At 45.2% G+C, this 72,089-nt stretch overlaps 1 protein-coding gene across 1 annotated transcript; it reads right to left on the bottom strand.

Annotated features, from left to right (window-relative positions):
• Window positions 1–56,894: 56,894 nt before the first annotated feature.
• On the bottom strand, window positions 56,895–57,776 carry LOC143797230 (taste receptor type 2 member 41-like). Its single transcript, XM_077281060.1, has one exon. The coding sequence runs from the start codon at window positions 57,774–57,776 to the stop codon at window positions 56,895–56,897; it is 882 nt and encodes a 293-aa protein (XP_077137175.1).
• Between the last annotated feature and the right edge of the window lie 14,313 nt (window positions 57,777–72,089).

Below are 72,089 nucleotides of genomic sequence, written 5' to 3'. Positions count from 1 at the left end.
GCTCAGCAGTCACATGATACAGCTCATTAAGGTAATGAATATGCGCTCCACGCCTATGGGAGTGATGCATCCATATTCATGACCTTAATGAGCGATACCACGTGACCGCTCAGCACAGGAGAGAAGAGCCACCAGCACCGGGACAACGGAGATACAGGGATGGAGATGCAGCGACTGAGAGTGAGTATGATCTCTTCTGTTAGCCGTCAGCTGCAGCTGTAGCTGTCACTGTGCCACAGCCTCCGGCTCTTTCCGTTGCTACTCCGCTCCCCCTCCCCCACCAGCGTTCTGGACAATTGACTAGTGTATAAGCCGAAGGGGGCATTTTCAGCATAAAAAATTGTGCTGAAAATGTTGGCTTATACACGAGTATATATGGTAAGTCTGTTCTTTGCTGCTATTGTAATGTACATGTTGATTTCCTGAAAGGACAGGAATCATGAGTCTAGAATAGCGGCGCAGGCCAATCTGAAAATCGCAAGATTTCTAATGAATGCTTTTTTAATATATACTAGCTGAAGAGCCAAGCGTCTCCCGGGCATAGTAACCAACTGTGGTTAGTTTTAACAAATTAGAATTATTATATTGCACATAAAAACATTTCACATCATATATTCAACACTACAGATTTGCAACACAAATTAACTAAATGATTACCCAAGTATTGATAGTATTTTATTTTCAACTTATTCAAGAGCCTTTTGATAATCAATGCTCTTGTTATTTCCTTCTGGTGCAGAGATGAACAGATTTTTGGCAGTTCCAACACTTAAACAGGCCATGTAAAGTTGACCATGAGAAAAGCATGGAGATTGCAAATCGTTCCCTACTACTTTCAAGGACTGTCCCTGAGCCTTGTTAATGGACATTGCAAATGCTAGTCGAACTGGAAACTGGCGCATTTAAAATCAAAAGGCAAATCAGATGGAATGAGTGGAATTCTTGGAATGAAAATGTCCTCTCCTTTGGAACATCCTGTCAAAATGGTTGCTTCAATTACATGTGTAAACAGGTCCTTAATAGTGATGAGCGAACGGGCTCGCCAATACTCGTTACTTGCCCGAGTATTACTATGCTCGGTGTACTCAGCGAGCACCGAGCATTTCTGGGATTATTAGGCGGTAACTGGTGTCTCCACCCAGCACTTTTGGTGACCATTAATGACCCAATCAAGGTGCAGGGATTGTCTGCCAGGCCAAGAAATGCTGCAGCCATCTTTGTTGTGGTCGTGCAGTGATTGGCTTGGCAGCACAGCATCATCCCGAGCATAAGAGACCTGGCGCAGCTCTGCTCACCGCATTCTGCTCCGGGGTCAGCGAGAGTAGGGAGAGCTGCTGCCGAGATAGGGTCAGAATCGTGGTTTTTAGAGTTAGTGTAGGTCTGCAACTCTTAAATCCAAAATCCTCAGAAACCAAAAGTCCTTTTTAGGGCTAATTCGTGGGTCCCTATATTGCAGCTCTAGGTAGTCAGGGCACGGCATATCCACATCAATGCAAGTATGTGCATCCATTGCTCCTACTGCATCCCTCCCAAAGCTCCATAACTGTCTGCTGCTGCATCTTTACTATAAACTTAGTTGCATTTTTTTCCAAAAATTCACCCCCAAAAAACCAAACATATACAGTCTGTTCTGTCATACTGAGGCCTGTTGAAAAATCATAGCTTGTCAGGCATACGTAGCATAGATGTGTGTGCTAGCCTTGTGCCACTTTTTTTTGTGTGTGTTTTAAATTCACTGAAAAAGGCCTCATATATCTGAGGGCTCCAAATTTGGGCATTGTAGGCCGGTGAATGACTTTTTTTTGCTGTGTGATACTCTAATTCTATACAGCACTATTTGGCATTTAAAAAAAAACAGGCCACATTTTTGCCAGTGTGGTATTTCTGTGACAGCCCTCATATATCTGCATGCTCCAAGTTTGGTCATTGTAGGCCGGTGGACCCCTTTTTTAGCTGTCTGATACTGTAATTCTATACATATAAATCATTAGATTGGAGCCATATATAAGTCCTAAGATGGACAGCAAGAACTCCAACACAATACATATATAATCTGACAAAGGAGTTACACAACTGCCATTTAAGGTATAAAAAGATAATAGCATTTATTTAGTTAACATCATAAAAACTCAAATGCATTACAAAATAATCAGTCACAATAGAGTCATAGTGGAGTAACTATGTGAATAACGGATACGGGTAACAGGCACCATATACCACACCGAAGGTCAACGACTGGAGGTCACAGGTTCAACAAACACAGTATATTATGAACATTTACACAATGCTAGTCCCACTGCGGACCCTCTACCAATAATAAATCCATAGACATGTAAAGGACTGGACCTCACCCATTTCAGTCGTGGTGTGTATGTGGCAGCGCCAGCCCCTACGCGCGTTTCGCGTAGGCTTCTTCGAGGGGCTGTGCTGCGTGTTTCACTGACATAGATTTTATAGGGCCACTGCACCTGAAGTTAATAGCGGGACTTAGTGAACGGCGCATGCACCAGTGACATCGGCGCCGGAACTAGCATCACCGCTCGGCTGTCCGGGCTGAGCGAGAAGCCAGGGAGTCATAACCATGGCAACCATGACTCACACACCCAACCCAATGGACGCCGGCGGCGATGCACCGTCACTACGACGTCACAGTCATGCGCACAAGTCCCGGAAAGAAGAACACTGAGAGCGGGTATAGGTATATATAACGCAGTGAAAACTACATACAGTGAAGGGGCTAAAGTGCAGAGTGCTGTGCAAAATATTTATATACCACCATAATAATTAAATATTTAATATACAAATCATTAAGCATAATATAATACATAGAACAAAGACATAAATAACATCATCAAGGGTGATATAGAAAAATCCATAGACGTAATAAACTTCTCCAAAAGTGTATTGTGGATATATGGATAAATATAATTCCCACTTTCAGACTCTCATGTCATGATGCGGTGGACGTCAATAACAATAGTATTCCCATCATGAATAACTAGAAGTAAAATAACAAATAACATGTAAATAAAAACATAAACAAACACACGAAAACATTAAAATCTAAGTCCAGATACTTTTGTGTGATGCTAAAGGAAAGAGGCAAAGCTATTCTGCTCATTAAGTCCAAAAGGAACCAATGTGTTTAGGACATTAATCCACCTGTGTCACGATTCCACCCGTGACTGTCAAGATCCCTTAGCCGCTGCCCACAATATGTCACGGATCGGGGTGACGTTAGACCAACAGACGGCTATCACATGTGCAGGGGGCTTATCCTAGTTATCCCTCCACTGCCACAATGTGATGAAAAAAAACACACACGAGGCTATTGACCTCTTGTTTACAGCAGGGGCTTATTTTAGGTATCCCACTGCTCTTCAGTATACCATGAACTGCAGGGATTTGTGTATATCCCGCTTGCAGTTCCACTTAAACCTTGCAGCTCTCTGGCGCCCCCCTTTCTCTCAGGTCAGATTAGGTACTGCACCTAGGGTGATTAGTCGCCAGAAACGCTGCCTGCTATGTACTGGCTATTGGGTGCACTGCAGCGACGCGATAACTACTCCCGCTCAGGCAGGAACAATAATTATCAAGCCGCAGTCACTACAGGGACCCCCAAAAGCTGGCACACGGTCGCTGCCACCAGCTCCAATTGAACGGGTCTGGAGCAAACCCCCAAAAAAACAGTAGCGTAATTCCCTTCAGAGACAGGGTACGGTTTAGGGCAGGAAGAACGAACTAGTATTAAATAATATACCCCATAAATGATTTTTAGGCAGTGTTTATAAAAATATTTTACAAAGATGTTACAAATGAGACAATTGTAAATATGTACAAGGTAATTATAAAAATAAAAGGATTAAATGAAGAAAAGATAACACTCACATTTCTCAGATCATTGCATTGCAGGCAACAGGCTAGGAGCTTTCCATCTATCCCAGTGCATTGGCACTCGCAGTCTGGTCGCTTCAGGTAAAAAACTCACAACTCTCCTCTCTTGGATGCCTGCCAGCACTTAAAACCTACAGTCTGTGACCTCACAGAAAGGGCTTGGTTTTCCAACTCCTCCTACCTCTTCGGTTTCACTAACTGGGCATTAAATATATCTGATGCCCGTAACTTCGCCACCGAACATAAAATAATCGCACCATACCCATCGTTCATCTCATAGTATCGTGGGCATTCCGATGAGATCAAATATGTCCTATTTGTCACGCACACTGACAGAGAAATCCCTACCTCTGTACCAGATGGAGCTACAAGCCTGTGATTAGAGTGATGCGTAGATCCTCCGAGTGTGATTATGACGATATATTTTGGTGTTTGTAACTTAAACGGTTTGCATAATATCTTCCAAAAACAGAACAAAGACCTTCTATGCGTTCTAGAAGTTTCTCTAACAGTTCCTGCTAACACAAATTTCTCTTGCAGCTATGCTAGTCGTAAATACCTTTCGTCAATAAAACTCCCCCCACAAGGCAAGCTCTTCTACACAGACAGATAGAAACACAGGAAAGGAAAGAGAACCAGAGAGAGGGGGGGGGGGTTTAGCCCCCGCATGCTAGCAAGAAAACTAACTTATGATATTTCATACCATATCGTGACACCTCCCCCTTTTGGCGTGCGCTACGGCGGCAGGACCTCTCGGTATGCCTCCATGCGCACCTCCGTGGGTTCACCCTGGCGGGAGAGTCCATCTGCATTACCATGCTCTTTGCCCGCTTTGTGTTTAACGGTGAAGTCAAATTGCTGAAGGGCAAGGCTCCAGCGTAGCAACCTGCCATTGGCTTCACACATGGTGCTTAGCCAGCGCAGAGGGTTGTGGTCGGTCACCACGGTGAAGGTGCGACCGTACAAGTAGGGCTGCAAGCGCTGCAGGGCCCAGACTATGGCCAGGCACTCCTTCTCGATGGTGGAGTAGGCCACTTCCCTCGGCAAAAGTTTCCGGCTCAGGTACAGCACGGGGTGCTCTTGGTCCTCCGAGTCAACCTGGCTGAGCACAGCACCAAGGCCAAACTCACTGGCGTCGGTCTGTACCAAGAACGGTCGACTGCTGTCGACGGCTTTCAACACAGGGGCGTTGCACAGTGCTGTTTTCAACGCCTGGAAGGCCCCCTCACAGCCATCTGTCCAGTTGACGATGTGGGGTAGCTTCTTCCTGGTGAGGTCCGTCAAAGGTTTTGCCAGGCTACTATAGTGCTGCACGAAGCGCCTATAGTACCCTGCAGTGCCCAGGAAGGACATCACCTGTTTCTTGTTCCTGGGAGTGGGCCAGTTCACGATCACGCCCACTTTGTCAGGCTCTGGCTTTAGGGTGTTTCCACCTACCCGGTGCCCCAGGTAGTGAACCTCCCTCATGCCCATCTGGCACTTTCCCGGCTTGATAGTCAGTCCTGCTCGGTGAATTCGCCCGAGCACCTCTTCGAGATGCTGCAGGTGTTCATCCCAGGAGGGACTGAAGATGGCAATGTCATCTAAGTACGCCACAGCGTACTTCTCCAGTCCCTGAAGCAGGAGATTGACCATCCGCTGGAAAGTGGCAGGGGCATTCTTCATGCCGAAGGGCATGACCGTGGACTCGTACAGTCCAAAGGGTGTGATAAAGGCGGACTTCTCCTGCGCCTCGGGGCTCAGGGGAATCTGCCAGTATCCGCGACTCAGATCCATTATTGTCAGGTATTCTGCGCCAGCTAACTTCTCAAGCAGTTCCTCGATGCGCGGCATTGGGTGCGCGTCAGAGGCTGTAATGGCGTTGAGCCCCCTGTAGTCCACACAGAACCGGGTGGTCCGGTCCTTCTTTGGCACGAGAACTACAGGTGAGGCCCACGCGCTCTTTGACCGTCGAATCACCCCCAACTGTAACATCTCATCGATCTCCTGGCGCATAATCTGCTGCACCTGGTCAGAGATTCGATAGGGTGTTCGCCGTAGTGGGGCGTGGTTCCCGGTGTCCACCTCATGGACGGCTAACTCAGTCCTTCCAGGCCGGTTGGAGAACACGACCCGGAAGGGTTCCAGCATGGTTTGCAACTGCAACCGCTGTGGTTCATCTAGCGAGGCGCTTACCTCCACGTCCTCAATGGACCCACGGGCCTTGGCTTGGGCCAGCATGTCCAGGAGGGTGTCTTCCTCCCCGTCTTCGGGTAAGCTGCAGACCGGTAGGACGAAAGGTTCACGTTCGTGATGAGCCTTCATCATGTTGACGTGAAAGGCCTTTCGCCTACCCCGAGTGTGGTCAAGGGTGACCACGTAGGTGACCGGGTTGAGCTGTTGGTGGACAACGTACGGGCCGTCCCAGGCTGCCTGAAGCTTATCCGTTGGTACCGGAACCAGCACCCACACCTTTTGACCCACGTGGTAGGTCCGCTCCCGGGCGTTCTGGTCGTACCAGTGCTTCTGATCAGCCTGAGCCTGCGTCATGTTGTCATGCACCAACTGCGTCAAGGTCTGCATCTTGTCACGGAAGCGCATGACATACTCCACTATGGACACTTCGGAAGGGTTCGGCTCCTCTTCCCAGGATTCTCTTACCAACCCAAGGGGTCCCCGGACTCGCCTGCCGTACAGGAGCTCGAAGGGTGAGAACCCCGTCGAGGCCTGCGGAACCTCTCTGTAAGCGAATAGCAGGTGTGGGAGGTACCGCTCCCAGTCGCGCCCTTGTGTCTCAACCAGCATGCGTAGCATCTGTTTGAGGGTACCATTGAAGCGTTCACACAAGCCATTGGTCTGTGGGTGATACGCACTCGATACCAGGTGCTTCACCTGCATTTTCTTACAGAGAGCCTCCATTAGGTGAGACATAAATTGGGTCCCTCGATCAGTAAGCATTTCCCTGGGAAATCCTACACGTGAAAAGATGGCCAACAGGGCATCCGCCACCTTATCTGCCCTAATTGACGACAGAGCTACTGCCTCTGGGTACCGGGTAGCGTAGTCTACCACAGTAAGAATATATTGCTTTCCAGAGCTGCTGGTGACGGCCAGCGGGCCCACAATGTCCACCGCAATCCTCTGGAAAGGCTCCTCTATCACTGGCAAAGGGATCAGGGGAGCCTTAAGAGCAGGCCCCGCCTTCCCCACTCTTTGGCAGGTGACACAAGAGCGGCAGTAGTTTGACACATCTGTCCCCATCTTAGGCCAATAGAAGTGTTGAGACAGCCGGGCCTTAGTTTTGCTGATCCCCAAGTGTCCAGCTAGCGGGATCTCATGGGCAATCCGCAACAACTCACCCCGGAATTGCTGCGGGACGACCAGCTGTCTTTCCCTCAACCACTCCTTTTGTGATTCTCCGGGTACTGTCTCCCGGTACAACCTTCCTCCTTCCCAGAACACCTTCTCCTTATCAGTCTCGGAGAAGCGCGTCTCGGCGAGTTGTCTCAAACTCTCTAGGCTCGCATCTGTGTGCAGAGCGGCCTGAAACTCCTGGCTAGGGGAAGCCAGAAGCGACGTCAGGGTCCCTTCCCCACGGGAGCCCTCTGGGACCTGCACTGGGTCCACCTCTGGTTCAGTCATACTGATGACTGAGGAGGGTCCGGAAGGCAGACAGGTATCTGTGTTCCGGGCACTCTGACTGCGGGTGACAGCAGCTACGTAGGCTGTCTCCCCGGGGATTTCTACAGACCCAACAGCCGACGCTGCTATGGGCTCTACCTCCCCATCCACCCCCGTTACCTCAGGAGCATTGCTACTTATGGGCCAGTTACCTTCCTCGGTGGCACTGGTCAATTTCATGGCGTCACCTGTCTCACGGTTCCCATGTATCTCCCCATTTCTTGTAGCACCGACACTTGCCCCTGCTAGGGGTTCCTCAGCCATCTCACTCCGCAGAGCAACGTGGCTGAGCACTCCTGTACCTATGGACACATCAACTTTTACAGAAACATCATTATCAGATACAGTTGGCACAGGTACAACATTTTCACCATCAATCCTAGGGAAAAAATGGTTAGCAGATGCATCACTACAAGATAAAGCATGGTCAGGTAACACATGCGATTTCCCATCATCATCATCATCATCATCATCCCCAGGGTTAACTTTACCCTCATTAGTAGATTGGGGAGGGGGGTCATCCACGAAGTATGCAACCAACCTCCCCAAATCAGTCCCCAACAAAACATCAGTGGGCAAATTATCAGACAGCCCCACTTCCTTCACCCCGCTCCCAGCACCCCAATCAATAAAAACCCGGGCCATCGGTAAGGGACAGCTGATGCCCCCAATCCCAGTGACAGTTAGGGTTTTCCCTGGAATGATTTCTTCAGGGGCCGCCAGTTCGGGTCGGATGAGGGTTCGTTCAGCCCCGGTGTCCTTGAGGCCTGTAGCAACACGACCTCCCACAGTGACATGCTGTACGTTATCACACCCCCTCCCAACCACACCACCCACCAAAAGAACGGCTGCATTAGGCCCTGGGGCCTGGGATGAGGGGTTCTTCTGCCTGGCTGGACATTGGTGACTGAGGTGTCCAGTCTGCCTGCAGTGGTAACACTGGCGAAGTTCGGTGGTAGGTCTGGTGCTGTTGGCCACGGGGACAGGACCTCTGGTGTGTTGGCTGGCAGGGGTACTGGCGTTGGCTGCAGGCTTACCCCCTCTCCAGCTGGTGGTGACTGGCTTCCGCACTTCCGATCTACGGTTGGCCTCATAGGCATCGGCAATCTGCGCTGCTTTCGTCACATCGTTGGGTTCTCTGTCCATCACGAACTGTCGCACTTCAGTTGGGCAAAGACGGAAGAACTGGTCTTTGATCATCAGGTCTCGCAGCTGTGTAAAGGTGGTCACTGACAGTCCTTGGGTCCACTGGTCAAAGTGGGTCCCCAGTCTATGCACCACATCACTGTAACTGTCGTGTGGGCCACGTAGGAGGGTCCGAAACTTTTTACGGTACACCTCGGGTGTAAGCTGGTACTTAGCTATGTGAGCCTGCTTGATGGCCTCATAGTCACCATCTTGTTCTTGAGGGAGTGCAGCAAACGCCTCCAGAGCTTTTCCTCTCAGCCCTGGTGTCAGGTATCGTGCCCATTCTTGTGTAGGCAGCTGGTACTGTCTGCAGGCTTTCTCAAAGGCCCGCAGAAAAGTGTCCAAGTCCCCATCCTTTTCCATAACAGGAAAGTGGTCGGGCCGGGGCTTTGGTGTCTGAGCGCTGCTGGGCTCACGGCTCTGGGCAGTGGAAGGGTTCCCCCCCCGCCGGAGCATCTCCAGTTCATGTTCTCGCTGGGCTTGGCGCTCGGCTCGCTGGGCCTGGGCCTCTCGCTCGGCTCGCTGGGCCTCTCGCTCGGCTCTCTCTGCCTCTCGCTGGGCCTCTCGCTCGGCTTGCTCCTGGTATTGCTGGATCAGCTGCAGACGTCTCTCTAGGTCATCTGCAGAGCATTGTTGCAGAGCCAGCTGCAGGCGGAGGTCTGCGCCCCCCTGGTTGCCAGTAGGGCCCGTATTCTGTGGTTGGACCTCGGCTGCAGCACCATGCTCGCTTGTGCCGGCTTCTGCGGCCTCTGGGCTCTGTGGCCTGGCTTGGTCTGCTTCAAATTGCACCAGTTCAGCGACCATTTGAGCCTTGGACTTGTCCTGGGGTTTCAGGCCATGGTACATGCATATCACAGCAAGAGTGTCCCTCTTCTGCTGGGTGTACCAGGCTTCTCCTTTCGTTGCCATGGTTGCCAAATAAAAGATAGGATAGAAAAACGAAGAAAAAGGGAGGGGATAATCACCAGTACACACAATTGTCTCAAGACTAATAAACACTGAGTTCGTTCTTCAAACTTATTTGCGCAGAGTTCTCGCAAGAACTTTCTGCAAGTTTTTAGTGAGAGGAATGATTACTCAAACCAAATCACTAATGCTCTAATATCCCACCGCCTTGCCACCAATTTGTCACGATTCCACCCGTGACTGTCAAGATCCCTTAGCCGCTGCCCACAATATGTCACGGATCGGGGTGACGTTAGACCAACAGACGGCTATCACATGTGCAGGGGGCTTATCCTAGTTATCCCTCCACTGCCACAATGTGATGAAAAAAAACACACACGAGGCTATTGACCTCTTGTTTACAGCAGGGGCTTATTTTAGGTATCCCACTGCTCTTCAGTATACCATGAACTGCAGGGATTTGTGTATATCCCGCTTGCAGTTCCACTTAAACCTTGCAGCTCTCTGGCGCCCCCCTTTCTCTCAGGTCAGATTAGGTACTGCACCTAGGGTGATTAGTCGCCAGAAACGCTGCCTGCTATGTACTGGCTATTGGGTGCACTGCAGCGACGCGATAACTACTCCCGCTCAGGCAGGAACAATAATTATCAAGCCGCAGTCGCTACAGGGACCCCCAAAAGCTGGCACACGGTCGCTGCCACCAGCTCCAATTGAACGGGTCTGGAGCAAACCCCCAAAAAAACAGTAGCGTAATTCCCTTCAGAGACAGGGTACGGTTTAGGGCAGGAAGAACGAACTAGTATTAAATAATATACCCCATAAATGATTTTTAGGCAGTGTTTATAAAAATATTTTACAAAGATGTTACAAATGAGACAATTGTAAATATGTACAAGGTAATTATAAAAATAAAAGGATTAAATGAAGAAAAGATAACACTCACATTTCTCAGATCATTGCATTGCAGGCAACAGGCTAGGAGCTTTCCATCTATCCCAGTGCATTGGCACTCGCAGTCTGGTCGCTTCAGGTAAAAAACTCACAACTCTCCTCTCTTGGATGCCTGCCAGCACTTAAAACCTACAGTCTGTGACCTCACAGAAAGGGCTTGGTTTTCCAACTCCTCCTACCTCTTCGGTTTCACTAACTGGGCATTAAATATATCTGATGCCCGTAACTTCGCCACCGAACATAAAATAATCGCACCATACCCATCGTTCATCTCATAGTATCGTGGGCATTCCGATGAGATCAAATATGTCCTATTTGTCACGCACACTGACAGAGAAATCCCTACCTCTGTACCAGATGGAGCTACAAGCCTGTGATTAGAGTGATGCGTAGATCCTCCGAGTGTGATTATGACGATATATTTTGGTGTTCGTAACTTAAACGGTTTGCATAATATCTTCCAAAAACAGAACAAAGACCTTCTATGCGTTCTAGAAGTTTCTCTAACAGTTCCTGCTAACACAAATTTCTCTTGCAGCTATGCTAGTCGTAAATACCTTTCGTCAATAAAACTCCCCCCACAAGGCAAGCTCTTCTACACAGACAGATAGAAACACAGGAAAGGAAAGAGAACCAGAGAGAGGGGGGGGGGTTTAGCCCCCGCATGCTAGCAAGAAAACTAACTTATGATATTTCATACCATATCGTGACAACCTGCATTCACGCTGACATAGCAGGCGTTTCATATCTCCGCCTCTAATGCCAGTGTGGATCCTATCAATGTACCCACAGTTTTAAGTAGCTAGGGTTGCATTTATGTTTTTCCCTAAAATGTCTCGGGATTGTTTTTAAATTTTTGACATCAGTCTCATCCCTTGCGGCTATGATCTCTCTCACGTGCTCCCGTGTTCTCACACGTAGCTCCCTGGATGTGAGCCCTATATAAATAAGGTCACACGTACATCTTGCATAATATATAACAAATGTGCTTTTACAAGATATAAACTCCTTGATTTTAAACTCATGTGTCCCATCTGAGGATGTGAATGATATGGCTCTCTGATGATTTCTATAAGCCATGCAATCCATGCAAGGGAAGAAACCATCCCTTGGTTTATTTACTCCAAAAATTTAGAGGGGTCTCGCCACATAATGACTCTTGACGAGTATATCACGCAGATTTTGGCTGCGCCTAGCCGTCATCAGTGGATTTTTTGATAGATGCTGATTAAGAACTGGGTCCGTTTTCAGAACAGGCCAGTGTTTTAATAAAATTGACCGTATTTCTTCCCAATTTGAATTAGAGGTGGTGATAAACCTAGTAACCCCTTGCTGTCCATTTTTGCCCCTCTTTTTGTTTACAGACACATGATGGCAATGGTCCTGGGATAGTAAAGAGGTCCTATTAGTGTGTTTGGTCCTCTTGTAGCCTTTTTTGATACATCTCTTACTGTAGCCACGTTCACTAAATCTCTCCCCAAGGTCCACCACCTGACGCTCAAAAGCCTCTTCAGAAGTACATATTCTCCTCATCCGGAGAAATTGGCCCACAGGTACAGCCCTGATGGTTGAGCTCATGTGCGCGGAAGACGCGTGAAGTAACGCATTCACTGAGGTCTCTTTCCTATCTACATCTGTACCTAGTGAGCCATCAGGCTGTACCTGTATTTTAAGGTCAAGGAAAGAAATTTCCTTAATATGCCAAGAGTAGGTGAGTCTGATGTTAAAGTTGTTGCGGTTCAACCTGAATACAAATAAATCCAAATCACTGACCGATCCCTGCCAAATAAAGAAGATGTCATCTATGAAGCGGTACCAACCAAGGATTTGGGGGGCGGCATGTGCGTCATCTTGAAAAATGTCCCTCTCCCAAAATCCCCAAAATAAATTTGCATATGAGGGCGCACATGCCACCCCCATCGCGGTCCCCCGCTTCTGCAGGAAAAATCGGTCTTTAAACGTAAAAAAATTATGTTCCAGGATAAACCGCAACAAGTCCAACACCAGATCTCTGACATCCGGATCTAAATTACTCGACTCCAGAAAAAAGGCTGCCGCCCTCATGCCATCCTCGTGATCGATGCACGTGTATAAGGTTTCCATGTCAACCGTCACGAGGAGCATGTCAGGCTCAATATGCAGGCCATCCAGACGTCTAAGGATGTCCGTAGTGTCTCTGACATAGGAGGGCAACATCTCCACCTGTGATCTAAGATAGTAATCAATATATTTACACAGTGGTTCGTTAAGCCCCCTATGCCAGAGACAATCGGACGTCCTGGAGGGTTCTGAGCATCTTTGTGGACCTTGGGGAGAAGATGGAAAGTGGGTACACGTGGAAATTCTACAGTCAAACCATCCCGTAGCTTTTTAGTAATGACCCCTCTCTCAAATGCTATTTCCAAAATATTACACACCTGTGCCTGGAAATTTTTACATGGGTTCTCATTTAACATAATGTAAGTTTCCTTGTCCCTCAGCTGTCTAAAAACCTCCCTCTCATATTTCTCAACCGGTCAGACTACCACATTTCCCCCCTTGTCCGTCAATTTTATAACCACATCACTCCTAGTTTGTAACTGTACAAGAGCCTGTTTTTGGTTATAAGTGAGATTATTATCCCTCTTGGTTCCACTTAATTTTTTCAAATCCTCTGTCACCAATCTGGTGAATACATTCACTTGTGGTACCAGCGACAAGGGGGGAAAAGTGGCAGATCTGGGAGCAATAGGCGGAGGAGAAATACCTGGAAGTTCCGGGAGTGCCTCGGTCTCTAACTCCTCCAAGAAGTGAAGAGTCTCTTGTTCGGTTATTGAGGTTGAATCTGAGGATGACCCATACTTAGAATGTAAACGTTTCAGTACCAGCTTCCTTGAAAATAAATTTAGGTCTTTTAAGACTGTAAAAAAATCAAAGGAGTTAGTAGGTACAAAGGAGAGTCCCAATTGCAAAACAGAAATTTGATCTGCGGTCAACGGTTGAGCTGAAAGGTTAATTACCTCAAGATTATTAGTTTTCGCCTTCTTCTCCCTCTGTGGAGAGTTAAAGGCTTTTCGTTTATTATATGTTTTTCCACTTCTCAGCCAGTTCTCCCTTGGAGGATCCCTCCTCTCCATTGTGGGTCTCCCTATCTCCGCCACTTGATTTCTCTCCCGTTGGATGATGTAGAGGAGAAGGATACTGATCTCCCCCGTGTTTGTAAGTTCATATTGGAACGTTTCTTCTCCATCTATAGATCCTATTGTTTTTCAAATCTGTCAGGTCCCGCTGATACTTTTTAGTTTTTCTGGTAACAATGTCATTTTCCCATTTCTCTAAATCAGCATCCATCTCACCACTGATTTTAGTGACCAGCTCAGCCGAAGCTTTCTTAGTAATGTCACTTTGTATGTCGTTTAATTCTGCATCCAATTCAGTCAATTTTGCTTCATTTGATTTAATAAGAAGCTCATCCAACAGGGAGAGAAATCAAGTGGCGGAGATAGGGAGACCCACAATGGAGAGGAGGGATCCTCCAAGGGAGAACTGGCTGAGAAGTGGAAAAACATATAATAAACGAAAAGCCTTTAACTCCCCACAGAGGGAAGGCGAAAACTAATAATCTTGAGGTAATTAACCTTTCAGCTCAACCGTTGACCGCAGATCAAATTTCTGTTTTGCAATTGGGACTCTCCTTTGTACCTACTAACTCCTTTGATTTTTTTACAGTCTTAACCCCTTCACCCCCAAGGGTGGTTTGCACGTTAATGACCAGGCCAATTTTTACAATTCTGACCACTGTCCCTTTATGAGGTTATAACTCTGGAACGCTTCAACGGATCTTGGCGATTCTGACAATGTTTTCTCGTGACATATTGTACTTCATGATAGTGGTAAAATTTCTTCAATATAACTTGTGTTTATTTGTTAAAAAAACAGATATTTGGCGAAAATTTTGAAAATTTTGCAATTTTCCAACTTTGAATTTTTATGCCCTTAAATCACAGACATATGTCACGCAAAATACTTAATAAGTAACATTTCCCACATGTCTACTTTACATCAGCACAATTTTGGAACCAAATTTTTTTTTTGTTATTGAGTAATAAGGGTTAAAAATTGACCAGCAATTTCTCATTTTTACAACACCATGTTTTTTCAGGGACCACATCTCATTTGAAGTCATTTTGAGGGGTCTATATGACAGAAAATACCCAAGTGTGACACCATTCTAAAAACTGCACCTCTCAAGGTGCTCATAACCACATTAAAGAAATTTATTAACCCTTCAGGTGTTTCACAGGAATTTTTGGAATGTTTGAAAAAAGTTAAATGTTTATTTTTATTTACACAAAATTTATTTCAGCTCCAATTTGTTTTATTTTACCAAGGGTAACAGGAGAAAATGGACCCCAAAAGTTATTGTACAATTTGTCCTGAGTACGATAATACCCCATATGTGGGGGTAAACCACTGTTTGGGCGCATGGCAGAGCTTGGAAGGAAAGGAGCGCCATTTGACTTTTCAATGCAAAATTGACTGGAATTGACATGGGACGCCATGTTGCGTTTGGAGAGCCCCTGATGTGCCTAAACATTGAAACCCCCCACAACTGACACCATTTTGGAAAGAAGACCCCCTAAGGAACTTATCTAGATGTGTGTTGAGCACTTTGACCCAACAAGTGCTTCACAGAAGTTTATAATGCAGAGCCGTAAAAATAAAAAATCATATTTGTTCACAAAAATGATCTTTTCGCCCCCATTTTTTTATTTTCCCAAGGGTAAGAGAAGAAATTAGACAACAATAGTTGTTGTGCAATTTGTCCTGAGTACAACGATACCCCATATGTGGGTGTAAACCATTGTTTGGGCGCAGGGCAGAGCTCGGAAGGGAAGGAGCGCCATTTGACTTTTCAATGCAAAATTGACTGGAATTGAGATGGGACGCCATGTTGCGTTTGGAGAGCCCCTGATGTGCCGAAACATTGAAACCCCCCACAAGTGACACCATTTTGGAAAGTAGACCCCTTAAGGAACTTATCTAGATGTGTGTTGAGCACTTTGACCCAACAAGTGCTTCACAGAAGTTTATAATGCAGAGCCGTAAAAATAAAAAATCATATTTGTTCACAAAAATGATCTTTTCGCCCCCAGTTTTTTATTTTCCCAAGGGTAAGAAAAGAAATTAGACAACAAAAGTTGTTGTGCAATTTGTCCTGAGTACGACGATACCCCATATGTGGGGGTAAACCACTGTTTGGGTGCATAGCAGAGCTCGGAAAGGAAGGAGCGCTATTTTACTTTTCAATGCAAAATTGACTGAAATTGAGATGGGACGCCATGTTGCGTTTGGAGAGCCCCTGATGTGCCTAAACATTAAAACCCCCCACAAGTGACACCATTTTGGAAAGTAGACCCCCTAATGAATTTATCTAGATGTGTTTTGAGAGCTTTGAACCCCCAAGTGTTTCACTACAGTTTATAACGCAGAGCCGTGAAAATAAAAATTCCTCTTTTTTTTCACAGAAATGATTTTTAGCCCCCAGCTTTGTATTTTTACAAGGGTAACATAATAAATTGGACCCCAAAAGTTGTTGTCCAATTTATCCTGAGTACGCTGATACCCCATATGTGGGGGGGAAGCACTGTTTGTGCGCATGACAGAGCTCGGAAGGGAAGGAGCGCCATTTGGAATGCAGACTTAAATGGATTAGTCTGCAGGCGTCACGTTGCATTTGCAGAGCCCCTGATGTACCCAAACAGTAGAAACCCCCCACAAGTGACCCCAAATTGGAAACTAGACCTCCCAAGGAACTTATCTAGATGTCTTGTGAGAGCTTTGAACCCCCAAGTGTTTCACTCCAGTTTATAACGCAGAGCCGTGAAAATAAAAATTATTTTTTTCACAAAAATGATTTTTTAGCCCCCAGTTTTGTATTTTCACATGGGTAACAGGATAAATTGGACCCCAAAAGTTGTTGTCCTATTTGTCCTGTGTACGCTGATACCCCATATGTGGGGGTAAACCACTGTTTGGGCTCATGCAGGGCCAGACTGGGACTAAAATTCAGCCCTGGCATTTGAAGTTACACAGGCCCACTTGTCACATGGTGACTGTATAATATCTTTGTACACTTGTAGGCAGGGCCGATTTTAGGCAAAGTGGGGCCCTAGGTAAAATTTAAAATGGGGCCCCAAATGCTAACATATCGCACATCACAGAAAAGCATTTCTGTTGTATTTACGTGCGCTGAGTTCAGGCCGCTAAATGAGTTTGATCGACAATACTGAAGTTGTTCAACGCTTGTTTCCCGGCCTCTTTCCACCATCTGAGAAAGAATGATGGGACAGAACGATCACTAACAGATCACTAACAGATCACCATACAGTATCATGTTATCAGCAGCACATCTACAGTTTACACTGGCGATGTGCTGCTGAGAACAATGATTTTTGTTCCAGCAAAAACAATCTGAATATGCAGCATTTTACTTGTTTAGTAAAATACACCCCATAGTCCTCCATATATTATATTGTGCTCCACAGTCCTCCATATAGTATAATACACTCCCTATAGTCCTCCATATATTGAAATACACTGCTCAGTCCTCCACATAGTATAATATACTCCTCATAGTCCTCCATATAGCATAATACACTCCTCATAGTGCTCCATATAGTATAATGCACCGCCATAGTCATCCATGTAGTACAATTCACTTCCCATAGTATACTGCACCCTATAGTTCTTCATATAGTATAACGTATTCCCCATAGTCCTCGATACAGTATAATGCAGCCCACATATAGTATAATGCAGCCAACCCAGAGTATAATGCAGCCACCCCAGAGTATAATGCAGCCACCCCACAGAGTATAATGCAGCCACCCCAGAGTATAATATAACCCCCATAGAATATAATACAGCCCACCTCCCCATAATATATAATGTAGCCCCCCATAGAATATAATGCAGCCCCCCATAGTATATAACACAGCCTCCCCCATAGAATATAATATACCCCCACAATAGTATATAACACAGCCACATAGTACATAACATGGCCTCCCCCATACAATATAATATACTCCCCATAGTATATAGCAAAGCCCAGATATTATATAGCACAAACCGCATAGTATATAGCACAGCCTGCATAATATAGCACAGCCCGCGTAGTAGATAACACGGCCCACACAGTAGTATACAGCACAGACCACACAGTAGTATACAGCACAGCCCACAGAGTAATATATATAGCACAGCCCACAGAGTAATATATACAGCACAGCCCACAGAGTAATATATATAGCACAGCCCACAGAGTAATATATACAGCACAGCCCACAGAGTACTATATACAGCACTGCCCACAGAGTAATATATACAGCACAGCCCACAGAGTAATATATACAGCACAGCCCACAGAGTAATATATACAGCACAGCCCACAGAGTACTATATACAGCACAGCCCACAGAGTACTATATACAGCACAGCCCACAGAGTACTATATACAGCACAGCCCAAAGAGTACTACATACAGCACAGCCCACAGAGTAATATACACAGCACAGCCCACAGAGTACTATATACCGCACAGCCCACAGAGAACTATATACAGCACAGCCCACAGAGTAATATATACAGCACAGCCCACAGAGTAATATATACAGTACAGCCCACAGAGTAATATATACAGCACAGCCCACAGAGTAATATATACAGCACAGCCCACAGAGTACTATATACAGCACAGCCCACAGAGTAATATATACAGCACAGCACACAGAGTAATATATACAGCACAGTCCACAGAGTAATATATACAGCACTGCCCACAGAGTAATATATACAGCACAGCCCACATAGTAATATATACAGCACTGCCCACAGAGTAATATATACAGCACAGCCCACAGAGTAATATATACAACATAGCCCACAGAGTAATATATACAGCACAGCCCACAGAGTACTATATACAGCACAGCCCACAGAGTAATATATACAGCACAGCCCACAGAGTACTATATACAGCACAGCCCACAGAGTACTATATACAGCACAGCCCACAGAGCAATATATACAGCACAGCCCACAGAGTAATATATACAGCACTGCCCACAGAGTAATATATACAGCACTGCCCACAGAGTAATATATACAGCACAACCCAAAGAGTAATATATACAGCACTGCCCACAGAGTAATATATACAGCACAGCCCACAGAGTAATATATACAGCACTGCCCACAGAGTAATAAATACAGCACAGCCCACAGAATAATATATACAGCACAGCCCACAGAGTAATATATACAGCACAGCCCACAGAGTAATATATACAGCACTGCCCACAGAGTAATATATACAGCACAGCCCACATAGTAATATATACAGCACAGCCCACAGAGTACTATATACAGCACTGCCCACAGAGTAATATATACAGCACAGCCCACAGAGTAATATATACAGCACTGCCCACAGAGTAACATATACAGCACAGTTCACAGAGTAATATATACAGCACAGCCCACAGAGTAATATATACAGCACAGCCCACAGAGTCATATATACAGCACAGCCCACAGAGTACTATATACAGCACTGCCCACAGAGTAATATATACAGCACAGCCCACAGAGTACTATATACAGCACAGCCCACAGAGTAATATATACAGCACAGCCCACAGAGTAATATATACAGCACTGCCCACAGAGTAATAAATACAGCACAGCCCACAGAGTAATATATACAGCACAGCCCACAGAGTAATATATACAGCACTGCCCACAGAGTAATATATACAGCACAGCCCACATAGTAATATATACAGCACAGCCCACAGAGTACTATATACAGCACTGCCCACAGAGTAATATATACAGCACAGCCCACAGAGTAATATATACAGCACTGCCCACAGAGTAACATATACAGCACAGCCCACAGAGTAATATATACAGCACAGCCCACAGAGTAATATATACAGCACAGCCCACAGAGTAATATATACAGCACTGCCCACAGAGTAACATATACAGCACAGCCCACAGAGTAATATATACAGCACAGCCCACAGAGTACTATATACAGCACAGCCCACAGAGTAATATATACAGCACAGCCCACAGAGTAATACATACAGCACGGCCCACAGAGTAATATATACAGCACTGCCCACAGGGTAATATATACAGCACAACCCAAAGAGTAATATAAACAGCACTGCCCACAGAGTAATATATACAGCACAGCCCACAGAGTAATATATACAGCACTGCCCACAGAGTAATATATACAGCACAACCCAAAGAGTAATATATACAGCACTGCCCACAGAGTAATATATACAGCACAGCCCACAGAGTAATATATACAGCACTGCCCACACAGTAATATATACAGCACAGCCCACAGAGTAATATATACAGCACAGCCCACAGAGTAACATATACAGCACAGCCCACAGAGTACTATATACAGCACAGCCCACAGAGTAATATATACAGCACAGCCCACAGAGTAATATATACAGCACAGCCCACAGAGTACTATATACAGCACAGCCCACAGAGTAATATATACAGCACAGCCCACAGAGTAATATATACATCACAGCCCACAGAGTAATATATACAGCATAGCCCACAGAGTAATATATACAGCACAGCCCACAGAGTAATATATACAGCACTGCCCACAGAGTACTATATACAGCACAGCCCACAGAGTACTATATACAGCACTGCCCACAGAGAACTATATATAGCACTGCCCACAGAGTAATATATACAGCACAGCCCACAGAGTAATATATACAGCACAGCCCACAGAGTACTATATACAGCACAGCCCACAGAGTAATATATACAGCAAAGCCCACAGAGTAATATATACAGCACTGCCCACAGAGTAATAAATACAGCACAGCCCACAGAGTAATATATACAGCACAGCCCACAGAGTACTATATACAGCACTGCCCACAGAGAACTATATATAGCACAGCCCACACAGTAGTATACAGCACAGAGCACAGCCCGCATCTCTTATCTTCCTCCAACCCCCAACCCCCGAGAATAGCCCACAGTCCAGTAAAAAAACAAAACAAAAAAAACACTCTCCTCACCTTTCCTCTTGCCCGCGTTGCTCCCTGTTCCTGTCTCAGCAGCTGCAGTCTGCCCGGGACACAGCAGGTGCGCGATGATATGACGTCATCGCGCACCTGCAGTGTCAGAGGCAGAGCGGGAATGATGGGAGAGGGAGCGTCTGTAGACGCTCTCTCCTCCATCATTGCATTCAACTGTACTGGCGTCTATATGCCGGTATAGTTGAATGCGACGGCGAGGGGGGGAGTCGGCGGGGGCGCGGGGAGGCGGATCGAGTGGCCCACTACTGGCACCGACCCTTCTGGCATTTGCCAGAAGTGCCCGATGGCCAGTCCGGCCCTGGGCGCATGGCAGAGCTCGGAAGGGAAGGTGTTGTGAACTATACTTTTTGGCTCCCTCTTGTGGTCACTAGCGGTATGGCTCTTGGATTTTCTTTCCCCAGGTTGGTAGTCACCTGGTTCGTTAGACCCTGGGTGTTCCTATTTAAACTTCCTGGATTCTTAGTCCATTGCCTGGCATCAATGTAATCAGTCCTTGTCTGGTTGCTCCTGTCTACTGGTCCTGATTTTTGCAAGATAAGCTAAGTCCTGCTTTCTTATTTTGGTTCATTTGCATTGTTCTGTTTTTTGTCCAGCTTGTTCATAATGTGATTCCTGATTTTGCTGGAAGCTCTAAGGGGGATGATATTCTCCCCCCACACCATTAGTCGGTGCGGGGGTTCTTGGATATTCAGCGTGGATATTTTTGTAGGGTTTTTCGCTGACCGCATAAGTCCGCTTTCTATATTTCTGCTATTATATAGTGGGCCTCTCTTTGCTGAATCTAGTTCATACTTACGTTTGTCCTTTCTTCTTACCTCACCATTATTATTTGTTGGGGGCGTGTCTTTACTTTGGGGTACCTTTCTCTTGAGGCAAGTGAGGTCTGATTTTCTCTGAAAGGGTTAGTTAGTTCTCCGGCTGGCGCGAGACGCCTAGAACCAACGTAGGTACGTTCCCCGGCTGCTATTAGTTGTGGGCTAGGATCAGATATGCGGTCAGCTTAGTTACCACCTCCCTATGAGCTGTTTTTTTATGTTTGCAGACTTTGCTGAAAACCCTGAGATCCTCTACCATTGGGATCATAACAGAATGCGAGGCCGAGTGAATAGTTAATGCATTGCAGAAGTGGGATTAAAAGAAAAGAAGTTCTGAGGTTTTTTTTTTTTTTTTTCTTCCCCTTTATCTCTGAGTGGCTTGAAGCTCTGCTGCAGACATGAATGTTCAGACTCTGATTACTAGTGTGGATCAGCTTACTGCACGTGTGCAGGTCATTCAGGATTTTGTTATTAGCAGTCCTATGTCAGAGCCTAAGATACCTATTCCTGAGCTGTTCTCTAGAGATCGATTTAAATTTAGGAATTTTAGGAATAATTGTAAATTGTTTCTATCTTTGAGACCTCGTTCGTCTGGAGACTCAGCTCAGCAAGTTAAAATTGTTATCTCCTTCTTGCGGGGCGACCCTCAGGATTGGGCTTTCTCATTGGCGCCAGGAGATCCGGCATTGGCAAATATTGATGCGTTTTTTCTGGCGCTCGGATTGCTTTATGAGGAGCCCAATCTTGAAATTCAGGCAGAGAAGGCTTTGCTGGCTATCTCTCAGGGCCAGGATGAAGCTGAAGTGTATTGCCAAAAATTTCGGAAATGGTCCGTGCTTACTCAGTGGAATGAGTGTGCTCTGGCCGCAAATTTCAGAAATGGCCTTTCTGAAACCATTAAGAATGTGATGGTGGGCTTCCCCATTCCTACAAGTCTGAATGATTCTATGACGCTGGCCATTCAGATTGATCGGCGTTTGCGGGAGCGCAAATCCGCTAATCCTCTGGCGGTGTTGTCTGAACAGACACCGGACTTAATGCAATGTGATAGAATTCAGACTAGAACTGAACGGCAAAATCATAGACGTCAGAATGGGTTGTGTTTTTACTGTGGTGATTCTACACATGTTATATCAGCATGCTCTAAACGCCTAACAAAGTTTGTTAGTCCTGTCGCCATTGGTAACTTGCAGCCTAAATTTATTTTGTCTGTGACTTTAATTTGTTCATTGTCTTCCTACCCTGTTATGGCGTTTGTGGATTCAGGTGCTGCCCTGAGTCTTATGGACTTGTCATTTCCCAAGCTGTTGTGAATTTGGATTCTGGGCTCCCCCGGTGGCTACTGGTGGAATTGAACTGGTGTCTTCATCTTCTCTGTTCACCTGTTCCCATCAAGATGTGGGAGTCGCTATATAACCTTGCTGCTTTGTTAGTTGCTTGCCGGTCAACAATGTTATCAGAAGCCTCTCTGTGCTTGTTCCTGCTCCTAGACAACTACTAGATAAGTTGGACTCTTGTCCATGTTTGTTTTTGCATTTTCGTTCCAGTTCACAGCTGTAGTTTCGTTACTGTGTCTGGAAAGCTCTTGTGAACAGGAATTGCCACTCTGGTGTTATGAGTTAATGCCAGAGTTTTAAAGTAATTTCTGGATGGTGTTTTGATAGGGTTTTCAGCTGACCATGAAAGTGTTCTTTCTGTCTTCTGCTATGTAGTAAGTGGACCTCAAATTTGCTAAACCTATTTTCATACTACGTTTTGTTATTTCATCTTAATTCACCGCCAATACATGTGGGGGGCCTCTGTCTCCTTTCGGGGTATTTCTCTAGAGGTGAGCTAGGACTAATATTTTCCTCTGCTAGCATTATTTAGTCCTCCGGCTGGTGCTGGGCATCTAGAATCAACGTAGGCATGCTACCCGGCCACTGCTAGTTGTGTGTTAGGTTTAGTTCATGGTCAGCTCAGTTCCCATCTTCCAAGAGCTAGTTCCTATATATGCTGATGCTATGTTCTCTTGCCATTGAGATCATGACAGTTTGACCGGACGCAAAGTGTTAATTGTTTGGGCTGAAGCAGGAGATAGAGAAGTGTTTAAGGGAAATTTTTTTTTTTTTCCCTTCAGAGTTTTGCTGCCTAGCCCTTAATTGCTGTCTAGCTGCTTCTTACCTCCTCTTAACCCTTGAATGGCTCTGTGTCCACCTGTTTGTAATGGATCTTCAGAGTGTAACTGCAGGTTTGAATAATCTCGCCACGAAGGTACAAAATTTGCAAGATTTTGTTTGTCATGCACCTGTATCTGAGCCGAGAATTCCTTTGCCGGAATTTTTCTCGGGGAATAGATCTGGGTTTCAGAATTTTCGAAATAATTGCAAATTATTTTTGTCCCTGAAATCTCGCTCTGACGGAGACCCTGCACAGCAGGTTAGGATTGTGATTTCCTTGCTCCGGGGCGACCCTCAAGACTGGGCTTTTTCATTGACACCAGGGGATCCTGCGTTGCTCAATGTGGATGCGTTTTTTCTGGCCTTGGGGTTGCTTTATGACGAACCTCATTTGGAGCTTCAGGCAGAAAAAACTTTGATGTCCCTATCTCAGGGGCAAGATGAAGCGGAAATGTACTGCCAAAGATTCCGTAAATGGTCTGTGCTTACTCAGTGGAATGAGTGCGCCCTGGCGGCGACTTTCAGAGAGGGTCTCTCTGATGCCATTAAGGATGTTATGGTGGGGTTCCCTGTGCCTGCGGGTCTGAATGAGTCCATGACAATGGCTATTCAGATCGATAGGCGTTTGCGGGAGCGCAAACCAGTGCACCATCTGGCGGTGTCCACTGAGAAGTCGCCAGAGAGTATGCAGTGTGATAGAATTCTGTCCCGAAGCGAGCGGCAGAATTTTAGACGGAAAAATGGGTTGTGTTTCTATTGTGGTGATTCTACTCATGTTATATCAGCATGCTCTAAACGCACTAAAAAGCTTGGTAAATCTGTTTCCATTTGCACCTCACCGTCTAAGTTTATTCTATCTGTGACCCTGATTTGCTCTTTGTCATCTATTACCACGGACGCCTATGTCGACTCTGGCGCCGCTTTGAGTCTTATGGATTGGTCCTTTGCCAAACGCTGTGGGTATGATTTAGAGCCTTTGGAGACTCCTATTCCTCTGAAGGGGATTGACTCCACCCCATTGGCTAATAATAAACCACAATACTGGACACAAGTAACTATGCGTATTAATCCGGATCACCAGGAGATTATTCGCTTTCTGGTGCTGTATAATCTACATGATGATTTGGTGCTAGGATTGCCTTGGCTGCAATCTCACAACCCAGTCCTCGACTGGAGAGCTATGTCTGTGTTGAGCTGGGGATGTAAGGGGGCTCATGGGGATGTACCTGTGGTTTCCATTTCATCATCTATTCCCTCTGAAATTCCTGAGTTCCTGTCTGACTATCGTGACGTCTTTGAAGAATCCAAGCTTGGTTCGTTACCTCCGCACCGAGAGTGCGATTGTGCCATAGATTTAATCCCGGGTAGTAAATACCCAAAGGGTCGTTTATTTAATCTGTCTGTGCCTGAACATGCTGCTATGCGAGAATATATAAAGGAGTCCTTGGAAAAGGGACATATTCGTCCATCGTCATCTCCCTTAGGAGCCGGTTTTTTCTTTGTGTCAAAAAAGGACGGCTCTTTGAGACCATGTATTGATTATCGGCTTTTGAATAAAATCACTGTTAAATATCCATACCCATTGCCGTTGCTGACTGATTTGTTTGCTCGCATAAAGGGGGCCAAGTGGTTCTCTAAGATTGACCTTCGTGGGGCGTATAATTTGGTGCGAATCAGGCAGGGGGATGAGTGGAAAACCGCATTTAATACGCCCGAGGGCCACTTTGAGTATTTAGTGATGCCTTTTGGTCTTTCAAATGCTCCGTCAGTTTTCCAGTCCTTTATGCATGATATTTTTCGCGATTATTTGGATAAATTTATGATTGTGTATCTGGATGATATTCTGATTTTTTCGGATGACTGGGACTCTCATGTCCAGCAAGTCAGGAGGGTTTTTCAGGTTTTGCGGTCTAATTCTTTGTGTGTGAAGGGTTCTAAGTGTGTTTTTGGGGTACAGAGGATTTCCTTTTTGGGATATATTTTTTCCCCCTCTTCCATTGAAATGGATCCTGTCAAGGTTCAAGCTATTTGTGATTGGACGCAGCCCTCTTCTCTTAAGAGTCTTCAGAAATTTTTGGGCTTTGCTAACTTTTATCGTCGATTTATTGCTGGTTTTTCGGATATTGCTAAGCCATTGACCGATTTGACTAAGAAGGGTGCTGATGTTGCTGATTGGTCCCCTGATGCTGTGGAGGCCTTTCGGGAGCTTAAGCGCCGTTTTTCCTCTGCCCCTGTGTTGCGTCAGCCTGATGTTGCTCTACCTTTTCAGGTTGAGGTCGACGCTTCTGAGATCGGAGCTGGGGCAGTGTTGTCGCAGAAAAGTTCTGACTGCTCCGTGATGAGGCCTTGTGCCTTCTTTTCCCGTAAATTTTCGCCCGCTGAGCGGAATTATGATGTTGGGAATCGGGAGCTTTTGGCCATGAAGTGGGCTTTTGAGGAGTGGCGCCATTGGCTTGAGGGGGCCAGACATCAGGTGGTGGTATTGACGGACCACAAAAATTTGATTTATCTTGAGACCGCCAGGCGCCTGAATCCTAGACAGGCGCGCTGGTCATTATTTTTCTCTCGGTTTAATTTTGTGGTGTCATACCTACCGGGTTCTAAGAATGTTAAGGCGGATGCCCTTTCTAGGAGTTTTGAGCCTGACTCGCCTGGTAACTCTGAGCCCACAGGTATCCTTAAGGATGGAGTGGTATTGTCAGCCGTTTCTCCAGACCTGCGGCGGGCCTTGCAGGAGTTTCAGGCGGATAGACCTGATCGTTGCCCACCTGATAAACTGTTTGTTCCTGATGATTGGACCAGTAGAGTAATCTCTGAGGTTCATTCTTCTGCGTTGGCAGGTCATCCTGGCATTTTTGGTACCAGGGATTTGGTGGCAAGGTCCTTCTGGTGGCCTTCCCTGTCACGAGATGTGCGAGGCTTTGTGCAGTCTTGTGACGTTTGTGCTCGGGCCAAGCCTTGTTGTTCTCGGGCTAGTGGATTATTGTTGCCCTTGCCTATTCCTAAGAGGCCTTGGACGCACATCTCGATGGATTTTATTTCAGATCTGCCTGTTTCTCAGAAGATGTCTGTCATCTGGGTGGTGTGTGACCGTTTCTCTAAGATGGTCCATTTGGTTCCTCTGCCCAAGTTGCCTTCTTCTTCCGAGTTGGTTCCTCTGTTTTTTCAAAATGTTGTTCGTTTGCATGGTATTCCTGAGAATATCGTTTCTGACAGAGGGACTCAATTCGTGTCTAGATTTTGGCGGGCATTCTGTGCTAGGATGGGCATAGATTTATCTTTTTCGTCCGCTTTCCATCCTCAGACGAATGGCCAGACCGAGCGGATTAATCAGACCCTGGAGACATATCTGAGGTGTTTTGTGTCTGCTGACCAGGATGATTGGGTTGCTTTTTTGCCATTGGCGGAGTTCGCTCTCAATAATCGGGCCAGCTCTGCCACTTTGGTGTCCCCGTTTTTCTGTAATTCGGGGTTTCATCCTCGATTTTCCTCTGGTCAGGTGGAATCTTCGGATTGTCCTGGAGTGGATGCTGTGGTGGAGAGATTGCATCAGATCTGGGGGCAGGTGGTGGACAATTTGAGGTTGTCCCAGGAGAAGACTCAGCTTTTTGCCAACCGCCACCGTCGTGTTGGTCCTCGGCTTTGTGTTGGGGATTTGGTGTGGTTGTCTTCTCGTTTTGTCCCTATGAGGGTCTCTTCTCCTAAGTTTAAGCCTCGGTTCATCGGCCCGTATAAGATATTGGAGATTCTTAACCCTGTTTCCTTCCGTTTGGACCTCCCTGCATCCTTTTCTATTCATAACGTTTTTCATCGGTCATTATTGCGCAGGTATGAGGTACCGGTTGTGCCTTCCGTTGAGCCTCCTGCCCCGGTGTTGGTTGAGGGTGAGTTGGAGTACGTTGTGGAGAAAATCTTGGACTCTCGTGTTTCCAGACGGAGACTCCAGTATCTGGTCAAGTGGAAGGGATACGGCCAGGAGGATAATTCTTGGGTGAATGCATCTGATGTTCATGCCTCTGATCTGGTTCGTGCCTTTCATAGGGCCCATCCTGATCGCCCTGGTGGTTCTGGTGAGGGTTCGGTGCCCCCTCCTTGAGGGGGGGGTACTGTTGTGAATTTGGATTCTGGGCTCCCCCGGTGGCTACTGGTGGAATTGAACTGGTGTCTTCATCTTCTCTGTTCACCTGTTCCCATCAAGATGTGGGAGTCGCTATATAACCTTGCTGCTTTGTTAGTTGCTTGCCGGTCAACAATGTTATCAGAAGCCTCTCTGTGCTTGTTCCTGCTCCTAGACAACTACTAGATAAGTTGGACTCTTGTCCATGTTTGTTTTTGCATTTTCGTTCCAGTTCACAGCTGTAGTTTCGTTACTGTGTCTGGAAAGCTCTTGTGAACAGGAATTGCCACTCTGGTGTTATGAGTTAATGCCAGAGTTTTAAAGTAATTTCTGGATGGTGTTTTGATAGGGTTTTCAGCTGACCATGAAAGTGTTCTTTCTGTCTTCTGCTATGTAGTAAGTGGACCTCAAATTTGCTAAACCTATTTTCATACTACGTTTTGTTATTTCATCTTAATTCACCGCCAATACATGTGGGGGGCCTCTGTCTCCTTTCGGGGTATTTCTCTAGAGGTGAGCTAGGACTAATATTTTCCTCTGCTAGCATTATTTAGTCCTCCGGCTGGTGCTGGGCATCTAGAATCAACGTAGGCATGCTACCCGGCCACTGCTAGTTGTGTGTTAGGTTTAGTTCATGGTCAGCTCAGTTCCCATCTTCCAAGAGCTAGTTCCTATATATGCTGATGCTATGTTCTCTTGCCATTGAGATCATGACACCAAGCGCTGTGGTTTTGTCCTGGAGCCTTTAGAAAATCCTATTCCTCTTAGAGGAATTGATGCTACGCCATTGGCGGAGAATAAACCGCAGTATTGGACACAAGTGACCATGTGCATGACTCCTGAACATCGGGAGGTGATTCGTTTTCTTGTTCTGCATAAGATGCATGATTTGGTCGTTTTGGGTCTGCCATGGTTACAGGCCCATAATCCAGTTTTGGATTGGAGGGCTATGTCTGTGTCAAGTTGGGGTTGTCAGGGAATTCATTGCGATTCCCCGTCGGTGTCTATTGCTTCCTCCACTCCTTCAGAAGTTCCTGAGTATTTGTTTGACTATCAGGATGTATTCAGTGAGTCCAGGTCCAGTGCTCTTCCTCCTCATAGGGACTGTGACTGCGCTATAGATTTGATTCCTGGTAGTAAGTTTCCTAAGGGACGATTATTTAATCTGTCGGTACCTGAGCATGCCGCAATGCGTTCTTATATAAAGGAGTCTTTGGAGAAAGGACATATTCGTCCATCCTCTTCCCCTCTTGGTGCGGGATTCTTTTTTGTGGCCAAGAAAGACGGGTCTTTGAGACCTTGTATAGACTATCGGCTTCTGAATAAAATCACGGTTAAATTTCAATATCCTTTGCCACTATTGTCGGACTTGTTTGCTCGGATTAAGGGTGCCTGTTGGTTCACCAAGATAGATCTTCGTGGTGCGTACAACCTTGTGCGCATTAAGCAGGGAGATGAATGGAAAACTGCATTTAATACGCCCGAAGGTCATTTTGAGTACTTGGTGATGCCTTTTGGGCTCTCTAATGCCCCTTCAGTGTTTCAGTCCTTTATGCATGACATCTTCCGGAAGTATCTAGATAAATTTGTGATTGTTTATCTGGATGACATTTTAGTTTTTTCTGATGATTGGGATTCTCATGTAAAGCAGGTCAGGATGGTGTTTCAGGTTTTGCGCGATAATGCTTTGTTTGTGAAGGGCTCAAAGTATCTCTTTGGAGTGCAGAAGGTTTCCTTTTTGGGTTTTATTTTTTCCCCTTCTGCTGTGGAGATGGACCCAGTCAAGGTCCAAGCTATTCATGATTGGACTCAACCCACGTCTGTTAAGAGTCTTCAGAAGTTTTTGGGTTTTGCTAATTTCTACCGTCATTTTATTGCTAACTCTTCTAGCGTTGTTAAACCTCTGACGGATATGACCAAGAAAGGTTCTGATGTTGCTAATTGGGCTCCTGCGGCCGTGGAGGCCTTCCGGGAGCTGAAGCGCCGGTTTACTTCAGCGCCTGTTTTGTGCCAGCCTGATGTCTCACTTCCCTTTCAGGTTGAAGTAGACGCTTCTGAGATCGGTGCAGGGGCTGTTTTGTCGCAGAGAGGCTCTGGTTGCTCTGTGATGAGACCATGTGCTTTCTTTTCCAGGAAGTTTTCGCCTGCTGAGCGGAACTATGATGTTGGTAATCGGGAGTTGTTGGCCATGAAGTGGGCATTTGAGGAGTGGCGTCATTGGCTCGAGGGAGCTAAGCATCGTGTGGTGGTCTTGACTGATCACAAAAATCTGATGTATCTCGAGTCTGCTAAACGCCTGAACCCTATACAGGCTCGTTGGTCATTGTTTTTCTCCCGTTTTTACTTTGTGGTCTCATACCTGCCTGGTTCGAAAAATGTGAAGGCTGATGCTCTCTCTAGGAGCTTTGTGCCTGACTCTCCTGGAGTCTCAGAGCCGGCTGGTATTCTAAAAGAGGGAGTAATCTTGTCGGCCATTTCTCCTGATTTGCGACGTGTGTTGCAGAGATTTCAGGCTGGTAGACCTGACCCTTGTCCACCTGACAGACTGCTTGTTCATGATAAATGGACCAGCAGAGTTATTTCCGAGGTTCATTCCTCGGTGTTGGCAGGGCATCCTGGGATTTTTGGTACCAGAGATTTGGTGGCTAGGTCCTTTTGGTGGCCTTCCTTGTCACGGGATGTGCGTTCTTTTGTGCAGTCCTGTGGGACTTGTGCTCGGGCTAAGCCTTGCTGTTCTCGTGCCAGCGGGTTGCTTTTGCCCTTGCCCGTCCCGAAGAGGCCTTGGACACACATTTCCATGGATTTCATTTCAGATCTTCCGGTGTCTCAGGGAATGTCTGTCATCTGGGTGGTGTGTGATCGTTTTTCCAAGATGGTCCATTTGGTGCCCTTGCCTAAGTTGCCGTCCTCTTCTGATCTGGTGCCTTTGTTTTTTCAGAATGTGGTTCGTTTGCACGGCATTCCTGAGAATATCGTGTCTGACAGAGGATCCCAGTTTGTGTCCAGATTCTGGCGATCTTTTTGTGCTAAGATGGGCATTGATCTGTCGTTCTCGTCTGCCTTTCATCCTCAGACTAATGGCCAAACGGAGCGAACTAATCAAACACTGGAGGCTTATTTGAGATGTTTTGTTTCTGCGGATCAGGATGATTGGGTGACCTTCTTGCCATTGGCTGAGTTTGCCCTCAATAATCGGGCTAGTTCCGCTACTTTGGTTTCGCCATTTTTCTGCAACTCTGGTTTTCATCCTCGTTTCTCCTCAGGTCATGTTGAGCCTTCTGACTGTCCTGGGGTGGATTCCGTGGTTGATAGGTTGCAGCGGACTTGGAATCATGTGGTGGACAACTTGAAGTTGTCACAGGAGAAGGCTCAGCGTTTTGCCAACCGCCGCCGCGGTGTGGGTCCCCGACTTCGTGTTACATAGTTACATAGTTACATAGTTATTAAGGTTGAAGGAAGACTGTAAGTCCATCTAGTTCAACCCATAGCCTAACCTAACATGCCCTAACATGTTGATCCAGGGGAAGGCAAAAAAACCCCATGTGGCAAAGAGTAACTCCACCATGGGGAAAAAAATTCCTTCCCGACTCCACATACGGCAATCAGACTAGTTCCCTGGATCAACGCCTTATCAAGGAATCTAGTGTATATACCCTGTAACATTATACTTTTCCAGAAAGGTATCCAGTCCCCTCTTAAATTTAATTAATGAATCACTCATTACAACATCATACGGCAGAGAGTTTTATAGTCTCACTGCTTTTACAGTAAAGAAACCGCGTCTGTTATTATGCTTAAACCTTCTTTCCTCCAGACGTAGAGGATGCCCCCTTGTCCCTGTCTCAGGTCTATGATTAAAAAGATCATCAGAAAGGTCTTTGTACTGTCCCCTCATATATTTATACATTAAAATAAGATCACCCCTTAGTCTTCGTTTTTCCAAACTAAATAACCCCAAGTGTAATAACCTATCTTGGTTTTGCAGACCCCCCAGTCCTCTAATAACCTTGGTCGCTCTTCTCTGCACCCGCTCCAGTTCAGCTATGTCTTTCTTATACACCGGAGACCAGAACTGTGCACAGTATTCTAAGTGTGGTCGAACTAGTGACTTGTATAGAGGTAAAATTATGTTCTCCTCATGAGCATCTATGCCTCTTTTAATACATCCCATTATTTTATTTGCCTTTGTAGCAGCTGCCTGACACTGGCCACTGAATATGAGTTTGTCATCCACCCATACACCCAGGTCTTTTTCATTGACGGTTTTGCCCAGAGTTTTAGAATTAAGCACATAGTTATAATTCTTATTACTTCTACCCAAGTGCATGACCTTACATTTATCCCCATTAAAGCTCATTTGCCATTTATCAGCCCAAGCTTCTAGTTTACATAAATCATCCTGTAATATAAAATTGTCCTCCCCTGTATTGATTACCCTGCAGAGTTTAGTGTCATCTGCAAATATTGAAATTCTACTCTGAATGCCCCCTACAAGGTCATTAATAAATATGTTAAAAAGAAGAGGGCCCAATACTGACCCCTGTGGTACCCCACTGCTAACCGTGATCCAGTCCGAGTGTGCTCCATTAATAACCACCCTTTGTTTCCTATCCCTGAGCCAGCTCTCAACCCACTTACACATATTTTCCCCTATCCCCATTACTCTCATTTTATGTAACAACCTTTTGTGTGGCACCGTATCAAAAGCTTTGGAAAAGTCCATATATACTACGTCCACTGGGTTCCCTTGGTCCAGTCCGGAACTTACCTCTTCATAGAAGCTGATCAAATTAGCCTGACATGAACGGTCCCTAGTAAACCCGTGCTGATACTGGGTCATGAGGTTATTCCTCTTCAGATACTCCAGCATAGCATCCCTTAGAATGCCCTCCAGGATTTTACCCACAGTAGAGGTTAAGCTTACTGGCCTATAATTACCGAGTTCAGTTTTTGCCCCTTTTTTGAATATTGGCACCACATTTGCTATACGCCAGTCCTGTGGTACAGACCCTGTTATTATGGAGTCTTTAAAGATTAAAAATAATGGTCTATCAATGACTGTACTTAGTTCCTGCAGTACTCGGGGGTGTATCCCATCCGGGCCCGGAGATTTGTCAATTTTAGTTATTTTTAGACGCCGCTGTACTTCCTGCTGGGTTAAGCAGGTGACATTTAATGGGGAATTTTTATCACTAGTCATTTTGTCTGCCATGGGATTTTCTTTTGTAAATACTGATGAAAAAAAGTCATTTAGCATATTGGCTTTTTCCCCATCCTCATCCACCATTTCACCCAGACTATTTTTAAGGGGGCCAACACTGTCATTTTTTAGTTTCTTACTATTTATATAGTTAAAGAATATTTTGGGATTATTTTTACTCTCTCTGGCAATGAGTCTCTCTGTCTCAATCTTTGCTGCCTTGATTTGCTTTTTACAGAATTTATTTAATTTTCTGTATTTATTTAATGCCTCCTCACTACCTACTTCCTTTAATTCTCTAAATGCTTTCTTTTTGTCCCTTATTGCGCCCCTTACAGCTCTATTTAGCCATATTGGTTTCCTCCTATTTCTAGTATGTTTATTCCCATACGGTATATACTGTGCACAGGTCCTATCCAGGATGCTAATAAATGTCTCCCATTTTCTTTGTGTATTTTTGTGTCTCAGGATATCGTCCCAGTTAATTGCACCAAGATCCTCTCTCATCCATTGGAAATTTGCCCTCCTGAAGTTTAGTGTCCTTGTCACCCCCCTACTACCCATCTTATTAAAGGTTACATGAAAACTTATTATTTTGTGATCACTATTCCCCAAGTGACCCCCAACCCTTATATTTGATATGCGGTCTGGCCTGTTGGTTAATATTAGGTCTAGCAGTGCCCCCCTCCTTGTTGGGTCCTGAACCAGTTGTGAAAGGTAATTGTCTCTCATAGTTGTCAAAAACCGATTACCTTTGCTGGAACTGCAGGTTTCTGTTCCCCAATCTATTTCAGGGTAGTTGAAGTCCCCCATAATAATGACTTCTCCTTGAGTCGCAGCTTCATCTATTTGCTTTACGAGGATATTCTCCATTGCTTCCATTATTTTTGGAGATTTATAACAAACCCCTATCAGTAATTTATTATTTTTTCCCCCTCCCCTTATCTCCACCCACAGGGACTCTACATTTTCATTAGATTCACCTATATTATCACGCAGGATGGGTTTTAAGGAAGATTTTACATATAGACATACCCCTCCCCCTCGCTTATCTGTACGGTCATTTCTGAACAGGCTATAGCCCTGCAAGTTAACAGCCCAGTCATGGCTCTCATCCAGCCACGTCTCAGATATCCCCACCATGTCATAATTATGCTCCAACAACATTAGTTCTAATTCGTCCATTTTGTTGGCGAGGCTTCTGGCATTAGTATACATGCACTTTATGTTACTCTCTTTACCTCTATTCTTTCTTAAATTACTAACTGTTCTAACCCCACCCCCCAATGTTGGGGATTTGGTTTGGTTGTCTTCTCGGTATGTCCCTCTGAAGGTTTCCTCTCCTAATTTTAAGCCTCGCTTTATTGGTCCTTATAGAATATTGGAGGTCCTTAATCCGGTGTCTTTTCGTTTGGATCTTCCTGTGTCGTTTGCCATTCACAATGTGTTCCATAGGTCTCTGTTGCGGCGGTACATTGTGCCTGTGGTTCCTGCTGTTGACCCTCCTGCTCCGGTCTTGGTTGAGGGCAAGTTGGAGTATGTGGTGGAGAAGATCTTAGATTCTCATCTCTCCAGACGGAGGCTTCAGTATCTGGTCAAATGGAAGGGCTATGGTCAGGAAGATAATTCCTGGGTGGTCGCTTCTGATGTTCATGCAGCCGATTTGGTTCGTGCCTTTCATGCTGCCCATCCTGATCACCCTGGTGGTCGTGGTGAGGGTTCGGTGACCCCTCCTTAAAGGGGGGGTACTGTTGTGAACTATACTTTTTGGCTCCCTCTTGTGGTCACTAGCGGTATGGCTCTTGGATTTTCTTTCCCCAGGTTGGTAGTCACCTGGTTCGTTAGACCCTGGGTGTTCCTATTTAAACTTCCTGGATTCTTAGTCCATTGCCTGGCATCAATGTAATCAGTCCTTGTCTGGTTGCTCCTGTCTACTGGTCCTGATTTTTGCAAGATAAGCTAAGTCCTGCTTTCTTATTTTGGTTCATTTGCATTGTTCTGTTTTTTGTCCAGCTTGTTCATAATGTGATTCCTGATTTTGCTGGAAGCTCTAAGGGGGCTGATATTCTCCCCCCACACCGTTAGTCGGTGCGGGGGTTCTTGGATATTCAGCGTGGATATTTTTGTAGGGTTTTTCGCTGACCGCATAAGTCCGCTTTCTATATTTCTGCTATTATATAGTGGGCCTCTCTTTGCTGAATCTAGTTCATACTTACGTTTGTCCTTTCTTCTTACCTCACCGTTATTATTTGTTGGGGGCGTGTCTTTACTTTGGGGTACCTTTCTCTTGAGGCAAGTGAGGTCTGATTTTCTCTGAAAGGGTTAGTTAGTTCTCCGGCTGGCGCGAGACGTCTAGAACCAACGTAGGTACGTTCCCCGGCTGCTATTAGTTGTGGGCTAGGATCAGATATGCGGTCAGCTTAGTTACCACCTCCCTATGAGCTGGTTTTTTATGTTTGCAGACTTTGCTGAAAACCCTGAGATCCTCTACCATTGGGATCATAACAGGAAGGAGCGCCGTTTGGAATGCAGACTTAGATGGATTGGTCTGCAGGCGTCACGTTGCATTTGCAGAGCCCCTGATGTACCTAAACAGTAGAAACCCCCCACAAGTGACCCCATATTGGAAATTAGACCCCCCAAGGAACTTATCTAGATGTGTTGTGAAAACTTTGAACCCCCAAGTGTTTCACTACAGTTTACAACGCAGAGCCATGAAAATAAAAAATCCTTTTTTTCCCACAAAACTTATTTTTTAGCCCCCAGTTTTGTATTTTCCCAAGGGTAACAGGAGAAATTGGACCCCAAAAGATGTTGTCCAATTTGTCCTGAGTACACCGATACCCCATATGTTGGGGTAAACCCCTGTTTGGGTACACGGGAGAGCTCTGAAGGGAAGGAGCACTGTTTTACTTTTTCAACGCAGAATTGTCTGGAATTGAGATCGGATGCCATGTCCCGTTTGGAGAGCCCCTGATGTGCCTAAACAGTGGAAACCCCCCAATTATAACTGAAACCCTAATCCAAACACACCCCTTACCCTAATCCAAACGGTGACCCTAACCACACCCCTAACCCTGACACACCCCTAACCCTAATCCCAACCCTATTCCCAACCGTAAATGTAATCCAAACCCTAACCCTAACTTTAGCCCCAACCCTAACTGTAGCCTTAACCCTAGCCCTAACCCTAGCCCTAACCCTAGCCCTAACCCTAGCAATAACCCTAGCCCTAACCCTAGCCCTAACCCTAGCCCTAACCCTAGCAATAACCCTAGCCCTAACCCTAGCCCTAACCCTAGCAATAACCCTAGCCCTAATCCTAGCCCTAACCCTAGCCCTAACCCTAACCCTAGCAATAACCCTAGCCCTAACCCTAGCCCTAACTCTAACCCTAGCCCTAACCCTAGCCCTAACCCTAACCCTAGCCCTAACCCTAACCCTAATGGGAAAATGGAAATAAATTTATTTTTTTTATTTTTTATTTTTCCCTAACTAAGGGGGTGATGAAGGGGGGTTTGATTTACTTTTATAGCGGGTTATTTAGCGGATTTTTATGATTGGCAGCCGTCACACAATGAAAGACGCTTTTTATTGCAAAAAATATTTTTTGCGTTACCACATTTTGAAAGCTATAATTTTTCCATATTTGAGTCCACAGAGTCATGTGAGGTCTTGTTTTTTGCGGGACAAGTTGACGTTTTTATTGGTAATATTTTTGGGCACATGACATTTTTTGATCGCTTTTTATTCCGATTTTTGTGAGGAAGAATGATCAAAAAACAGCTATTCTTGAATTTCTTTTGGGGGAGGCGTTTATACCGTTCGGCGTTTGGTAAAATTGATAAAGCAGTTTTATTCTTCGGGTCAGTACGATTACAGCGATACCTCATTTATATTATTTTTTATGTTTTGGCGCTTTTATACGATAAAAGCTATTTTATGGAAAAAATAATTATTTAAGTATCGCTTTATTCTCAGGACTATAACTTTTTTATTTTTTTGCTGATGATGCTGTATGGTGGCTCGTTTTTTGCGGGACAAGATGACGTTTTCAGCGGTACCATGGTTATTTATATCTGTCTTTTTGATCGCGTGTTATTCCACTTTTTGTTCAGCAGTATGGTACTAAAGCGTTGTTTTTTGCCTCGTTTTTTTTTTTTTCTCACGGTGTTTACTGAAGGGGTTAACTAGTGGGACAGTTTTATAGGTTGGGTCGTTACGGACGCAACAATACTAAATATGTGTACTTTTATTGTTTTTTTTTTTTATTTAGATAAAAAATGTATTTATGGGAATAATATATATATTTTTTTCTTTATTTAGGAATTTATTTTGTATTTATTTTTTTACACATGTGGAAAATTTTTTTTTTAACTTTTTTACTTTGTCCCAGGGGGGGACATTACAGATCGGTGATCTGACAGTGTGCACAGCACTCTGTCAGATCGGCGATCTGCTGTGCAGTGCTGCAGGCTTACCAGCGCCTGCTCTGAGCAGGCACTCGGTAAGCCACCTCCCTCCCTGCAGGACCCGGATGCCGCGGCCATCTTGGATCCGGGACCTGTGGCGAGGAGGGAGGTAGGAGACCCTCGGAGCAACGTGATCACATCGCGTTGCTGCGGGGGTCTCAGGGAAGCCCGCAGGGAGCCCTGTTATGATTTTCCCAATGGCAGGGAAATCAAAAATAACAAACGGACTAGCTCTCGGGTGATGGAAACTAAAGTGACCGTGACCTGAACCTGACACAACACTGGAAGTAGCCGGGGAGTGTTTCCTATGATGCCCTAGACACCACGCGCCAGCCGGAGATCTAACTACCCCTATCAGAGGAATATACAGGCCTGCCTTACCTCCAGAGATGAACCCCAAAAGGAGATAGCAGGCCCCCACAAATATTGACGGTGAGTCAAGAGGAAAAGACATACGTAGGATGAACAGCAGATTTAGCACAGTGAGGTCCGCTTACTAGATAGCAGAAGTACAGGAAAGAGTTACTTCACGGTCAACTTCAAAACACTACTCAAAAACACCATCCTGAAATTACTTTAAAACTCCAGTGACAACTCATGCCACTGGAGTGGCAATTTCAGTCCACGAGAGCTTCCAGCTGCAGAGAGTCACATTGCAGATAGCTGGACAAAAAATAACATTAACTAGGAACAAAATTCAACTTAGCTGAACTGGAACTTGAGGCAGGAGAATGCAACAGAATGCTACTGATACATTGTTGGCCGGCATCGGACCAGCAGCCAAGCAGCCTTAAATAGGAAACTCCCCTAATGGGTGTCAACAGGTGATCAAGGATAGAAGAAGGCAAATAAGTGGCAATACCATAAAACACCACCGGGGGAGCCCACAAACAGAATTCACAACAGTACCCCCCCCTTAAGGAGGGGGCACCGAACCCTCACCAGAACCACCAGGGCGATCTGGATGAGCACTATGGAATGCACGAACCAAATCAGGAGCATGAACATCAGATGCTGTCACCCAAGAATTATCCTCCTGACCATAGCCTTTCCACTTAACCAGATACTGAAGTTTCCGTCTGGAAACACGGGAGTCCAAGATCTTTTCTACCACATACTCCAACTCACCCTCAACCAGCACAGGAGCAGGAGGATCAGCAGACGGAACAACCGGCACCTCATACCTCCGCAATAATGACCGATGAAAAACATTATGAATAGTAAAAGATGCTGGGAGGTCCAAACGAAAGGACACAGGATTGAGAACCTCCAGAATCCTATAAGGGCCGATAAACCGAGGCTTAAACTTAGGAGACGAGACCTTCATAGGAACAAATCGAGAAGACAACCAAACCAGGTCCCCAACACAAAGACGAGGACCGACACGCCGATGACGATTAGTGAACTGTTGAGTCTTCTCCTGGGACAACTTCAGATTGTCCACAACCTGTCCCCAAATCTGATGCATTCTATCAACCACAGCATCTACTCCAGGACAATCCGAAGACTCCAATTGACCGGACGAAAAGCGAGGGTGAAACCCTGAATTACAAAAAAATGGAGAAACCAAAGTGGCAGAACTGGCCCGATTGTTAAGGGCAAACTCTGCCAATGGCAAAAAATCAAGCCAATCGTCCTGATCAGCGGACACAAAACACCTCAAGTAAGTCTCCAAGGTCTGATTAGTACGCTCAGTCTGGCCATTAGTCTGAGGATGGAATGCAGACGAAAACGACAAGTCGATGCCCATCCTGGCACAGAACGCCCGCCAAAATCTAGACACAAACTGAGTACCCCTGTCAGAAACTATATTCTCAGGAATACCATGCAAACGCACAACATTCTGAAAAAATAGAGGGACCAGCTCAGAGGAGGAGGGCAATTTGGGCAAAGGTACCAAGTGAACCATCTTGGAAAAACGGTCACACACCACCCAGATGACGGACATCCTTCGAGAAACAGGAAGGTCAGAAATAAAGTCCATAGAGATGTGCGTCCAAGGCCTCTTAGGAATAGGCAAGGGCAACAACAACCCGCTGGCCCGGGAACAGCAGGGCTTAGCCCGAGCACAAACATCACAAGACTGCACAAAAATACGTACATCTCGAGACAAGGAAGGCCACCAGAAGGACCTAGACACCAGATCCCTGGTGCCAAAAATTCCAGGATGACCTGCCAACGCAGAAGAGTGAACCTCCGAAATAACTCTACTGGTCCAGTCATCAGGGACAAACAGTCTACCAGGCGGACAGCGATCAGGCCTATCCACCTGAAACTCCTGCAAAGAGCGCCGCAGGTCTGGGGAGACAGCTGACAATATCACCCCATCCTTCAGGATGCCAGTAGGTTCGGAATCACCAGGCGAGTCAGGCTCAAAACTCCTAGAGAGGGCATCCGCCCTCACATTCTTAGACCCAGGCAGATATGAGACCACAAAGTTAAATCGAGAGAAAAACAACGACCAGCGCGCCTGTCTAGGATTCAGACGCCTGGCTGACTCAAGATAAATTAGATTTTTGTGGTCAGTCAAGACCACCACCTGGTGTCTAGCACCCTCAAGCCAATGACGCCACTCCTCAAATGCCCACTTCATGGCCAAGAGCTCCCGATTTCCAACATCATAATTTCGCTCAGCGGGCGAAAACTTTCGAGAGAAAAACGCACATGGTCTCATCACTGAGCAGTCAGGACCTTTCTGCGACAAAACTGCACCTGCTCCGATCTCGGAAGCATCTACTTCAACCTGGAACGGGAGCGAAACATCAGGCTGGCGCAACACAGGAGCAGAAGAAAAGCGGCGCTTAAGCTCCCGAAAGGCCTCCACAGCCGCAGAGGACCAATTAGCAACATCAGCACCCTTCTTGGTCAAATCAGTCAAAGGTTTAGCAATGGCAGAAAAACCCGCTATGAATCGGCGATAGAAATTAGCAAATCCCAAGAATTTCTGAAGACTCTTTAGAGAAGTAGGTTGTATCCAATCACAAATAGCCTGAACCTTAACAGGGTCCATCTCCATAGATGAAGGGGAAAAAATATATCCCAGAAAGGAAATTCTCTGAACCCCAAAAATACACTTTGAGCCCTTCACAAATAGAGAATTAGCTCGTAAAACCTGAAAAACTCTCCTGACCTGTTGAACATGAGATTCCCAGTCCTCCGAAAAAATCAAAATATCATCCAAATACACAATCATAAATTTATCCAGATATTCACGGAAAATATCGTGCATAAAGGACTGAAAAACGGAAGGGGCATTCGCGAGACCGAAAGGCATTACCAAATACTCAAAATGGCCTTCAGGCGTATTAAATGCGGTCTTCCACTCATCCCCCTGCTTAATCCGCACCAAATTATACGCACCACGTAGATCGATCTTAGTGAACCACTTCGCCCCCTTTATACGAGCAAAAAGATCAGTCAGTAAAGGTAACGGGTACTGGTATTTAACAGTAATCTTATTCAGAAGTCGATAGTCGATACAAGGTCTCAATGAACCATCCTTTTTACCCACAAAGAAAAACCCTGCCCCCAATGGAGACAAAGAGGGGCGAATATGACCCTTTTCCAAAGATTCTCTGATATACTCCCGCATAGCAGTATGTTCAGGTATAGACAAATTAAACAAGCGACCCTTAGGAAATTTACTACCGGGAATCAACTCAATAGCGCAGTCACACTCTCTGTGAGGGGGGAGAGAATCAGTTTTAGGCTCCTGAAAGACATCATAAAAATCTGACAGAAATGCTGGGATCTCAGAGGGAGTAGATGAAGAAATGGGAACCAAAGGTGCATCCCCATGAATCCCCCGACATCCCCAACTCAGCACAGACATTGATCTCCAGTCCAAGACTGGATTATGAATTTGTAACCATGGTAATCCAAGTACTAATACGTCATGTAGATTATATAACACAAGGAAACGAATAATCTCCTGATGGTCTGGGGAAAGATGCATAGTCACTTGTGTCCAATATTGTGGTTTATTGCTAGCCAAAGGTGTAGAATCAATACCCTTTAAGGGAATAGAAACCTCCAGAGGCTCTAAATCAAACCCACAACGCTTGGCAAAGGACCAATCCATGAGACTCAGAGCGGCGCCAGAATCCACATAAGCATCCACAGTAACAGATGATAAAGTACAAATCAATGTCACGGACAAAAGAAATTTAGACTGCAAGGTACCCATAGAAAAAGATTTATCAACCTTTTTATCAACCTTCTTTATGCGTTTAGAGCATGCTGATATAACATGAGCTGGATCTCCACAATAGAAGCACAACCCATTTTTGCGCCTGTAATTCTGTCGTTCGCCTCTAGACAATACACTATCGCATTGCATATGCTCTGGTGCCTTTTCAGAGGTCACCGCCAAATGATGCACAGGTTTTTGCTCAGAAGATACCGCCATATGGTGCACAGGTTTTTGCTCAGAAGATACCGCCATATGGTGCACTGGTTTTTGCTCAAAAGATACCGCCATATGGTGCACAGATTTTTGCTCAGAAGATACCGCCATATGGTGCACAGATTTGCGCTCCCGTAAACGCCGATCAATCTGGATAGCCAATTTCATGGCATCATTCAGACCTGTAGGCACAGGGAACCCCACCATGACATCCTTCACGGCATCAGAGAGACCTTCTCTGAAATTAGCTGCTAGAGTGCACTCATTCCATTTAGTAAGTACCGACCATTTACGAAACTTCTGGCAGTATATCTCAGCTTCATCTTGCCCTTGGGAAAGAGCTATCAAGGCTTTCTCAGCCAAAATCTCTAAATTAGGTTCTTCATAAAGCAACCCCAAAGCCAGAAAAAACGCATCTACATTTAATAACGCAGGATCCCCTGGCGACAATGCAAATGCCCAACTTTGTGGGTCACCCCGCAATAGAGAAATAACAATTTTAACCTGTTGCGCAGGATCACCAGCAGAGTGAGATTTCAGAGACAAAAACAATTTACAATTCTCTCTGAAATTCAAAAAACGGGATCTGTCTCCGGTAAAAAATTCAGGCATAGGGATCTTAGGTTCAGACATTGGAGCACGTATAACAAAATCTTGTAAGTTCTGGACCTTTGAAGCCAGGTTATTCAGACCTGCAACCAAACTCTGTGGATCCATGATTCAAACAGGTGTAACCAAAGCCATTCAAAGATTAAGAGGAGAGGAAAAAAAAAAAAGGCTGAAGACTGCAGTTTAAGCAAGGAGTACAAATAAGCACTAAGGTGCACTTTCCAAACACAGAAGGAAAAAAAACCCTTTTCATATCCTTTCCTGCTTTAGTGCATAGTTTTAACACATGGGGGCCGGCCAAACTGTTATGATTTTCCCAATGGCAGGGAAATCAAAAATAACAAACGGACTAGCTCTCGGGTGATGGAAACTAAAGTGACCGTGACCTGAACCTGACACAACACTGGAAGTAGCCGGGGAGTGTTTCCTACGATGCCCTAGACACCACGCGCCAGCCGGAGATCTAACTACCCCTATCAGAGGAATATACAGGCCTGCCTTACCTCCAGAGATGAACCCCAAAAGGAGATAGCAGGCCCCCACAAATATTGACGGTGAGTCAAGAGGAAAAGACATACGTAGGATGAACAGCAGATTTAGCACAGTGAGGTCCGCTTACTAGATAGCAGAAGTACAGGAAAGAGTTACTTCACGGTCAACTTCAAAACACTACTCAAAAACACCATCCTGAAATTACTTTAAAACTCCAGTGACAACTCATGCCACTGGAGTGGCAATTTCAGTCCACGAGAGCTTCCAGCTGCAGAGAGTCACATTGCAGATAGCTGGACAAAAAATAACATTAACTAGGAACAAAATTCAACTTAGCTGAACTGGAACTTGAGGCAGGAGAATGCAACAGAATGCTACTGATACATTGTTGGCCGGCATCGGACCAGCAGCCAAGCAGCCTTAAATAGGAAACTCCCCTAATGGGTGTCAACAGGTGATCAAGGATAGAAGAAGGCAAATAAGTGGCAATACCATAAAACACCACCGGGGGAGCCCACAAACAGAATTCACAACAGAGCCCCCTCCCTGCGCGATGCTTCCCTATACCGCCGGGGGTTAATGTGCCGGGGGCGGTCCGTGACCGCTCCTGGCACATAGTGCCGGATGTCAGCTGTGATATGCAGCTGACACCCGGCCGCGATCGGCCGCGCTCCCCCCGTGAGCGCGGCCGATCGCGTATGACGTACTATCCTGTCGGTGGTCATATGGGCCCACCCCACCTCGACGGGATAGTACGTCAGATGTCAGAAAGGGGTTAAAAGACCTAAATTTATTTTCAAGGAAGTTGGTACTGAAACTTTTACAGTCTAAGCATGGGTCATCCTCAGATTCAACCTCAATAACCGAACAAGAGACTCTTCACATCTTGGAAGAGTTAGAGACCGAGGCACTCCCGGAACTTCCAGGTATTTCTCCTCCGCCTATTGCTCCCAGATCTGCCACTTTTCCCCCCTTGTCGCTGGTACCACAAGTGGATATATTCACCAGATTAGTGACGGAGGATTTCAAAAAATTAAGTGGAACCAAGAGGGATAATAATCTCACTTATAACCAAAAACAGGCTCTTGTACAGTTACAAACTAGGAGTGATGTGGTTATAAAACCGGCGGACAAGGGGGGAAATGTGGTAGTCTGGCCAGTTGAGAAATATGAGAGGGAGGTTTTTAGACAGCTGAGGGACAAGGAAACTTACATTATGTTAAATGAGAACCCATGTAAAAATTTCCAGGCACAGGTGTGTAATATTTTGGAAATAGCATTTGAGAGAGGGGTCATTACTAAAAAGCTACGGGATGGTTTGACTGTAGAATTTCCATGTGTACCCACTTTCTATCTTCTCCCCAAGGTCCGCAAAGATGCTCAGAACCCTCCAGGACGTCCGATTGTCTCTGGCATAGGGGGGCTTAACGAACCACTGTGTAAATATATTGATTACTATCTTAGATCACAGGTGAAGACGTTGCCCTCCTATGTCAGAGACACTACGGACATCCTTAGTCGTCTGGATGGCCTGCATATTGAGCCTGACATGCTCCTCATGACGGTTGACGTGGAAACCTTATACACGTGCATCGATCATGAGGATGGCATGAGGGCGGCAGCCTTTTTTCTGGAGTCGAGTAATTTAGATCCGGATGTCAGAGATCTGGTGTTGGACTTATTGCGGTTCATCCTGGAACATAATTTTTTTACGTTTAAAGACCGATTTTTCCTGCAGAAGCGGGGGACCGCGATGGGGGCGGCATGTGCGCCCTCATATGCAAATTTATTTTTGGGATTTTGGGAGAGGGACATTTTTCAAGATGACGCACATGCCGCCCCCCAAATCCTTGGTTGGTACCGCTTCATAGATGACATCTTCTTTATTTGGCAGGGATCGGTCAGTGATTTGGATTTATTTGTTGAACCGCAACAACTTTAACATCAGACTCACCTACTCTTGGCATCCTAAGGAAATTTCTTTCCTTGACCTTAGAATACAGGTACAGCCTGATGGCTCACTAGGTACAGATGTAGATAGGAAAGAGACCTCAGTGAATGCGTTACTTCACGCGTCTTCCGCGCACATGAGCTCAACCATCAGGGCTGTACCTGTGGGCCAATTTCTCCGGATGAGGAGAATATGTACTTCTGAAGAGGCTTTTGAGCGTCAGGCGGTGGACCTTGGGGAGAGATTTAGTGAACGTGGCTACAGTAAGAGATGTATCAAAAAAGGCTACAAGAGGGCCAAACGCACTAATAGGACCTCTTTACTATCCCAGGACCATTGCCATCATGTGTCTGTAAACAAAAAGAGGGGCAAAAATGGACAGCAAGGGGTTACTAGGTTTATCACCACCTCTAATTCAAGTTGGTAAGAAATACGGTCAATTTTATTAAAACACTGGCCTGTTCTGAAAACGGACCCAGTTCTTAATCAGCATCTATCAAAAAATCCACTGATGACAGCTAGGCGCAGCCAAAATCTGCGTGATATACTCGTCAAGAGTCATTATGTGGCGAGACCCCTCTAAATTTTTGGAGTAAATAAACCAAGGGATGGTTTCTTTCCTTGCATGGATTGCATGGCTAGTAGAAATCAGCAGAGAGCCATATCATTCACATCCTCAGATGGGACACATGAGTTTAAAATCAAGGAGTTTATATCTTGTAAAAGCACATTTGTTATATATTATGCAAGATGTACGTGTGACCTTATTTATATAGGGCTCACATCCAGGGAGCTACGTGTGAGAACACGGGAGCACGTGAGAGAGATCATAGCCGCAAGGGATGAGACTGATGTCAAAAATTTAAAAACAATCCCGAGACATTTTAGGGAAAAACATAAATGCAACCCTAACTACTTAAAAGTGTGGGGCATTGATAGGATCCACACTGGCATTAGAGGCGGAGATATGAAACGCCTGCTATGTCAGCGTGAATGCAGGTGGATTAATGTCCTAAACACATTGGTTCCTTTTGGACTTAATGAGCAGAATAGCTTTGCCTCTTTCCTTTAGCATCACACAAAAGTATCTGGACTTAGATTTTAATGTTTCCGTGTGTTTGTTTATGTTTTTATTTACATGTTATTTGTTATTTTACTTCTAGTTATTCATGATGGGAATACTATTGTTATTGACGTCCACCGCATCATGACATGAGAGTCTGAAAGTGGGAATTATATTTATCCATATATCCACAACACACTTTTGGAGAAGTTTATTACGTCTATGGATTTTTCTATATCACCCGTTGATGATGTTATTTATGTCTTTGTTCTATGTATTATATTATGCTTAATGATTTGTATATTAAATATTTAATTATTACGGTGGTATATAAATATTTTGCACAGCACTCTGCACTTTAGCCCCTTCACTGTATGTAGTTTTCACTGCGTTATATATACCTATACCCGCTCTCAGTGTTCTTCTTTCCGGGACTTGTGCGCAAGACTGTGACGTCGTAGTGATGGTGCATCGCCGCCGGCGTCCATTGGGTCAGGTGTGTGAGTCATGGTTGCCATGGTTATGGCTCCCTGGCTTCTCGCTCAGCCCGGACAGCCGAGCGGTGATGCTAGTTCCGGCGCCGATGTCACTGGTGCATGCGCCGTTCACTAAGTCCCGCTATTAACTTCAGGTGCAGTGGCCCTATAAAATCTATGTCAGTGAAACACGCAGCACAGCCCCTCGAAGAAGCCTACGCGAAACGCGCGTAGGGGCTGGCGCTGCCACATACACACCACGACTGAAATGGGTGAGGTCCAGTCCTTTACATGTCTATGGATTTACTATTGGTAGAGGGTCCGCAGTGGGACTAGCATTGTGTAAATGTTCATAATATACTGTGTTTGTTGAACCTGTGACCTCCAGTCGTTGACCTTCGGTGTGGTATATGGTGCCTGTTACCCGTATCCGTTATTCACATAGTTACTCCACTATGACTCTATTGTGACTGATTATTTTGTAATGCATTTGAATTTTTATGATGTTAACTAAATAAATGCTATTATCTTTTTATACCTTAATTGGCAGTTGTGTAACTCCTTTGTCAGATTATATATGTAATTCTATACAACAGTATTAAGCTTCCAAAATTATAAAAAGGCCACATATTTGCCAGTGTAGTATTTCCGTAACAGCCCTCTTATATCTGCGTGCTCCAAGTTTGTGCAATGTAGGCCGGTGTACCACTTTTTTTGCTGTCTGTTACTCAAATTATATAGAACACTATTTAGCGTAAAAAAAATGTAAAAAGGACACATATTTGCCAGTGTGGTATTTCCGTGAGAGCCCTCATATATCTGTGTGCTCCAAGTTTGGTCATTGTAGGCCGGTGGACCCATTCTTTTGCTGTCTGATACTCTAATTCTATACAGCATTATTTCGCTTCCAAAATTATAAAAAGGCTACATATTTGCCAGTGTGGTATTTCCGTGACAGCCCTCATATATCTGCGTGCTCCAAGTTTAGTCATTGTAGGCTGGTGGACCACTTTTTTTGTTGTCTGATAATCTAATTTTATTCAGCACTATTTAGCTTCCAAAATTATAAAAAGGCCACACATTTGCCAGTGTGGTATTTCCATGACAGCCCTCATATATCTGCGTGCTCCAAGTTTGGTCATTGTAGGACGGTGTACCACTTTTTTTGCTGTCTGTTGCTCAAATTATATACAGCACTATTTGGCATAAAAAAAATATAAAAAGGCCACATATTTGCCAGTGTGGTATTTCCGTAACAGCCCTCATATATCTGCGTGCTCCAAGTTTGGTCACTGTAGGCCGGTGTACCATTTTTTTTGCTGTCTGATGCTCTAATTCTATACAGCAGTATTTAGCTTCCAAAATTATAAAAAGGCCACATATTTGCCAGTGCAATATTTCTGTGACAGCCCTCATGTACATGCATGCTCCAAGTTTGGGTATTGTAGGCTGGTGGACCACTTTTTTTGCTGTCTGATACTCTAATTATAGACAGAACTATTTAGCTTCCAAAACTATAAAAAGGCCACATATTTGCCAGTGTGGAATTTCTGTGACAGCCCTCTTATATCTGCATGCTTCAAGTTTGGGTATTGCAGGCCGGTGGACCCCTTTTTTGCTGTCTGTTTCTTTACTTACATACAGCACTTTTTTGCAGAAATTAACTTCACAAAAAAGCCCCCCAAAATTTAATACAGTCTGTTATATCAGGCTGAGGCCAGCCTGGTGTTTGGGTTTGAAAAATCGTAGATTTGCAGGCATACTGATCAGATATTATTTTGCTACTAATAAATATATTTGTGTTGAGCATTTGAAATAGTGCAGTAATGCATTTAAAATGGTTAAGGCAAGGGGCAAGGGATGGGGAAGTGGACATGATGATGATGGTGCATGCAGAGGACGAGGCCGTGGCCAAGGAGAAATTGGGCAACAACAAGAGACCCACATCTTCTCGCTCACCCTTCCTGTCCCAGTTTCTAGGTGACCGCAGCACACTACTATTGAAGCCAGAGCAGTGTGAAATGGTTGTTGGTTGGATAGCGGATACTGCTTCCAGTCACTTAGCCACCACCACCACCATGTCTTCCACATGGTCAAATCTGAGTAGCCGTGAGTGTGGCCCGGATATTCCTCACCCTGAACCTCCTTCCTCCCACCATGACTCAACTTGAGTGGGGACAGGTGAGATCGCATGTAGAGCTGCCCAAAGCTTTGACCAGCCGCGGTCATGAAAAGGCGATGGTGGGAAAGTGTCAGAGGAGGTGGACGATGATGAGACACAATTGGCAGAAAGTCAGGAGGAGAGGCAGGGTGTGAATGTGGAAGACGAGGTCGTGGATGACATAGTGACTGACCCAACCTGGCAGGAGGACATGCAGAGCAAGGTCAGCAGCACACATGTGGAAGGAGGCATTTCACCCCAACAGGCAGGAAGAAGCAGTGTGGTGGCCACAGACAGAAGGCGTGCATCCCTTCCCTGTAACACCAACATGAGGGAAGTTGCCATTCCAACTGTTGGATCTTCTGAGAGTCTGGTTATTTTTTAAAGACTCTGCTGATAACCCCAAACAGGCCATTTGCAGCACCTGCCATGCACGCATCAGCAGGGCTAGCAAAACAACCAGACTGACCACCACCAGCATGATTAGGCACATGGCAGCAAAGCACCCAACTTTGTGTGCCGAACCCCAGGCTCCGGGACCACTGCCTGAAGGGCACACCACTGCTTCTTCCACTGTTTTGAATAGAAGACAATCCCCAGTACACCGTGCATGTGAAGATGCCTCTAGCCCTGCACCTGTTGTGGCCCACAGTCAAGCAGCACCATCATCAAGCCTGTCAACGTCCTTGTCCCAGCACAGCCTTCAGTTATCTATAACCAAGTCTTTGGAATGCAAGCAGAAATACCCAGCCAAAGCCCCAAAGGCCACAGTCTTTAGATCTAATGTTTCTCTTGCACTAGAAATGCTGCCTTTTAGGTTCATTGAGATGGAAGCTTTCCACAACCTAATGTTGGCGGCCGTCCCAAGATACTCGGTCCCCAGTTACCACTATTTCTCCCGGTGTGCCATACCAGCATTACACCAGCATGTGTCCCACAACATTACCCGTGCCCTCAACAATGCTGTTAAAAGGAAAGTCCATCTAACCACGGACACATGGACAAGTGCTTGTTTGCAGGGATGGTAGATCTCACTGACGGCACATTGGGTTAACATAGTGGAAGCTGGGACCCAGTCGGACCTTTACATGGAACACATTGTCCCCACGCCAAGGATTGCTGGTCCTATGTCAATCAGTGTTGCCCCCACAGTCTACAGCTCCTGCACCTCCTCCTCCTCTTCTTATTCCATCTCTGAAATCAACACATCAGTCAGAAGCTGGAAGCATTTCAGCACTGCCTCAGCCAAGCAGCAACAGGCTGTGTTGAAGCTAATCTGCATAGGTGACAAACCGCACAATGCAGAAGATTTGTGGGCAGCGCTGAAAGAGCAGTCAGATGTTTAGATAACACTGCTGAACCTATAGCCAGGCATGGTCATGTGTGACAATGGCCATAACCTGGTGGCGGCTCTGAGGCAAGGTGAGCTCACACACGTACCTTGCTTGGCCCATGTGCTTAACCTCGTGGTTTCTGAAAAGCTAACCAGAGCTGCCGGATTTGCTAGTGAAAGTACGCTGTCTGTCTGCCCATTTTAGAAAGTCAGCTACAGCTTCAGCCGCCCTTGCCGTGCTTCAGCAGCGTTTGCAGATTCCAGCTCACCGGCTGGTGTGTGATGTCCCCACGTGCTGGAACTCTATACTGCTTATGTTGGAAAGGCTTTGTGAGCAGAAGAGGGCAGTTGTTGACTACCAACATTAACAAGGCCATCAATATTCAGTTCAGACTCCACACATAAGACCTCAGGAGTGGACATGGATGTACGACATATGTACGATCGTCCAAAACTTTGAGGACTGCACCAAGATGTTGAGTGGCGATGATGCCATAATTAGCATCACCATCTCGCTTCTCAGCATTCTGAAAAACTCTCTGCTCACAATTAAAGATGCTTTACAGGCAGAGCACAAGGACATGGAGCAAGGAACCATACAGGGGGATTACACTCAGCCCAAGCTCATGTCTTCTCATCGTGGATTAGTAGTCAATGAGGAGGAGGTGGAGGAGGAGGAAGAACAGGAGCTACTTTCATGCGCTATAGACGGTACTACAAGCACAGCTGTCATACTGTCTGTTCACCGAGGATGGCCTGAGGATAGGAAGGAGGAGGATGAGGATGAGGAAGAGGAGGACATGTTGCAGTATCAGAGGGCACTTGTAGCAGAATTACTTAGAAAATTCCCATGTGAGAACGCTGGCAGCAGACGTCAGAGTTTGTTGTACAACCAAGGAGTCCAAGCGAGAGAGATAGAAGTGCAATCCAGCTCAGGCAGAGGAGCAATGGCCAAGTTCTGGGACAGTTTTCTCAGACCCTCCCATCGTGACGACACAGAGACAAGGGGTGCTGTCACAAGAAGTGCAATGTTTGTGATGATGGTGAGGGAGTACCTTGCAGATCGTAAAAATGTCCTCTGTGATTCCTCTGTGCCTTTTAATCATTGGGTATCCAAGCTGGACACATGGCATGAACTGGCTCTCTATGCCTTGGAAGTCCTGGCCTGCCCTGCTGCTAGCGTTCTGTCAGAGTGGGTTTTTATTGCCGCTGGTGGAATTATAACAGATAAGCGCATCCGCCTATCAACTGAAAATGCTGACAGACTGACTCTTATAAAAATGAACAAGGGCTGGATTGGGAAAGACCTCTGTACATCACAAAGTGAAAACAGTGAAAAATAACCTCAAATACATTCTCTCTTTTGGGGAGGTGTATTCTCACGCACCTCTTCACAACCACACATGGGTATAAGCTTCCAGATTTGGTCTGTTTGTTGTTATCCTCCTCCTTATCCTCATTCTCATCATCTAGAACCACTAGATGACCAGGGTGAACGTGTTCTGTACTGTTATAGGCAGGTGAATTTTGGGCACAGGGACTGTGAAGGCACTATTTTATTTAGTAAAAGCAGGACCCCACATTGAGGAACATTACATTGGGCCTACTTTTTAAGTCTGTCTCCTGCAATGCGTCCTTTAACTGCCACTAGATGACCAGGGTGAACGTGCTCAGTACTGTTATAGGCCAGTGAATTTTGGGCAAGGGGCCTGCAATGGCACTAGTCTATCTTTAAAAAAGGTACCCATTGAGGAATTGGTTGGCAGCACTGCATTTGTAGTCTCAGAGACACACACCACTACATTTGGCCTACTTCTTAACTCTGTCTCCTGCAATGTGCACTTTAACTGCCACTAGATGACCAGGGTGAAAGTGCTCTGTACGGTGCATTTTGGGCAAGGGGGCTGTGATGGCACTCTTTTAATTTGTATAAAAAGGACCCCACATTGAGGAATTGGGCATGACATTACATTGGGCCTACTTCTTCATTCTGTCTCCTGCAATGTGTCCTTTTACTGCCACTAGATGACCAGGGCGAACGTGCTTTGTACTGTTATAGGCCGGTGAAATTTGGGCAAGGGGGGCTGTGATGGCAATAGTATATTTTTTAAAAAGGTACCCCACATTCGTGAAACCACATCCTTGTTGGCAAAGACTTCATAACATTTGTGTATCTTAAAGAGCTCCCTTAAAAAGCTCATTTTTGTGTTGCCTGGTTGCTCACATTGGACAATACACTTCATAGAAATTTGATAAAGCAATGCTTAGTTTGGCTCAGTAGTTCATTAAAAATATAGCTTTGCCCGCTAAATTAGTTTCTCTCCTTGAGAGACATAACTTTGGCTGTCTCAAATGTACAAATGGCGAATATAAAAATGACGATTTGTAAACAAGATTGAAATACTCTATACCAAATGCATTCAGACAATCACATAGCTGCATTTCTGGTAAAACATTTACAGATGTGACAGACAAAGCTTATAGTGACACACTCTTGATAAATGTTTGTTTATGCAATTCACAAGCAGTTCTAAGCCTTTACATGTTTGCTGTTTGTCATTGTAAAACATTAAGTTTTACTGAAACTATGCCTGTGGTGTTTTGATCTAAATCCTTTTGGCTATTATTTTCTAAGGATTTATGGCCCCTCGTCTGATGACTCCATGATATCTCAGTTTCATCCAACCTTGAAAAGTGGCCACTTGAAGGTCTGGGTGAAACTAGGGTTATTACATAGTGTAAATCACTATATTAGACCAGAGAAACATGACTAAGACAGATGCCAAAACTGGGGTACCTGTACATGTACAGTTTATTGATACCTGCATAATTGGGGACTCCCATGCAGTGTAGGTAATCTCCCAGGGGTTCTCTGTGTTGGTGTTGCTTCTCTGATATTCTAGACGGATGATGTTTAAAATTCTCTTGGTGATGATCTAAGTATACTGTATGTAGTTAATCTTCAAATATAACTAATCACTATATTTATTTAATCCTTATATGTACTTATTAACCTTTGTATGTTAACATATAAAAATGTACGCACTCACACTATTCAATCATAATATTCCTTGAATTTTGTAGTTTGCAATAAAATTCCGTTGTATTGCAAGTATTTGCCCTTTTTAAACCCGTATCTGAACCTTAGTGTTAAAAGCATGGCAAATAAAATTGCCAAATTCGCCTGTAAATAATTCTGCAAAGAGGGAACCATCATACCATTAAAAAATAAGAGTGGATTTTCATGGGCCCATCCAGTATGTGGATTCAAAGGCGTAATGGGGTGCATATGACTGACTATGCAGCAGGGCTGGCCTTGCTGTCAATGTGTAAAACCAAAAGGGGTATGGGAATACAAAATGCATTTTGTGAAGTAGATTTTCCTGGGCCCATCCAGTATGTGGGTTTCAAGATGTAATGGGGTGCATATGACTGACTATGCAGCAGGGCTGGCCTTGCCGCCAATGTGTAAAACAAAGGAGTACGGGAGTTCAAAATGCATATTGTGATATGGATTTTCCTGGGCCCATTCAGTTTGTGGATTCCAAGGCGTAATGGGGTGCATATGACTATTATCAGCTGGGCTGGTCTTGCTGCCAATTTGTAAAACAAAGGAGTACGGGTGCACAAAATGCATATTATGAAGTGGATTTTGCTGGGCCAATCCAGTATGTGGGTTCCAAGGTGTAATGGGGTGCATATGATTGACTATGCAGCAGGGCTGGCCTTGCTGCCAATGTGTAATACAACGGAGTACAGGAGTACAAAATGCATATTGTAAAGTGGATTTTCCTGGGCTTATCCAGTATGTGAGTTCAAAAGCTTATTGGCGTGCATATGAATTGGTAGCTGGGCAGGCCTTGAATTCAATGCACCACTTTTTTCAGGAGTCCCCCCTGGACATCTTATGACAGGGGTATTTTGGTTCATCGTAATTCTTGGCAGCCCAGCCACTCACAGCATAGGCTACAACAGCTTAGGAGACCCGTTGTTTAATAATGGCCCTTTAAGAAGATTAATGCCTCCTGATGCACCAGTAAAAATAGGCTCTGTGACTTTAAGAGTCTCTCCTTCGTAAATGAAACAAGATGGTTCTGCTTATGTGTCACACACATGGTCAGCTAGGGGTGTTATATGTTACAATGACATTTCCCAGTGAATGCATTTGTAGTGATTGAAAGCAATGTTAAAGTTGAAAAATGCTTCAAAAACGCAGCGTCTGAACTAAGCCTAAGTGGGGGAGGAAATTTTCAGTCTAGGGTTAAATATTTGGCCTTACAGGCAAGTCATTAACCTGCAAAGGATGTAACTTGACATATTTCCCAGCAAAACCCATTTGGGTTTTGTTTTAATGTGTTTTTTGTGACATCTGGAAAAATGGCATGAATCTCGAAAAAATTGATTAAAGCTGTGAACTAGGAGTCAGGAATGCTTCCAGGGGTGATCCCCATTATGTCCCTGTGTCATTTGAGCAGTGTTTCCATCATTTTCAGACGTTTATAGACCTTAAAAAGACCCCCAGGGGGATCGCGGTAAAAATACTCGGTTCTCCCATAGACTTACATTGGGCTCGTTGTTCTGGCCGAGTACCCACGTATTCCAATCTGCTCGACCCGAGCAACGAGCACCCGAGCATTTTAGTGCTCACTCATCACTAGTGTTGAGCATTCCGATACCGCAAGTATCGGGTATCGGCCGATACTTGCGGGTATTGGAATTCCGATACCGAGATCCGATACTTTTGTGGTATCGGGTATCGGTATCGAAACAACATTAATGTAAAAATGTGTAAAAGAGAGAATTAAAATAAAAAATATTGCTATACTCACCTCTCCGACGCAGCCTGCACCTTACCGAGGGAAGCGGCAGCGTTCTTTGTTTAAAATTCGCGCTTTTCTTTCCTTTACGTGAAGTCCCGGCTTGTGATTGGTTGCGTCGCAGTCACATGGGCGACGCAACCAATCACAGCAAGCCGTGACGTAATTTCAGGTCCTTAAGGATTTTAAAATTACGTCCCGGCTTTGTGATTGGTTGCGTCGCAGTCACATGGGCGACGCAACCAATCACAAGCCGTGACGTCACAGGAGGCTGGACACGCGCACATTTTAAAATGCGCGCTTGTCCAGCCTCCCGTGACGTCCCGGCTTGTGATTGGTTGTGTTGCGGTCAACCAATCACAAGCCGGGAGGCTGGACACGCGCGCATTTTAAAATGCGCGCTTGTCCAGCCTCCCGTGACGTCCCGGCTTGTGATTGGTTGTGTCGCGGTCAACCAATCACAAGCCGGGAGGCTGGACACGCGCGCATTTTAAAATGCGCGCGTGTCCAGCCTCCCGTGACGTCACGGCTTGTGATTGGTTGCGTCGCCCATGTGACTGCGACGCAACCAATCACAAAGCCGGGACGTAATTTTAAAATCCTTAAGGACCTGAAATTACGTCACGGCTTGCTGTGATTGGTTGCGTCGCCCATGTGACTGCGACGCAACCAATCACAAAGCCGGGACTTCACGTAAGGAAAGAAAAGCGCGAATTTTAAGCAAACAACGCTGCCGGTTCCCTCGGAGAGGTGAGTATAGCAATATTTTTTATTTTAATTCTTTCTTTTACACATTAATATGGTTCCCAGGGCCTGAAGGAGAGTTTCCTCTCCTTCAGACCCTGGGAACCATCAGGAATACCGTCCGATACTTGAGTCCCATTGACTTGTATTGGTATCGGGTATCGGTATCGGATTGGATCCGATACTTTGCCGGTATCGGCCGATACTTTCCGATACCGATACTTTCAAGTATCGGACGGTATCGCTCAACACTACTCATCACTAGTTCTTAATCAAGAATCTTGTTATATTACATGGCTTTGGTGTATCTAAATTTCTCAACAGCAGAATAGGAGCTCCAGGTATTAGGAAGAGTTTATGCGGGCTGGGTATATAATCCAATCCTGTGTTATACTGTCTGCTGAGCTGTGTATCAAATCCTATCCTGTGTGATACAGTCTGCTGAGCTGTGTATCTAAACCTATCCTGTGTGATACTGTCTGCTGAGCCTTATATCTAATCCTATCCTGTGTCATAATCTGCTGAGCTGTTTATGTAATCCGATCCTGTGATACTGTCTGCTAAGTGGGTGGGACTATGTGGAATGGGCGTGGCTTGATACATACACACATACAGTATATACACTCAGCTTTATATATATATAGATTGTGAAATACCTATATTTAAAAAAATTACTGTTAAAATAAAAAATATATATATTATCTTGATTTTAAAACAGCCTTTTATGAAAATTCATTCAAAATAAAAAATAAACTAATTTAAACATACTATTCTGATGTGAAAAAAATGGGCAACATTTTGTAAAAATGCATTTAAAATAAATAAAATTATTTAAATACACTATTGTGATATTAAAAGCAAATAACTTTTTATTATACATTTAAAATAACAAAAAATATTTTAAACATATTTTAAGCATACTATTAAAAAAAGTTGAAAAAAATAAATACATTTAAAATAAAGCAAAATACTAAAAATAATATATTTATGTGAAAAAGAAAATTACTAACATTTTTTAAAACAGAATTTTAAAATAAAAAAAGATTAAACATTCTTTTGTAATATGAAAAGAAAAGAACATTTTTTAAATACATTTAAAATGAAAAAAATATTTTAAACAGATATTGCGATATAAAAAATAATAAACTTTTCTAAAAATACATTTAAAATAGAAAAAAAAAATACTATTGAGACAAGAAAAATAAATTACCAACATTTTTAAAATTTGTAATTTAAAAATTAAATAAAAAAATTAAACAGCAGGTTATTCTCTGACACATTCCCTTTAAATGTAGTCAAACTACTAATTTCCTATCTTAAACATGCTCCACTTCTATTACTTTGGTTGAACCTGTGTCGATCTTTTAAAACATCGCAATTTAGACCAAATACTCCAAAACTTATTTCGTAATATGCTGTTCATGTATATTAATATTGGTAAAGAAAGAACATGTAACACTGTGTATGAAAAGAGAAGAATGCGGATCACTATTTCTCCACCCAAATTTTCTACCGATAAAAGAACTAAAATAAAATATATGACATTAGCAAACAGTAAAGAGGCCAGAGTTTTCACTGCAATCATATGAGCTTTAATAGTCCCTGCTCTTAGTCTAATGTGTCCACACAAAGAAAAGAGGAGAAACATGATGGCAATCAAAAATACAAAAAAGCAGATGTAGGAAGCCCCAAAATACAATCGAAAAAATGGCAATGATTTTAGAGGTAAGTCATTTAGTGAAATGTTAGTAAAATGTAAGTGTTGCTGTGCCATGTTCTGTGCAGCAGGACCACTTATAAGTAGAGAAACAAGGACGGATGGAAGGAGGATCCATGGGAACAGCTTGGGGAACCTACGTTGAATATAGAGGTAGAGTTTTTGGTTGATGTTCACAATCTTCAGGCAGAAGTGAACGGCGAGCCACATTGAGAAAAGTAAGGTACAGAAAACTAGAGACAGATGCAAAAACGTGGTCAGCAATAGATAGAAGGTAATTTGGACCTTATCGATGAACATAATGTAGTGGACGCTTAGTTGCAGGAATCGATGAATACAGCATAATATACTCAATCCAGAGCTGAGTTGGTCACTTATTTTAAGCCGTTTAGTCTTTATCCACTCCAGAAAATTCACAACTAAGATGAACAGGTAGCCGGGAACAATAAGCAAAGAAACAAAATCTGTAAGAACACAAAAGTAATTCCAAGCTTTACTCATATTTGTATCTGTACAAAACTGTAGATGATGGAAAGGGTCAGTGATGGCTTATTGGTATGATGAGCTTTTTTCTTTGTACTTGTTATTATATAAATTGAATATTAAACTCAACTTGGATGAGGAAAAGATGCAAATTCTATTCCAGTTGTATCTATCAAATGCCATACTTTTTGCAAATAGGTTTCAATAGTTTGATAAAAGATTGAATTTGTATACTGCCAGATTATTCTCTGACATAGGAAAATAGCTTCATAATTTACATATCTTGAAAAAGTGATCTATGAAACTCTAAGGCACTGAAATACTGCTCTATGTTATTCGATGCTTGATATGTAATGTGAGAACTGGCGTAATGCAGACATGAGGGAGTCTGGTTTAGTTAACTTTTTGGAAGTGCATTTGAACAGCAAGGTGGCTTGTTGTTGAAGGGAAATAGAGGGAAAAAAAAATCTTTAAATCTTCAGCATAGCGAGTGTGAGCGAGCTGAGTGCGACCTGAGCGTAAGTGTGGACGGCGGTAAGTGTGACTTGTGACTCAGTGAAGAGGTATTTGGAAGGCATTTAACAAAAACCTGTGTGAATTTGTGTGAGTTGTTGAATTGGGAGTAGCTATATTCACAAGGGGTTAACTTAGGGTGGGCGGTCATAATCAAGGGTTTATAAGGGGCAGCTGTTTGGGGCTCAAGTCCTTTTTGGAAGTGCATTTGAACAGCAAGGTGGCTTGTTGTTGAAGGGAAATAGAGGGAAAAAAAATCTTTAAATCTTCAGCATAGCGAATGTGAGCGAGCTGAGTGTGACCTGAGCGTAAGTGTGACTTGTGACTCAGTGACTTTGGAATCAGGGAGTTTCCAAGGGAGGAATTGCTGTTCCAAGTTTTAATTAATACTTTGTATTCATTTTTATTTAACGTTTCTGTCTGGTGCAATCCCCATTAGGAAATGTGCTCCACAATTGTTAATGCCATCCAGTGCACATCATGCCACATGTATGCAGTCCTTGATCAGCCGGTCGAGGGTGCATACTGCTGTGCGAGATGTGAGCATGTTGTGCATTTGGAAACCCAGATACTGGATCTAAATGTGCAGCTGGCAACACTGAGATCCATAGACAATATGGAGAGGAGTCTTCTGCTCACAGAGCAGACGCTCAATGGGATAGATGAGGAGGGGATGGTAGGATGGAGCTGCAGGACAGTGAGGCAGTTAGCTGGGTGACAGTTAGGAAGCGGGGTAGAGGGAAGAGTGCCAGGGAGGCTAGTCCTGATCTTTCACACCCCAATAAGTTTGCTAAGTTGGCAGATGAGGGGGGTGCCAGTACAGGGGTAGCACTGCTGCAGCCAGGCATGTCCTCTGAAAGCCAGAGGAATGACTGCTCCAGTAAGGAGGGAAATAGGAGAGCAGGGCAGGCCAGACAGGTGCTGGTAGTGGGGGACTCAATTATTAGGGGAACAGATAGGGAAATCTGTCACAAAGACAGGGATCATCGAACGGTGTGCTGCCTACCTGGCGCTCGAGTCCGACACATCGCTGATCGGGTGGACAGATTACTGGGAGGGGCTGGTGAGGACCCAGCGGTCATGGTGCACATTGGCACAAATGACAAAGTTAGAGGTAGGTGGAAGGTCCTTAAAGATGATTTCAGGGAATTAGGCTGCAAGCTGAAAGCAAGGACCTCCAACGTGGTATTTTCTGAAATACTGCCTGTACCACGTGCCACGCCAGAGAGGCAACGGGAGATTAGGGAGGTTAATAAGTGGCTCAAGAATTGGTGTAGGAAAGAGGGGTTTGGGTTCCTGCAGAACTGGGCTGACTTCTCAGGTGGCTACAGGCTCTACGCTAGGGATGGGCTGCACCTCAATGGGGAAGGTGCAGCTGTGCTGGGGGAGAAAATGGTTAGAAGGTTGGAGGAGTGTTTAAACTAGGGAATTGGGGGGAGGGTATTCATTTTATAGGTGGGGAAGATAGTGCAGATAGAGACCTGGGCACAAATAAGGAAGTTGGGGGTGGCGGAGGCATGGGGGGTGGGGTTAGAACAGTTAGTAATTTAAGAAAGAATAGAGGTACAGAGAGGAACATCAAGTGCATGTATACTAATGCCAGAAGCCTCGCCAACAAAATGGATGAATTAGAACTAATGTTGTTGGAACATAATTATGACATGGTGGGGATATCTGAAACATGGCTGGATGAGAGCCATGACTGGGCTGTTAACTTGCAGGGCTATAGCCTTTTCAGAAATGACCGTACAGATAAGCGACGGGGTGGGGTGTGTCTGTTTGTAAAATCGACCTTAAAACCCATCCTGCGTGATAATATAGGTGAATCTAATGAAAATGTAGAGTCCCTGTGGGTGGAGATAAGGGGAGGGGGAAAACATAATAAATTACTGATAGGGGTTTGTTATAAATCTCCAAAAATAATGGAAGCAATGGAGAATATCCTTGTAAAGCAAATAGATGAAGCTGCGACTCAAGGAGAAGTCATTATTATGGGGGACTTCAACTACCCTGAAATAGATTGGGGAACAGAAACCTGCACTTCCAGTAAAGGTAATCGGATTTTGACAACTATGAGAGACAATTACCTTTCACAACTGGTTCAGGACCCAACAAGAAGGGGGGCACTGCTAGACCTAATATTAACCAACAGGCCAGACCGCATATCAAATATAAGGGTTGGGGGTCACTTGGGGAATGGTGATCACAAAATAATAAGTTTTCATGTCTCCTTTAATAAGATGTGTAGTAGAGGGGTGACAAGGACACTAAACTTCAGGAGGGCAAATTTCCAACGGATGAGAGAGGATCTTGGTGCAATTAACTGGGACGATATCCTGAGACATAAAAGTACACAAAGAAAATGGGAGACATTTATTAGCATCCTGGATAGGACCTGTGCACAGTATATATGCAGCGCCCCCACTGCCGCAGGGCCGAGGGGTACCCGGTACCGGGCCTCTGAGTCTCTGCTCTGGGGTTGGGGTTTTCACGGTGGCTAGACCCAGTCCGTGACCCTGCCGTGGGGCGCCCAATAAAAGGTGGAGGGAATGGTGATGATGTTATGGTGCCGTGCGGTGTAGTGCCGGTCGCAGTAAATCACAAGGACACAGGGGTGCAGTCTCATTACCTCTTTACTGAAGATCTCTGAGTCCTCAGTCCAGAGTCCGGTTCACCAGGCTGCGCAAGTCCGGACGGTCCAATGGCACCTCCAGAGTTCTCTTTGCAGGTGGAAATCTGTGCCTTCCTACTAGCGCTATGTGTTGTGGTCCTCCCCTGCTGTGCTTACGGGATAGTACCCCACAACTGTTGTGTCTGTTTCTGATGTTCCCTCACAACTCATTCGGATGATGTTCTTCTCCTCCGTCCCTCCCTGATGGTCTGGTTAGGACGGCACCCGTATGACGAGTAGGCTCGGAGCTCTTCTGGGACCCTAGAGTCGCCCCTCTCCTAGTATGCCCCCCATGTCTTCATAGGTGATGTATGTGAGACAGCCCGCCTTAGACTGACTGTCCTGCCGTTGGTTTGAAGTATGGCTTGGAACTCTATACTTCCTCGGCGTTCCGGCCACCGGTGAATTACGCCTCAGTAGGATGTTGCCTCGGTCTTACAGCACGACTTCTACTGGAATTTCTCCTTCTGTTGATCTCGTTTCTCACTCAGCACAATATATCTCGCTTCTTATCCTTTCTTAGGGCACCGCCGCTATCCTGAGCAGGCACGGTCCCGTAACGTTCTTTCCAATTGCCAGGCCTCTGTCAGGATCCCACCCCTGACAGGGACCCTACCGAATCTTCCCCCACAACACCCTCTGCCACAAGGTGTTGCCTGGTTCCAACCCAGTCAGCTTTCCCTGATCCTAACTTCCTGCCTGACCCCCAGTTTTACCAGTATGTGAGGAGTGGCCTAATGAATAGAACCCTTAGCTCCCCCTGGAGGCCCGGCTGTGAAATGTATTGGTGTCTGTGATACCTGGTCAGATGAACTCCTTCAGTGCCATCGGACGTACCATAGCCCCCCATAGTGGCGGGGCAACAGTACTGCAGCAACCAGGACTCTGGGGCGCTGCATTCCCCCCCGGTTAAATCCAGTACTCCGGGACTGGGAAGAAAACAACATTACAGGTTAGCAAAAAGACATACAATTTTTGAAAATGCAAGAACAAGTAAACTTTTAAACAGAGCTTCCCTTTATGGGAGGTGAGGACACTTGAACGTTACAAACATGGTTAAATATTATAAATAGACTATAAATAACTTTCTTTTACCCAACCGGGTATTCTACTAAGTGCAACATTTTTGAATAATAATTTAACATTTCCTTTAAGGACGTACTTGCTGAATCCACTAAAGACCTTCTTATAATCACATTATAAGGTTAATCAACTTTTTTGCATTCTCCTTCTTTAATTTCTGCAGGACCGCCTGTCCTAACTGCTCCAGGCCTGCTGCCTCTCCTTTCTGTTACAGGACCGCCCCTTTCTGCCGGGCCTACTGTCCTTCCACCACTATACACAGTATAGAACATAACATTTTTCTTCCAGTTTAAGAGCACTGAGCCATCTCTATATGGCTCCTAGGAGGACTCACCACTAACCCCTACGGGTTCACTTCCTGTCCTCATTCTTTAACACATCATCAAACATTTTCTAAAACATTAAACTTCCATCATTACTTTTCTTACTGACAAATATGCAGGACGCTAGGTCTACCCCTACGGCTCTGCTGCATCTTTCTTCTAACTTTCACTTGTGCAGGACTTCATGTCTACCCCTATGGGTCTACTGCACCTTTCTAATAGTTACTTTACTTCAGAACACATTATTAAACATTTCTTTCTTCCATGAGTTGGTTACATATAACCTGTACATATCAGCATCATCATTAACTTTCTTTCAAAACGTTATGGCCATCTTAAGGCAACACTGTTCATAAGTGCAAAAGGTGAACGTCCCCTTTAAGAAGGGACCAAGTCTCTATGAGGTAGTGCAACTTCTCAAGCTGCAAGTCCGTTTGCAATAAGGACTCCAGTGATGTTTTCAAAAACAGTATCTTCGCAAAGTGTCCTTTCTTCATATAAAACCAGTAGAGAGCACCTTTAAGAAGGTGCAAACTATTTACAAGAAGTTTGTATCATGCATTGTTCATGATTCAGCAGTTCTGGATAACTTGTGCAAAAAGTAGAAAACAAACAAAAAGGCAATAGGGATCCCGGGTCAACAAAGTGATCCCTTTAAAAGTAACCCTAGTCGGGTTTAAAGCAGCAAAACAGCAGGAAACAAACAGTTAACTATTTACAGTTTCAGGTTTCCGAGGTTTAGTTGGACGGCTTCCAGGGCTGCACCTGGCACTTAACCCCTCTTGGCCCGGGAAGGGTGAAACCAATATGGCTAAACAGAGCTGTAAGGGGCGCAATAAGGGACAAAAAGAAAGCATTTAGAGAATTAAAGGAAGTAGGTAGTGAGGAGGCATTAAATAAATACAAAAAATTAAATAAATTATGTAAAAAGCAAATCAAGGCAGCAAAGATTGAGACAGAGAGACTCATTGCTAGAGAGAGCAAAAATAACCCCAAAATATTATTTAACTACATAAATAGTAAGAAACTAAAAAATGATAGTGTTGGCTCCCTTAAAAATAGTCTGGGTGAAATGGTGGATGAGGATGAGGAAAAAGCCAATATGCTAAATTACTTTTTTTCATCAGTATTTACAAAAGAAAATCCCATGGCAGCCAATATGACTAGTGATAATAATTCCCAATTTAATGTTACCTGCTTAACCCAGCAGGAAGTACGGCGGTGTCTAAAAATGACAAAAATTGACAAATCTCCGGGCCCGGATGGGATACACCCCCGGGTACTGCAGGAATTAAGTACAGTCATTGATAGACCATTATTTTTAATCTTTAAAGAGTCCATAATAACAGGGTCTGTACCACAGGACTGGCGTATAGCAAATGTGGTGCCAATATTCAAAAAGGGGACAAAAACTGAACTCGGAAATTATAGGCCAGTAAGTTTAACCTCTACTGTGGGTAAAATCCTGGAGGGCATTCTAAGGGATGCTATACTGGAGTATCTGAAGAGGAATAACCTCATGACCCAGTATCAGCACGGGTTTACTAGGGACAGATCATGTCAGACTAATTTGATCAGCTTCTATGAAGAGGTAAGTTCCGGTCTGGACCAAGGGAACCCAGTAGATGTAGTGTATATGGACTTTTCAAAAGCTTTTGATACGGTGCCACACAAAAGGTTGATACATAAAATGAGAATAATGGGTATAGGGGAAAATATGTGCAAGTGGGTTGAGAGTTGGCTCAGGGATAGGAAACAAAGGGTGGTTATTAATGGAGCACACTCGGACTGGGTCACGGTTAGTAGTGGGGTACCACAGGGGTCAGTATTGGGCCCTCTTCTTTTTAACATATTTATTAATGATCTTGTAGGGGGCATTCAGTGTAGAATTTCAATATTTGCAGATGACACTAAACTCTGCAGGGTAATCAATACAGGGGAGGACAATTTTATATTACAGGCTGATTTATGTAAACTAGAAGCTTGGGCTGATAAATGGCAAATGAGCTTTAATGGGGATAAATGTAAGGTCATGCACTTGGGTAGAAGTGATAAGATGTATAACTATGTGCTTAATTCTAAAACTCTGGGCAAAACCGTCAATGAAAAAGACCTGGGTGTATGGGTGGATGACAAACTCATATTCAGTGGCCAGTGTCAGGCAGCTGCTACAAAGGCAAATAAAATAATGGGATGCATTAAAAGAGGCATAGATGCTCATGAGGAGAACATAATTTTACCTCTATACAAGTCACTAGTGCGACCACACTTAGAATACTGTGCACAGTTCTGGTCTCTGGTGTATAAGAAAGACATAGCTGAACTGGAGCGGGTGCAGAGAAGAGAAACCAAGGTTATTAGAGGACTGGGGGGTCTGCCATACCAAGATAGGTTATTACACTTGGGGCTATTTAGTTTGGAAAAACGAAGACTAAGGGGTAGGGTTGAGCGACTTTCATTTTTTAAAGATCGAGTCGGGTTTTGTGAAACCCGACTTTGTCCAGAGTCGAGTCGAGTGCAGTCGGCCGATTATCGCTAAAAGTCGGGGATCGACCGAAACACAAAACCCAATGCAAGTCAATGGGGAAGCATAGTCGGCAGTGAGTGGAGGCCAGGAAAACACCTACAGTGCCCATTTTAATGCCAAAAACATCCATTCTTGTTTTCTCAAGCTTGTCAATCTTAATTAACTTTATAATAATAGTTGTTCAATAGAACTTGGGGGTCATTTGGCAAAAGTTGTGGGGGGTAGGGCTGGTTCAAGGTTTTAGTGGGCCCAGGAATCGTGGACTACGTCACGGCGGTGGAGCAGGGAGAGGTAAGTATTTCAACGTTGCAAGTGCTGTGATCCTGAGCAAGCAGGGGGGCACACTCGTTTGCATTGGCACTGGCACAGGGCCCCTCAAAGTACAGCGGTGTGTTTGCACGGCGGGGGTGCCTCCCACCAGCAGCGACACTTTTGCGTACTCTGAGGGGCCCTGTGCCAGTGACGTCGCCAACAAGTATGCCCCCCCACCTGATGAAGGAACCTGCACTTTCATCTGCACCTTCCTCTTTGTCCCTGTGTAAGGTGGTATAACATGCGGGAAGGGGAACCTTACTTTCAGCAGGGTCAGATTCTGGCTGTGTAGAGTGCAAGGGGAATGTAGTGGTCTAGGTCAATGTACCAGCAGACTCATCTAGCAGTGGCTGGGCAATGGGCAGGATGAGGAGGAAACAAATATAGGGCCAAAGAATAAAGTAGGCTAAATGCAGTTCAAAATTGGTAACAGGAATAAACAGGCGGCATTGCTTTGTTCAGTGGAGTAGCAAACCCAGGAGCAGCAGACACTGTTTTAAGGGCTCAAACACACTAATAGGCCAAATGCAGTTTAATATCTGATACTTTAGGCCAAAAGCCTAAAGACTGAAGCTCAGCTTTATTCAGTTGAGGGCAAACACCAGGGAGGGGCAGACACCGTTAGTAGGCCCTAACCACCAATTTTTAAAAACACAGCACTTAATGAGAGCCAGAAGGATGAAGCTCAGCTTTATTCAGTTGAGGACAAACACCAGGCAGGGGCAAACACCGTTAGTAGGCCGTAACCAAAGTTGAAGGCCAAATGCAGTTTAATTTCTGATACTATAGGCCGAAAGCCAGAAGGTGGAAGCTCAGCTTTATTCAGTTGAGGGCAAACACCAGGGAGGGGCAGACACCATTAGTAGGCCCTAACAACCAATTTTTAAAAACACAGCACTTAATGAGAGCCAGAAGGTTGAAGCTCAGATTTATTCAGTTGAGGACAAACACCAGGCAGGGGCAGACACCGTTAGTAGGCCATAACCAAAGTTGAAGGCCAAATGCTGTTTAATTTCTGATACTATAGGCTGAAAGCCAGAAGGTGGAAGCTCAGCATTATTCAGTTGAGGGCAAACACCAGGGAGGGGCAGACACCGTTAGTAGGCCCTAACCACCAATTTTTAAAAACACAGCACTTAATGAGAGCCAGAAGGTTGAAGCTCAGCTTTATTCAGTTGAGGACAAACACCAGGCAGGGGCAGACACCGTTAGTAGGCCGTAACCAAAGTTGAAGGCCAAATGCAGTTTAATTTCTGATACTATAGGCCGAAAGCCAGAAGGTGGAAGCTCAGCTTTATTCAGTTGAGGGCAAACACCAGGGAGGGGCAGACACCGTTAGTAGGCCCTAACCACCAATTTTTAAAAACACAGCACTTAATGAGAGCCAGAAGGTTGAAGCTCAGCTTTATTCAGTTGAGGACAAACACCAGGCAGGGGCAGACACCGTTAGTAGGCCATAACCAAAGTTGAAGGCCAAATGCTGTTTACTTTCTGATACTATAGGCTGAAAGCCAGAAGGTGGAAGCTCAGCATTATTCAGTTGAGGGCAAACACCAGGGAGGGGCAGACACCGTTAGTAGGCCCTAACCACCAATTTTTAAAAACACAGCACTTAATGAGAGCCAGAAGGTTGAAGCTCAGCTTTATTCAGTTGAGGACAAACACCAGGCAGGGGCAGACACCGTTAGTAGGCCGTAACCAAAGTTGAAGGCCAAATGCAGTTTAATTTCTGATACTATAGGCCGAAAGCCAGAAGGTGGAAGCTCAGCTTTATTCAGTTGAGGGCAAACACCAGGGAGGGGCAGACACCGTTAGTAGGCCCTAACAACCAATTTTTAAAAACACAGCACTTAATGAGAGCCAGAAGGTTGAAGCTCAGCTTTATTCAGTTGAGGACAAACACCAGGCAGGGGCAGACACCGTTAGTAGGCCGTAACCAAAGTTGAAGGCCAAATGCTGTTTAATTTCTGATACTATAGGCCGAAAGCCAGAAGGTGGAAGCTCAGCTTTATTCAGTTGAGGGCAAACACCAGGGAGGAGCAGACACTGTTAGTAGGCCCTAACCACCAATTTTTAAAAACACAGCACTTAATGAGAGCCAGAAGGATGAAGCTCAGCTTTATTCAGTTGAGGGCAAACACCAGGGAGGGGCTGACACCGTTAGTAGGCCCTAACCACCAATTTTTAAAAACACAGCACTTAATGAGAGCCAGAAGGTTGAAGCTCAGCTTTATTCAGTTGAGGACAAACACCAGGCAGGGGCAGACACCGTTAGTAGGCCGTAACCAAAGTTGAAGGCCAAATGCTGTTTAATTTCTGATACTATAGGCCAAAAGCCAGAAGGTGGAAGCTCAGCATTATTCAGTTGAGGGCAAACACCAGGGAGGGGCAGACACCGTTAGTAGGCCCTAACCACCAATTTTTAAAAACACAGCACTTAATGAGAGCCAGAAGGTTGAAGCTCAGCTTTATTCAGTTGAGGACAAACACCAGGCAGGGGCAGACACCGTTAGTAGGCCGTAACCAAAGTTGAAGGCCAAATGCAGTTTAATTTCTGATACTATAGGCCGAAAGCCAGAAGGTGGAAGCTCAGCTTTATTCAGTTGAGGGCAAACACCAGGGAGGGGCAGACACCGTTAGTAGGCCCTAACCACCAATTTTTAAAAACACAGCACTTAATGAGAGCCAGAAGGATGAAGCTCAGCTTTATTCAGTTGAGGACAAACACCAGGCAGGGGCAGACACCGTTAGTAGGCCGTAACCAAAGTTGAAGGCCAAATGCAGTTTAATATCTGATACTATAGGCAGAAAGCCAGAAGGTGGAAGCTCAGCTTTATTCAGTTGAGGGCAAACACCAGGGAGGGGCAGACACCGTTAGTAGGCCCTAACCACCAATTTTTAAAAACACAGCACTTAATGAGAGCCAGAAGGATGAAGCTCAGCTTTATTCAGTTGAGGACAAACACCAGGCAGGGGCAGACACCGTTAGTAGGCCGTAACCAAAGTTGAAGGCCAAATGAAGTTTAATTTCTGATACTATAGGCCGAAAGCCAGAAGGTGGAAGCTCCGATTTAGACAGTGGAGGACAATTTGAATTAGGGACTGCAGACAGACTTAGTAGGCTGTCCCCTGTGGACCATGCATCCACCACATTAACCCATTGCGCCGTAATGGACACGTAATCTTCCGTGGGGCCATGCCTACAGGTCCATGCGTCTGTTGTCAGGTGCACCTTTGTACTCACAGATTGCCAGAGTGCATGGACAATGCGGTCTTTTACATGCTGGTGGAGGGTTGGGATGGCTTTTCTCGCAAAAGAAGTGTCGACTGGTTAGCTTGTAGCGTGGTACAGCGTAGTCCATCATGGCCTTATTAATAGTAAATAAAATATATAACTAGGCTCTATGAACTTTTAAATAGGTTCCAGGGGTACACGGGCAGAATTGGTGTGGTCAGTGGAGGAGTATTGCAAGTAGGGGCCGCAGACAGGCTATCAAAGGCCTAAAATAACAAACAGTAGGCAGTCATGGCAGTTTGAAATCGGTTACATGGATACACAGGCAGGCACTCCAGGCAGCATTGTGGTCAGTGGAGGAGTATTGCAAGTAGGGGCCGCAGACAGGCTATCAAAGGCCTAAAATAACAAACAGTAGGCAGTCATGGCAGTTTGAAATCGGTTACATGGATACACAGGCAGGCACTCCAGGCAGCATTGTGGTCAGTGGAGGAGTATTGCAAGTAGGGGCCGCAGACAGGCTATCAAAGGCCTAAAATAACAAACAGTAGGCAGTCATGGCAGTTTGAAATCGGTTACATGGATACACAGTCAGGCACTCCAGGCAGCATTGTGGTCAGTGGAGGAGTATTGCAAGTAGGGGCCGCAGACAGGCTAACAAAGACCTAAAATAACAAACAGTAGGCAGGCATGGCAGTTTGAAATCGGTTACATGGATACACAGGCAGGCACTCCAGGCAGCATTGTGGTCAGTGGAGGAGTATTGCAAGTAGGGGCCGCAGACAGGCTATCAAAGGCCTAAAATAACAAACAGTAGGCAGTCATGGCAGTTTGAAATCGGTTACATGGATACACAGGCAGGCACTCCAGGCAGCATTGTGGTCAGTGGAGGAGTATTGCAAGTAGGGGCCGCAGACAGGCTAACAAAGGCCTAAAATAACAAACAATAGGCAGGCATGGCAGTTTCAAATCGGTTACATGGATACACAGGCAGGCACTCCAGGCAGCATTGTGGTCAGTGGAGGAGTATTGCAAGAAGTGTCTGACACAGTTAGTACTCCCAAAAAATAAATAGATGTTAATGTCTCGCAAAACAACTATAAATAAAAAAAGGGTGGCATGCTTAGGTACAGGGGTGGGCTCATCTGCAGAGTTTATGACAAAGTAATTTGGCAGTAAATTAGTATTTACTGGTGTCAATATAGGACACTGACCCAGACTACTTTAACTAGCATCATAGATGTCAAGAAATTGTTATTGTTTGTCAGTGCCAGGCATTGAATGATGTCAGCGCATAGGCTAAACATTGGTGGAGCTGTGCGAGATAATTTTGCACGTGGTAGATCACAGTTTGAGCTGGGGGGGGGGAACTCTCTTGTGGCCGGCGGTACCGCCCCAGGGCCCCTCATGTTACAACGGTGTGTCTGATGTTGGGTGCGCACCACCACCGCCAGAGACACTACATTGTACTATGAGGGACCCAGTGGCAGTGCCGTCGACCAAAAGCGAGCACACCCACCTCTTCTGACAAACAGCACTGTAACTAACGGGTGCTTGCGCCAAGTGTCGAGAGTGAGACAACGGCCCCATGGGGGGAGTTTTCCCATTGGGGGATGTGTAAACATGTCGTATGCTGGTCATACAGCTGCTGCAAATTAAGAGATTTGAACACTCAGTAAGACCAGTCCACAAGCAAGACCTTTTTATAGGAAAGCTAGGTGTCAGCCGGGAAAGGTGGGGCAAAATAATTAGAAATCCAGGAGTGGTTCATTTTAATGAAGGTGAGATCATCCACATTTTGGGTAGCCAGACGAGTCCTTTTTTCGGTTAATATCGAACCTGCAGCACTGAATACTCTTTCTGATAGCACACTAGCTGCTGGGCAAGCAAGCTCCTGCAACGCATATTCTGCCAATTCAGGCCAGGTGTCTAATTTGGATGCCCAGTAATCAAATGGGAATGACGGTTGAGGGAGAACATCAATAAGGGCTGAAAAATAGTTAGCAACCATAGTGGACAAATGTTGTCTCCTGTCACTTTGAATAGATGCTGCAGTACCTGTCCTGTCTGCGGTCATTGCGAAATCACTCCACAACCTGGTCAGAAAACCCCTCTGTCCAACACCACTTCTGATCTGTGCACCTCTAACACCTCTGCCATGTAGCCCCCTGCAGCTTGTGTGAGAACCATCACCGGCGCTGTGTGCTGGGAATGCCTGAATCAAACGGTCTACAAGAGTAGCTTGTTTGGTTGCTAAGATTTGTTCGAGGTTCTCATGTGGCATAATATTTTGCAATTTGCCTTTATAGCGAGGGTCAAGGATGCAGGCCAACCAGTAATCGTCATCGCTCATCATTTTAATAATGCGTGGGTCCTTTTTGAGGATACGTAAGGCATAATCCGCCATGTGGGCCAAAGTTCCTGTTGGCAAATCTGCGGTTGTGCTGGTTTGAGGGGCAGTTACAGGCAAATCTACGTCACTTGTCTCCCTTAAAAAAACAGAACCCGGCCTTGCAACGCAACTAATTTCTGTTGGCCCAGGAGAAGCTTCCTCATTCAAAAAGTACTCATCCCCATCATCCTCCTCGTCCTCCTCCTCCTCTTCGCCCGCTACAGCGTCCTCTACACGGCCCTGACCCGACAATGGCTGACTGTCTTCAAGGCTTTCCTCTTCCTCGGCTGCAGACGCCTGCTCCTTTATGTGCGTCAAACTTTGCATCAGCAGACGCATTAGGGGGATGCTCATGCTTATTATGGCGTTGTCTGCACTAACCAGCCGTGTGCATTCCTCAAAACACTGAAGGACTTGACACAGGTCTTGTAGCTTCGACCACTGCACACCTGACAACTCCATGTCTGCCATCCAACTGCCTGCCCGTGTATCCTCCCACAAATACATAACAGCACGCCTGTGTTCGCACAGTCTCTGAAGCATGTGCAGTGTGGAGTTCCACCTTGTTGCAACGTCGATGATTAGGCGATGCTGGGGAAGGTTCAAAGACCGCTGATAGTTCTGCATACGGCTGGAGTGTACGGGCGAACGGCGGATATGCGAGCAAAACCTGCGCACTTTGAGGAGCAGTTCGGGTAGCCCCGGGTAACTTTTCAGGAAGCAATGCACCACCAGGTTTAAGGTGTGAGCCAGGCAAGGAATGTGTTTCAGTTTGGAAAGGGCTATGGCTGCCATGAAATTCCTTCCGTTATCACTCACTACCTTGCCTGCCTCAAGATGTACAGTGCCCAGCCATGACTGAGTTTCATTCTGCAAGAACTCGGACAGAACTTCCGCGGTGTGTCTGTTGTCACCCAAACACTTCATTGCCAATACAGCCTGCTGAAGCTTGCCACTAGCTGTCCCATAATGGCACACCTGGTGTGCAACAGTGGCAGCTGCGGATGGAGTGGATGTGCGACTGCGGTCTGTGGACGAGCTCTCGCTTCTGCATGAGGAGGAGGAAGAGGAGGAGGGGGGGCGAACGCCTACAGCCAACTCTTTCCTTGACCGTGGGCTAGGCAGAACTGTCCCAATATTGCTGTCCCCTGTGGTTCCTGCATCCACCACATTCACCCAGTGTGCCGTGATGGACACGTAACGTCCCTGGCCGTGCCTACTGGTCCATGCATCTGTTGTCAGGTGCACCTTTGTAGTCACAGACTGCCTGAGTGC

The sequence above is a fragment of the Ranitomeya variabilis genome, chromosome 1, assembly GCF_051348905.1.
Source record: "Ranitomeya variabilis isolate aRanVar5 chromosome 1, aRanVar5.hap1, whole genome shotgun sequence".
In the NCBI taxonomy this organism is placed as follows: domain Eukaryota; kingdom Metazoa; phylum Chordata; class Amphibia; order Anura; family Dendrobatidae; genus Ranitomeya; species Ranitomeya variabilis.
The sequence above is the reverse complement of the archived record's forward strand: the minus strand, read 5'-3'. Positions and strand labels throughout refer to the sequence as shown.

Excerpts from the sequence above, each read along its gene's own strand:
- LOC143797230 (XM_077281060.1), bottom strand. The coding sequence starts at position 57,776 with ATGAGTAAAGCTTGGAATTACTTTTGTGTTCTTACAGATTTTGTTTCT.